Below are 71,754 nucleotides of genomic sequence, written 5' to 3' on the forward strand. Positions count from 1 at the left end.
ATTGCTTGAATGACTGGGATGGATCTTTTAGATTCCACCACTGGACAAATTATGAACGTGGATGTTTCAACAACTGAAAACTGACTGCCGTTTTTTAATTAATACTAGAGCTGGGGTTTTGTGATGGATTTGTTTGATGCAAGCTGTTTCCATTTTCTCTCCACATTTTGCCAGGCATTCCCAATTAAAAGTGCACTAAAGTGAGAAAAAAATGGACAGCTTAAGAACACACGCATTAATGTCAGCCAACAGACCCTTCTTTTTTCCCTGCCTGCCAAAATACAAAAGGGCACTTCTTTTTCTTCCTGGGTTAACTGAAGTTTAAAGAGACTTCAACTGTGTATGTTCAAAAACATATGTCTTTTTAACGTTCTTCCTTAGTAATCATGCTGTTCACCTACTGGTGTATGTGTGAAGTGTCATCAAGTCACTTCCAATTTATGGTGAGCCTTTGAATTAATGTCTTTTGAAATATCCTATTGTTAAGAGCATTGCTCAGGGCTTGCAAACTGAGGGCAGCTTGTTTTTCTGAGTCAACCCATCTCATCTTGGGTCTTCGTCTCCTCCAGCCTTCAATTTTTTGATGTGGGACACATCTTCTGGTGTGTCTCATCAAATGGAAATGTAGACAGACGTGATGTCCGTTGTCCTGCCCACAAAACGCACCAGAAGATGGAGGGCCCAGCCAGTGGCTCCACAGGCCCCTGGGGCCTAGGCAGCCACTGCCAACCTATGGGCTACTGTGCCCCCAAGGCTGCCCCACCCCTGAGCCCGAGTCAGCGGCTGCCCCGCCCCTGAGTCCGAGGCAGCAAATGCACCAGCCCTGGGGAACAAGGCAGCCTCTGGGTGGCCCACGGGGGCCACCCAGGTAGATCTATCGTTGGCAGGTAGATCTATCGTTCACAGTTGTATATTTAGTTGGGGTTCTTGAGGGGTTTGTTGGTTCAGTTCTGACTTTTTACCAACATCCTGAGATCATAATAAAGAGTTGATTGAACTCCCAGTGTGCTTACCTTCCTTCAAACCGATGGTTTTAACACTCCCCAGCCTGCTACGGAAGCATGCCAGGTGAGGTTAGGCTAGTTAGATTCTCTCATCCTAACCTAATTCACAGGGAGGATAATTACAGGAGAGGAGAACAACGTATGCAGTTTTGGGTCACCATTGAGGAGGAAACAAGAATATAAATAGCTAAATAAATAAAAAATGAGAGGCTAAAACTGAAACAGTAGCTTTACTAGGCCACCCTTTGAATTTGTGGCTGAGATGTACAGGGAGGATTCAGTTATTAAATCATGTGCTAAACAACTCCACCCCAGCTATCAAATATGTGGCTACATTTGCCCTGCATGATGTTACAATTCCTTACTTTGGGTGGGTCATTGCCACAATGTGAGGAATGATACCATCATGTGCTAGAATCCAGAGCTGAGGTACAGAGAAGCAATATTATTTATTTGTTTAACAGATTTATATCCTGCCTTTTCATTTCAAACAGACATTAGAGGTAGCCTACAAATTCTAGAAACATACAACAAGTCAGCAGGGGAGGAATCTGGAGCTTGCTATTTCATCTTTGGTTTTAGTTGGGGATGTTTGAACTATTATTGTTAAAGCCTTGGTCCATGGGAAAAAGCAAGATATAAATGTTTTAATTAACAAATAAACAAGCTAAAAATCAATAGAACACCAACAAAAGCTAGAGAGCAGCATCTAGGCAGGTAGCTGTGTTGGTCTGAAGTAGCAGGATAAATTTGGAGTCCAGTGGCACCTTTAAGAAGAACAGCATTTTATTCACAGTATGAGCTATTGTGTCTTTCTTGGAAAGCAGCAGTTCAACACAATCACAAAGCTGGACTCTAGTGAATTACACAATTGCAACTATCAGTTCTGTTGCATTTCTCATCTCTGCTGGTTCAGCTTTTTTTGTTTTTGTTTTGCTAAAGGTGACATCATTTATAATCTGCCTTTTCCACTAGGACTCGAAAACGGATTTCATAATCTAAGTCAATTAAGTCCTCAGGATCTTACATCCAATCAACAGTGTAATACAAATAGGACTGCAGCAATCAACAACTAAATAAGCAGGAACAAACTGAAACTTTGCAAACTGAACCCATTAAGTCATTATTTTAGTGTCATGTTCTGTTTTCTCATGCTATTTTTCTGTTAAAAGAAAGCATTTCCCACGATATTTTTGCTTCAGTTGCATATAATATGTAAATTCCTAAAGAAATGTATTGAGAACACCAGCAAGAAATAAACAAAACAAAACAAAATAAAAGACAGAACCAAAGAAAGGCTCACAGGAACTGCAAAGGAACTGGCCAAGCCCCCCACTTGTCCTTCCAGTATCACTGGAATTCAGAAAGTCTTCTTCTGAACATGGAGGTTCCATGTAGTTATTGTGGTATGAGAGACCTGATGATGGAAAGTGCCATTAAGTCCCAGCAGGCTTATGGCGACCCTGTAGATTTTTCAAGGCCAAAGATGTTCTGCCTTTGAATTGTGACCCTGAGCTTCCTTTGTGGTCTCCTGTCTCTGTTTAGCTTCTGAGATATGGTGAGATGAGACTAGCCTGGGTCAGGGCAGAGACCTCTCCTCCCTTAATTTGTCTAATCCTCTTTTAAAGCCAGCTAAACTAATGAACACCACTGCTCACTCCACCAGCGAATGCTTCGAGTTAATCACTTTTTGGAGAATTACTTCTTTTTGTCTGTCCCAAATCGAAGACTCATTAACTTCTTGGAGCACCTGCACCTTCTAGTATTTCGGAAATAGGAGGAAAAATTATCTCTGTCACCCCCACAAATAAACCAGCGTCTCACAAACTGAAAAGCCCCAAATTCCAACTAGGACTGCCGCTTAAATAGTGGGATCTACTCTGTACGGGACGTAATGTCACACTATGTGCCGTTGCTATATATTTGGAGCAGGGCTTGGGCATTCCTTCACAACAGGCAATCTGTGCCATTCAGCTGCCGAGGGAGTGGGGGAGAAGCCCGCCATCCCCCATTAATTTGTTTAAAGTACCTGCTTCATTGGCAGAGGTTGGGTCCACACATCTCTTAACATGCTGCATGTAAGGGGCGGAACCCCCATTCATATTAACCAAACTGACGCCTTACTGAATTTTCCTGAAGCATCCATTTGTAGAACATAATTTCAGAAGGGAAAATCTCAGAGGAGAACATTTTAAGGATTGCAGTTTTAATGATGGTAAGGGGGTGGGGGAGATGCCTAATAGCTAGCATGGTCCATTGAAAGCAATGGCTTGATTGAAACAGATTCAAGGGGTGTTCTTTTCTTGAGGGGGGGGGAGATCTGTTGTTTGTTTAAGGAATTGCGTCGCTGCCTTTTGAAATCTCGCCTCCACTTTGCCCAGTTGTTTGTCTCTCCCTCCGCAGTGACACATGGCAGACACGCTGGCAGCCAGGGCTTAATTCATTGATCTTTCTAGGGCTCTGAGATTCTTTAGCCGGCCAAGATGGGAAAAGCCCCTTCCTTCCATTCATTGAATTTTTTATAAAAAAAACCCTTTGCCTCCAGAAGGGGGTATGCGTGATTATGTTGTGTGTGTGGTTAAAGAGAGGGTTCCCTATTTGGCCATCCCCTTTGCTGGGTGACTGCAGCCCCCTTTGCTTTCCTTACATGGGCTGTGGGGGGCCCGAGTGCTTTCGCCGGCTGACTTTTGCCTTCCCTTACTCCATTAATGGCCTCACGGCTCCTCAATGGCGTGAAGGCGACCAAATAAGGGCAAGGTGCCCGGCCTGTCCCGCAGGAGCCCCAGAGTGACACCGCCACTCAGGCCCGTATAAATGGGTGGCGCTCCCGCCGCGTCCGTACCCAGCTTGCTCGCCGGACCCCCGCGCAAGTAAGTGTCGAGCCGGTGAGTAGCGCAGCCGCCGACGGAGCTCGGGGAGATCTCGGGGGCCGCCAGCCGACAGCGCCTCCGCTTCGCCCCCGCCTGCCCGGCCGCTCCGTCCGGGGAAGCGTTTAATGAGTTCTAGTCCAATTAAAGGCAATGCGACGAGATCGGCTTATGGGAATAGCCCTTTCCCCAGTTGGATTCTGGATCCCATGCGGGGGGGGGGGGGGAGTGTTTGCCGGGGAAGGGGCGCCGGCGCGGCTGATTTCTCCGACGTGGTTCCCGTGGAAGGCGCGATAGGGGTGGTACGTCATTCATTCATTCATTCATTCATTCATTCATTCATTCATTCATTCATTCATTCATTCGCATTCCGTGCGTGAAGCAGGCTCGCGGCGCCTTCGCTAGGCAAAGCCGTCCAAAAGCAGACGTGGCAACCGGAGCGTGTTGCGTGTCTGCGCGGAAGGGCTCCGTCGCCCGAGTCTGGAAAAGCCGGCGTGCCCTCTGCCGCCCCCCGATGCAACGCCTTGTCAAGGCCGCCCGTCAAAAACTTTGCGGATAACTCTCGCAAAAGAAGGAACGGAGGGGGCGGTCGGGAGGGAATGCCGTCGACACGTCGCTTGCAACGGGTCTGGTGGCATTTGGGCCGGCTTAATACCAAACGAGGCTATGAAAAGAGACCTGCTTAAGCGACCTGTGGATCGCACGGCCTCCGGCAGAAGTCCTCAGGGGCAGGGCTGGATCCCGACCTTGAGCCGCAGGTGTGCGCGCGTGGGGGGGGGGGGGAGAGAGACGGGGGACGCACCCAGGACAGGAGGGGCTGTCGGACGAGCGGCGAAGCGGCGGCCAAGAGAGCGCGGGGCCCAGCGAGAAGGCCGCCTTTGGGGGAGATGGGGAGATGGGGGGGGGGGGGGGAGAAGAGGAAAGCTCGGTTTGAGCCCGGGAAAGCAGACCGAGGCGGCCTCGACGGCTGCTTCGCGCCCGTCCGCCCCCTCCCCTGAGCGTGGCGGGTCTTTGTGTCTTTCAGCTCCCTGCTTCCGTCCCAGGATGTGTGACGACGAGGAGACCACCGCCCTTGTGTGCGACAATGGCTCGGGCTTGGTCAAGGCGGGCTTCGCGGGAGACGATGCCCCCCGAGCCGTCTTCCCCTCCATCGTCGGCCGCCCCAGGCACCAGGTAAGCACGGGCCCCTCCCGCGCGCCCAGCCCCACTCCCCAGCAGCCGCACGCATGCCACGCCGCCCTTGTTCCACTTCCAAACCCCTTTCCAGCTCCGCTGTGCCCCCCCCCCCCCAGGCCACCATCCCCAGGGCTCACCTCCCCCCCCCCGCCCCCTCCAACCCAGCCTTCTGGTCTTCTTCAATCGGGACCTCGCCCACCTGTCCGAAAACTTTTCTTCTCTTCAGTCGAGGCTTCACACAAATCTCCACCGATTTGCATAGAAGGAAATCGACCCCCCCCCCTCACACACACACAGCCCTTGTCTCTGGGGGCTCCCCATTTTCACTTTTGTCACAAACGCCTAAAACCGTAGAGGTGCTAAGTGCATTCTCTTTCCAAGAAGGTTCCCCTTTTCCTACAAACAGCCTGCTGCTGCCAACCATCAATTGCAGGGTTGCAGAAGATGATGGGGTGCCCATTTCCCAAAAGGGCAAATAGTTCTGGGGGGATGTTTTGGGTCAGGAACAGGGCGGGGTGGACGTTTAAGCCCCCTCTCCTGCATGCAATGGTCCTGATCCGATTCAGGCCTGTATGAACCTGAAATGAAGTGTCCATCACACTACTAGTCTACATGTCTGCTGGGTGTAGTTCATGGTATGTGAAGCAGCCCTTACTCTCCTCACTGTCCAAAGTGATCATTTGGGATGCTTGTGCATTTAAGCTGTTCCTGGGTAGCCCTAACTGTCACATGCCTGAACGCCTCATTCAGATACCTTACTGATCTCATTTCCATTCCAGACACCTTCTAAGGCCTTCAGAACAATGTGCATCCCATTGGATGCCTGCCACAGCCCTGTGGCAGGCTTCCAATAAGGGACAATAAGGGACAGATTTCCACACAGCCACCCTGAAAGCTTTGGACTCTGACTCCATGATTCTACACCTCAATGAATATTCTCCCCCTTTCCTTAGACCTCCTAGCTTGTAGATCTTTTTCATTTCTTTCCTTTACAATAGTGTAAACATATATTGCTCTTTTTATCTTGTTTCTTTTGTTGATCCTTTCCTGCTCATCTTCTGTTGTTTTCTGCTGAAAAGCAGCTTCATAAGGCTCCTATGACTTTGAGCAACAGCCTTAGAACCATGATAGATCCATGGCCAATGTTGATTCAGTTCAAAGGAATAAACACAGATGTCCAGCCATGGAGTGATATTTCATGTACTGCTGGAAGCCCCTGGATACCCTGTAAAGTAGGTTATGAGGTTCCAGGATCCTCAGGAACAGTGTGGAACCATGAAACCTGGGTCTGCATTTGGATGGAGAAGATCAACAGAAATCTCCATATCTCTTGCATAACTGGAAAAGGGACTTGGTGCTCAAATTTTTGGCTGGCATGATTTTGGGAATGTCCCCTTTGATTATGCCGCTTCATTAGTTTGTGAATAACTATGACATTTTCAGAGCTGTACAGAGCAATTTACTACCATGGAGATAATAAGAACCAAAGGCATGACCCAATCTCTGAGTTCATGTTCCAATGATTTTGGTGCAGAAATTGGAGTGTGCCTGGCTTATTATATATTTGAAGAATGTTGTGGTTCTGCCCAGAATGTAGGAAAGGAATGCTCAAATTAAAAACAACAATCAACCTGAATACATGCCATCTTCCCCATTTAAATCAGTGAGGGTTAAGAAGTGGCTGGTTTATGCCCAAGTTTCTAAGAGTGCAGTTATACCCCTCGCAAACAGCTGTTGCAGCACTTGGAGCAGTAAGTGACTTCAGACTGGCCTGAATGCACTTAAATGATCAGGAATGGTATATAGACTCCCAACTGCACTAGTAGTGGGAACAGTCCGGAAAAGAAACAAACAGGATCCAGAAAGGCTTGCAGAGTGCGTCTCATTTTCCCCTCTGCCACTATGTCCTTTTTGCCTTTCCAGAAGCCCTGTTCTCACCTTTTGCTGCCTCCTTCTCCAATGTCCAAGCACCAGCCAACTGGTAGTTATCTACCACCTTTGTCTTCCTGCCCTTCAGTCTTTCATTTTCCCACATTACTTAGCAGACTCTTCCTGGGAAAGTCTGGCAGAGTTGGAGAGCGTTGGCTGCTGGGCCAGGCCCAGCTGTGTGGTAGATAACCCACAAGGACTTGTGAAGGGCAACTCTATTCCCCCGTGTCCTTTTCCTCACATATCCCATTTCCACTTTCTCTCCTGGAAGCCCCCATAGCCTCACTTTCCCCTGCTCTCCTTCCCACTTACTAATCAATCTACATTTGTTCTTCCCCCATCTTCAGCTGTAGTTATTATTTATTAAGTTGAGATCCTGCCTATCTCCCCAGTGTGGACCCAAAGAAGTTCCATTTTGTTTTTCACAACAACCCCATGAAGTACGTTGGGCTGAGATTATATGACTGACCCAGGATTCCATGGTGGAGTAGGAATTTGATCCGGGCTCTCCCACATCCTAGTCTGAAACTAACCACTGCACAAAACTGACTTTTGTGAGGTGGTTGCTATTGTACTGTAGCAAGCAGCCAGGCCTGGGCAAGTCATGCACGTTTCATGGTAGCAGTTCACGCTGTGGTTGCCTTCGTCTGCATTTTGCTGTCAGCAACCTAGGTTAGATGTCTGGCAGTATTGTTGTGGTTGCCTAACAATAGCCTATGAAGGCAACTGTTTCTTAAACCCGCAGATGCTCTTTCTATTATTTGGAGGGTTTTATCCCCTAGTTTTTAAAGATTTCAGATTTAGGTGCAAATCAGGGATATTTTCTTGGGTTTATAGGAAGATCTGTCTTGTCTGTTCATGATTCCAGTTCCTGAATTTAAGAATCCACAAACAGGGCTATGTTGAGAATTAGATTATTTACTGCTGGAGTGAACTTTTGCCGTTGGGTCTTAAATTCTTACAGTTTCCATTTGTTAAATAACCAGACCAAAAGAGACAGAAACACCTTCATGCAAAATGAGATGCTTTTGAAAACAGCATGCTACCAATGAACTTCAATTAGTCACTAAATACAGACTTTTCATGGTCAATCAGTTTTGGGGACAGAATTTTCTCTGCTTGTCTTATATCCAAGTCCATCATGCTGTCCATTGTACCACACTGTTATTTTATTTCTCTGTCTCTTCTGCCCTCTAGGGTGTTATGGTTGGTATGGGCCAGAAAGACTCCTATGTGGGTGATGAAGCTCAGAGCAAGAGAGGTATCCTGACTTTGAAATATCCCATTGAACATGGGATTATCACTAACTGGGATGATATGGAAAAAATCTGGCATCATACTTTCTATAATGAACTGCGTGTTGCCCCTGAAGAACACCCCACTCTGCTCACAGAGGCCCCTCTAAATCCCAAAGCGAACCGTGAAAAGATGACCCAAATTATGTTTGAAACTTTCAATGTGCCAGCCATGTATGTGGCCATCCAAGCTGTTCTGTCCCTCTACGCATCTGGGCGTACTACAGGTAATAAGGCAACTGGCTACTCTTCTTTACAATCTCTCTTGTTGAATTTCAGAATATATAACTTTCCTCCGTGTATACAAAACCACTCACTTGTGCTTTGATGTTAAATTTAAATCTTCAAAGTGTATGATTTATACCTGTGCTCATGCTCACAAATGAAGATTAGAATGAGGTGTTTCGTCCACCATTTTGAAAAAGTGGAAAAAATAAACAGGTTTGTCACGTTTTAAACAGCAAACTATCCACAGCTGCAAATGTCAACGTCCCAGCACAGTGTGCATGGAAGAATCATGCTGCTACCTAGGAATGGACCTTATGTTGTGGCAGCTGTAGATAAGTGGTTTATACACTGCCATTGTATCATATGCAAAACATCACATATGAATGTCTAAAAGATGTTAAGAGCCTGCTAATCTTCAGGACACCATTATGAATATGTTATAGGAGATTAAAGGACATTAAGGTGTAACTAATCTGTAGGAAGCAATCTCAAGGATGTACTGTGGTATAAAAATAGAGATATTAACAGTTAGAAGTGAAGACACTTGTTTCTAAATCTCTTAAGATTTTACTGTGAAAATTAGACTAATCAGTATGGCTATTAGAAAAGGAATATCATATGATTACATTGATTTATTCTTATATGTAGAGTAATATATATTAGGAACTCAGTGCATAGTGAAGATTGTGATGCATGAATCAAAGATGACATAAAATGTACTTATGAGGGGAGTTTAAGTTAAATTTAAGAAATCTTCACCTTGGTGATGGAGGTCAGTTATCAGAATGGAGGAGCTGAAGTGGATGTATTCCTCTCAGAATAATGGTGACTTATTCCTAACTAGAGTCTCAGTTGTGGAAGTACATTGTATTCTGTTGAACTGTTCTTTTATTAGACAACCAATTTTAATTGTTGTTGTTTCACAGGCATTGTCCTTGATTCTGGGGATGGTGTGACACACAATGTCCCCATCTATGAAGGTTATGCTCTGCCTCATGCCATCATGCGTCTGGATCTGGCGGGCAGAGATCTCACTGACTACCTCATGAAGATCCTGACTGAACGTGGCTATTCCTTTGTGACAACTGGTGAGTATGTTTCAGATTCACTCTGAAGCACGGTGGTCAATACGTCTGAACCTCTGCGATGCAGTCTAAAGGTGCCATTGGCAGACTAAAATAATGCACTGAACTAATGAACACTAAACACCTGTCTCACCTTACAAATTCAAAGGGTCTGTGGCTCAGTGGCAGAGGGTTGTTTTGTATGTAGAAAGTTCCAAGTTTAATTCCTGCCATTTGCAGGCAAAAGGTCATAGACCTCTTCCTAAGAGGCTGGTGAGCCACTGCAGATCAGAGTAGACAATACTGACCATGATAGACCAATGGTCTGACTCAGAATAAAGTAGCATCATGTCTTTTATCTCTGCCAGATTTATACTGGCCCTGTTTCTTCAGTCACTCTCCTCAGACCCTGAGAATGGTCTCTGGGAGTCCCTGCCCTATTCTTGGGCACCAAACAAGCCTTTTTAAGGGCATATTAAATGGTATTCATTCTTTAAAAGTGTTCTTACTGTTTTCCTTCATGGCCTCAGTCTCCTTTGTCATGCCGTGAGTTTCTGGGTTTATCTCTCCAGCTGAACGTGAAATTGTCCGTGATATTAAAGAGAAGTTGTGCTACGTTGCTCTGGATTTTGAGAATGAAATGGCTACTGCAGCTTCTTCTTCTTCTCTGGAAAAGAGCTATGAACTGCCTGATGGCCAGGTTATCACAATTGGGAATGAACGTTTTCGCTGCCCAGAAACCCTCTTCCAACCATCTTTCATTGGTAAGTGGTCCTGCACATGCTATACTCCCAAGATTAAATTTATTACCAAATACCTCAAAAAGTTTAGGAATATGGCCAAGCATCATTTCTACAGTGACTTTACATAGTTGCCAATGGCCTGGTAAGATCTAGAGATCTCCTGGAATGACAACAGATCTCCAGAGATCAGTTGCCTTGAGGAAAATGTCTTATTTGGAAGGTGGACTCTGGCTTTATACCATGCTAACCTCCTTCCATTCCCCAAACCTGTCCTCTCCAGGGCCCACTTCCACATCTCCAGGAGTATCCCAACTCAGAACCCACTCATGATTAGCATTTAGCAAATTAGGTGACCATTTAGTAAAGGGTTATAAGCTTTCAAGATGGAGAATGCCTTGTTCATATGTTTTAGATAGTGTATAGCACATTGTTGGCACTAAAGTGTGACATACATTTTTTAATTTGTTTAAGTTTCACATCGAGAAATGTAGCATGTGACATGAACTGCATGCCATCTACTGTAGAGTTCTCTTTTCTACACAGAAAGATCTCCTTGAGTTGATCCTGCATGAACTGAATTTGCTTTCTTCTGTAGGATGCATTTATATTTAGAAGAGTAACTTGGTCTGCCTTGATGGACATGTACCTCTGATGCTTAACAACTTTATCCTCTTGATCTGCCTTCTAGATTAAATTAGATTTTCCAGTTCTCCGAGGCTCCTCTCCATCAGCAGAATTATTAATTATATCATGGGTGCCATTTAGCCACAGAGATGAGGGGAAACATCTGCCTCATCTTTGTGTTTAATACCATGTGTGATTATTTATTTGGTCAAGTTCTTTGTTCTGTCTCCTAAGTGATTGTTCTCATAATGGTAGAATTGAAAGTCCTGCTTCTTTCATAAAGGCTCAGTGGAATTTTATTTACTATATCAGAAAAAGTTTGAGCTGCTTTATCAAAGGGACAAATTGTTGAGAAATCTACAAAATGGGCCTGTGCCCCAGTATACATGTAAAAGGTCTATATCTCCCTGCATTAAAAGGCAAGGTGTCATATTGTAAGGACTAAAACAAGAAAATAATCACCACTGTCACTCTTCAAATACCTTTTCTGGTTCACAATTTAACCTTGAATATATTTGGAGTGCAGGACTATTAAAATATCTTTTCCTCTGCAACTGAATCCAGAACGGTATCTTTGATTATATGGAATCCATTTCGCTATTAATAACAGGTTCCAACTAAAGGAATGGAAGATGCTTCTCAAGGATTAGGTTTTGCTTGTTTCTCATTATAGTTCTGATTGACCATTATCCCCACCCCAATTGCCGGTGTGGACATCCTATGTGTTAATTCAACCACATTTGTTAAGGCTCCTGTACTTGAGGTACACTTGAAGTTTGGAAGCGGAGAGGAAACATGAATGTTTACAATGCATGGGCTTTGCCTGAAAACAGCACCTTGTCTCTATTCCAGAGTTGATCTGAAGAGCCAAAAAGGCTTATGTAGGTTTGTATCTCCTAAAACCAGCTACTGACATGGCTGAGATAATAAACTTGTACTTCTGCTCTGCCAAATAAGTCTGATGGGCGCAGCAAGTGTTTATAGTATAAGCCCTCTGTGTTAAAGGCAGCTGTTCGTCAGCTGTTACCTTGTTAAAGATCAAGTTTCAGTCCTCTTAAAGAAGCCACCTGTCAACTAAGACACTGGAATGTAATCCTCCCAAATGCTTACTCCCGATGTATTTTCTCCTCATGTTTACAGCTAAGCCCCAGCTCATAACTTCATCATCTGTTGCCTTCATAAATGTGACCTCTGCATTTCTCTCCTTTCAAAGGCAATTGTTGACATTCTCCTCTAGGCCTTTAAGACCGCATGCAAGCTATCTTCTTGAAAGCTTGGCTTGCTTGGCTTGTAGCATGTTAAATCAAATTAGCTCTGTTCTTAGAGCTGTACTGTGCTGTCACATCAGTGTGTAAATTTATGTGCACATGTGTTGTGTATCCATCTGGTCAACACACTGTCAGAGGACTGGTTCACACAATGTGACCATTGTCCATGGATGCAGCTTCAACTTATTCTGTGAGAGGGCATGCACTGAAAAATGAACCAGTTGGTCAAGGGTAAAGTTGGTTGCAATTTCTGTGATCACAGTGGTTCTGTTTCCAAGGTCCCTTGATCTGGACAGGTTTTGCATAATCAGACCTACGTAGGCTTAAGGTATACATGAGCATAAATCTCTGTGTTACAACAGGGGGATCAGAGGATAAGGAAAAGGTATGAGCTGACATTCTGTCACATTTTCTGGTCATTGTGTTATCATACATGATGTCTATTTGTAATTTAGCCTGGCTGGATGCCTCAGCCAGAGGGGCCCCTCCAGGCCAAGGTAACTTAGTCATTTATGTACCTGGATTGTCAGCAGCCCCATAATTCTCCCCTGAGACATGGAGGGTGGCTGTTGGGGGATGGGGGTCAGGTTGTTATTATGTTTTATTGAGGGGGTTGAGTAGAATTTTTTATTTATTTATATTTATATACCACCCTCCCCAGAGGCATAGGGTGGTTAGGGTTTCAACTTTTAACCTTATATTTGTGGGGTTTTATGTAACCTGCCATGAGATAGCAGCGGGCAATAAATATAACAACAACAATATATTTGATGCCAAATTCTTCATGACAGAAAATGTGTCTTATGTTTGAATCTGTCTTTGTGTTCTTGTACTTAACAATGGTGGTTAATATGTTGACTTTTCTGCTCAATGATAATGTCTTTCAATTCTTGATCATTTTTCTTTTCTAGGAATGGAATCTGCTGGCATTCATGAAACAACCTATAACAGTATCATGAAATGTGACATTGACATCCGCAAAGATCTGTATGCCAACAATGTACTGTCAGGTGGTACTACCATGTACCCTGGGATTGCTGATCGTATGCAGAAAGAAATCACTGCTTTAGCTCCCAGCACCATGAAAATCAAGGTGAGAGGGCAGGTTTCCTGTCCCCAAATGGAAATTAGAGTTAGAGCAAAGTCACAGAATAATTTACTAAAACTCAAAAAATCTGTCACAAATGAGAAACCATTAATAAAAAATAGCATAATATAAGCAAAGTTACAAGTTGGTGTGGGTTTTCTGGGCTGAGTGGCCATGGTCTGGTAGTTTTAGTCCTTGATACTTCACCGGTAACTGTGGCTGACATTTTCAGAGGTAGGACATGGGAAGTCGAAGATCTCTCTGTGCCAAAGATTCTCATCTTGCAGTGTACTACCTCTGAACATGTCAGCCACAGTTACTGGTAAACTGGAAGGACTAAAACTACCAGACCATGGCCCTACAGCCTGGAAAACTCACAACAACTAGTTGACCATGACCATGGAAGCCTTTGACAATTCATTAAGCAAAGTTAGATTGATTAGAAAGGCCATGCTGGTGTAGCTTCATCTGAAAACTCTTATTATTTTTCCTCCCTTTAGATCATTGCCCCTCCTGAGCGGAAATATTCTGTCTGGATTGGTGGCTCCATCTTAGCATCTCTCTCAACTTTCCAGCAGATGTGGATCAGTAAACAGGAATATGATGAGGCTGGTCCATCAATTGTTCACCGCAAGTGCTTCTAAGCACCTTCCCTTTCCTTCACTTATTTCCCACTCAGGATGACAGCATTGTGCTTCTTGAAGTCTTTTTCAGCAATCCTTCCTGAACTTGGTTCGGTTATTGTACAGTTTGTTTACACACACCCGTGCAATTTATTTTGTGCTTCTTTGAATATTTATTGCTTTATAAATAAACCAGATCTGGGACTTGCAACTGAAAGATACTACTTAGCCTGATTTCTTTTATGTGGGAAGATGTGATGTTCTAAAATCCTGTTAGGACTTAGTCTTGGCGGCTGACAGTGTTAAAGACATCATTGTCCTCGGAGTGATCTGTTTTCAGGGAACAAAGGGCTCAGCACTATATGAGTAATTTATCCCATCTCTGTATTTTTTGTTATTCTTTTGAAATTTAAACTGAGGGACTTATTGGATGATGGTATTTGAAAAGCAGTAGCCTGGGGTAGGTAAAATATATAGGACACGAATGACAATCAATTTGGCATCAAAATCACTACATTTTTAAAATGTTGCGGAGCTAAGCATTATCTAAGCAGTGAAGGCTTAAGCCTTGCTTAGCAAACCCAATTCCGTTAGATTAATATGATGAGAAAGTTCTTTACAACAAATTAGGTTGATTTCTTAATCCTTGGAGCACCCATCAATTATTTTCTTAGGGCAAGAGAGAGTAAAGGAAAACATTAATCTGTTCTGACAGCTCATCCACCCTACCTTCTCAAGCCTATCTCATACCCTGAAAGAAAGAAATGGGAAGCTTTGATGTACAGATGCAAAATGTCTGAAGTGAAAATAATTTACAATGGAATCTATAGTTTAACTGCTGCTTTTACAGCCCAATTAAAATCTTTGGCTGATAATATCAGGCAACAGAAATCTAGTATGCTGATTACACTAAAAACAAAAACAGCAATAGTGGGGTGGTGAACCGTCTACTCTGCAGGTTACACTGACATCCAGTGGGATCCCCCACTGGGGGATGAAATGTGTGGCTGAATAACCCACTAGCAGGGTGTCATACAATCATCCTAACGCTGAGCTGGATAAATATGTTGCATACAATTTCCATTTCCTTAAGGAATAACGCAGTATTCCTTGGGTCCTACTGTAAATAGTTTAAGTGTGGAGGCCAAATGTACATTCCTCAACGTTCAGTGGTTCTGGGAAGCCAAGAGAATACAGAAGAGTTGCACCAATCAGAGAGAAGAAAATAGGCAAAAAACCTAGCGAAGCAGATGAAGGAGGATATTTTATTGTATAAATGAGATGTTGACAACACTACACATTTTGCACACAGCTTCAACAGAGGAATCTGCAATACATAATTTCCAATAATAATAATAATAATATTTAATTGCCAAATACAAAATGTATTAAAAATCAAGAGTAGAGTTGAATAAAGGTTCAAAAGTAACCACTTCAAAATAGCAACTATTTCAAATGGTACGGCTTATTTCATTCTTAGGATTGTATAGAAGAGGAAAAAGAAAAATTCTCTGAAGGGAGGAGAGGTAAGATATTGTTGATCCCCCTAAGGAAGTTTGTGTGAAACACATAGGGAACTTTATACTTGTACAATAAATATCTGTTCTAGGTCTGACTGGTGCTCACCAGTATTTGGATCAGCTCATCCTCCAGTCTGATGCTGCATCTTTACTGCCGGAAACCCAATGTTACGTTACATAAATAAACCTGATGGTTATTTCCAACATGAAGCAACATAGACCGCACTGGCCTAAAAGGCACCTGATTTCAGAGGAATTGCTACACGTGTAGAAACTTTCTATTCATTTACTTCCTATGCCACTGATTGTAAGCCACTATAGAAGAAAAAGAAGGAAATTTCACCCCATTTTTCTCAGCCATGCTGGAGCCTCTGTGCTTTGTTTGGAAGGGTCCTCCAATCCTCAAAGAAGATTTGGGGGGCAAACAGCAGGCTGCAGGAAGAAGAGTAGTCTGGGATAAATCATTTCTGTCAACTCCTTCCACAATCTTTAGTTCATGGGAGATCCACAAAAAAAACATCATTTACATATAAATAAGGCCCATACTTATCCTGCCCAAATGTTTTGTCTTGGGTGCTGTAACTAATTGATTGATTCCCAGTCACTCTCAATGAAATTAAGCAGATTAAAATTCAAAGTAAGTCTAGCGGGGAAGATATTTTTGCCCGCAGAAGCATACAAAACAAATCTTAACTGGTGGCCGCAAGTCATAGCAAAGTCATTCCCCCATAATAAATGAAACAGGAATGATCCCAGGAGCTTGGAAGCATAGTCTAGGAGTGACAGTACTTGAGATAAGGGCAAAAATATCCCAGCTAATACCAGTCCCATCAGTTTCTTGGCTATTGGAGCACAATTATATGCAAATGCTCTTGGCTAAACTGAAGAACTGAGCAGAAAATAAAATATTTTGCAACTGAGCAAACAGGTTACTGAAAGGGTACTCTCACTAACAATGCTCCTCCTTGCATATTTTAATATTCCTTTAATAAGATTGTACTAGGCTTTTATGGGCCTGTTGGCTATGTTTGGCAGAAGTTCTAGGGCAAATGTGTAGTATACAATGCAGCGGATTATGATTTGTTATCATGCCTTCTAGTTCTTGAGCAAAGCTTTCCATGCTGATAGTGGGTTGATGGTGAGATAATGGAGTAAACTGTGTTACTTACAGAGTGTATCCTTTTTTCATGGGTTTACCACAGGTGAAGCAAGGGTTTCCTAACAGATTTTTCTATCATTAGGATAGTCCCTGATCTGTACAAGTAAACTCAATCCTGTCAAGTCTTGGTAGCTAAGCAGGGCTGACCCTGACTAGTATTTGGATGGCCTGTCAAAAGGCAGTTTCCTGGAGGCACCTTCTTTGGGGGTCTTTAACTCAGATCCCTAAAATTCAATGCTCACCAGACTGGAGCTAGAGGCCCTCTCTGAATTTGGTGTCTCTAACACACTGGGGAGGGATTGTTCTATTGGGTCACAAACCAGTTTGCCCAACTCCTAAAATGTTGTGATGGTTTGTGGTTTGCAATTGCCAAGTTTGTGCCCATTCCTAGTTGCTACTAAAGTAGTCTTCTCTCAGAAGGTAAAATATATTGACTTGTATTTAGGCAAGCTGACCTAACAGCTGTTCATGTCACAACTTTTTTTCTGGTACAGAATTGTTTGAAACTGGAATTGGTTATAAGTGTTATCTGACCGGACCTAGAAAGAGCTTTAAATTGAAGATCTGACCCAATTAAAATTGCTGCTGCTTGGGCATGAAGGACAAGACTATGACTCAGTGGCAGAGCATCTACTTGTCATGTAGAAGGTCTCTAATGTAATCTCCAGTATTTCTAGCTAAAAGAATAAAGTGGTAAATATTGTGAGATACTTCTGCCTGAACTCCTGGACAGACTGGAAAGCTGCCACCAGTCTCAGCAGATAGACTAATAGACTGATTCAGTACAAGTCACTTTCATGAGTTAATGAGGGGTTTGTAATCCACAGTGTAGCTAGATTTGCTACATGACACCATAAATGAAGAATATTTTGGATAGCATGGTAAAAATATGTGAGACCCTAGCTTTACTTAATGGATTTATTTTAAATTTAAGTTTTATTTTTACAATTAGAGCTATTCTGTACCTGTTAAAAAAGTGAAAACGCCATATTTTTGGTGTTTTGTACAATATTGTCAACATCCAGCATTACAGCAGCTAACTGGCAGCTACATCCATTTTAAAGCACTTGCAGGGGAATTGCATAAACTGGATTCCCCCTGCCATGCAGTGCACGAAGGATGAGAGCAGCCAGCAAGCCACTAGCAAAAGACACATGTGTTACCAAAGTAGCAAGATCTCCAGCTCCAGTGCCTGCCCTTGAGCCCGCCTCCCTCTCCTTTCATCCAGAAAGGGGCTTTCTATTTTAAAAAAAACTGCCTGGAGCAACAAATAGTCACACAATCACCCAAGCAGAGCACAAAATAAATTTTCCACACCAGTTTACCCATAAAGCATGCCTCTTCCCAATAAAAAAAAATTGCCAAACATTTTTTTTAAAGCTTCAAGGCTTTAAAAGGGCTTGCAGTAAAAGGAGCCCGATGCTTCTATAAACCGATGCATATGTGTTTAAACACATAAGTCTCATTTTTTAAAAAAAGTCTCATTAAAAAAATTAGCTGGCATTGCGGTCCCTTTAAGAGAGGGAGAAAGGTGATTGGCTGCCTGTTTTGATTGATAAGTGGAAGAGAGGTGTATAGCACATTCCCCTCTTCTGCCATTTCAAGCAGGTGTGTGGAGTGGCAAGACGTGCAAGATGGCAGCAGAGGAGCCAGCAGGTGAGGAATTCCCGGAGGCACGTTTTTTTTTTTTTTTTAGCATTATGCCATTGCGCTGGCATAAAGCTAGGTTTTTTTTACTGTGTGGAATGGCCCTTAGAATTTTTAACACATTCTCTGTTGCAGGGATCCCCAGCCTTGTTGACCCTGGGGCACTTTTGGAATATTAAGAATATTGAGGGGTGACCACCACAAAATGGCTGCCATGGAGTCTGGGATCAATCACAAAATATTGGGAGGTTCACCCAACCAACATTCCTTCTACGATAGAGATTACTGTTTCTGAATAGATCCTCTGAATAGATCCTGCACTTTTCTGAAATACGTTGCTGGCTAAGCAGGCTAGGTAAACCTTTGACCCTTCCATATATGGGCTAGGAACAGAAGCACAAATATTTGCTTAACACAAGGTGATCATGCAGAGGGAGGGAAATTGCTAAACCAATCATAAGGCTGCTGTGGGAGCAAACCAATTAAGAAAAGCAAGTAGACATGGGAACTTGAGCATACTCAGTTTTTCAAGAACTGAATTTGAAGCTGTGCCACACACAAGAACCAATCAGAAGAGAACATGAGTATCTATTACCAAATAAAGAATAAGAAAATGTAACCCAAATATATGGAACTTGATCTGTTTGCTGTGCCAATATCTTGTGCTCCAAAATGCAGAAAAGGTACAGGGAAGTTAGGACTCCTGTGAATCTGATTATTTGCAAAAGATATTGGTGAGTGCAGTGAGACTCATTGGTCGATGCCATGGCATCCAAGGTTAGCACATTGGGGATCACTGCTGTGTAGTGTTATTTTGTTTAAAATACGTTTTGAAATGCCATCCTTGTATAGACAATGTTCCCACTTTGGGGTTGGAATTCAATGGATTCTGATCTGATTTTTCTTCAAGGTGTACACGTTATCATCGTTCATGATGTGCTATCCAGTCAAGGTATGTAAGTATAGACACTTACTGCTCTGTAGTAGTTTAGAGTGGTGGCTTCTAACCTGGTGAGCCAGCTTTGATTCCCCACTTCTCCACTTGGAGCCAGCTAGGTGACCTTGGGCTAGTCACAGTCCTATTAGAGCTCTTCTCACAGAACAGTAATATCAGGGCTTTCTCTGCCACACCTACCTCACAAAGTGTCCGTTGTGGGGAGAGGAAGGGAAGGCGATTATAAGCTGCTTTGGGACTCCTACTAGTAATGAAAAGTGGGGTATAAAAACCAACTCCCCTTCTTCTATATGGCTGTATGGAGAAATGGGAAAGTGTGTGTTTAGTCATAACAGCTGTGAAATTTTCTTGGCTGCTGGCAGGGTTGTCACTGGTTAGAAAACCCAACGTGACAGACATGATCAGGCTTTCTAAAGAAAGACAGCTACATTACCAGAGAAGTTGCCTTAAGATTTCTCTTGTGCTTACCTCTCCCCTAGCAATGGGCAGAATCCCAAGGGCTGTGATTAACCTGACATGCATTGAGCAACGTAGCTGGAGAGAGGCTGAAGCGGAATAAGAATAAATATTTCATGCCGGATACATCAGAGAAATGTCCTATCACCTCCAAAATCCTACTGCTACCTTTCCTAGTCAGTTTTGAGGTGGTAGAACCTGGTTGCTTTTCTAGCATTCTGCTAAATGGAGAACTTTAGGCTTTAGCAATTAGGGGACAGCACGTAAACCATGATGTTCGTCATATAAATTGCACTTTCCTTGTTCAGTCTTTGACTGTTACTACACGGGAGGTTCCACACCGTGCCGCTGCTTGGTTTCTGGCTCGGGGCATGTCTTCCTGCTCCTGCACAAGAAAGCATTTGGCCTGCTGCACCCAGTCTGCCCCAGATTCATGCCCCTGCGTGAGGCAGTCAGGCCGGTGAGGTTCTGCCATGCTGCAGGGCAGTGTGGGCTATGTATTTTTATTTTTAAAATCGTGTGCTGTGTCACAATGCAGTACCATGTTCCTTAAATAAAAAGTAAAGCCCCAGGTGGTTCTGCCACACTGTGCAGCATGATGGAAATGCCCTGGGAATTTCTTTTTATTTTTAGGAACTAGGGGCAAAGCCTGTTGTCTCCAAGAATACAATGGGCGCTAGAGCTTGGCAGTGGGAAGAGGAAGGGGAAGAGTTGTCCAGTCTGTAAGAGCATGGGGTTGAATGTGTGTGTTGTGTGGGAGGTTGTGGTGGCCTGGTGGCAAATGAGGCCATGGGTGTGGAGATATGGGTGTCAAGAACCTGTGGTGTGGAATGTTCGTTGAGTGTGGGAGAGGACTGACCTTTGGGAATTGTGGCATAGTGGTTACAGATGAGCTTTCCAGAGCCATGTCCTCAGATATGTGAAGGGAAAATCAGACTGGAGACTCTTCTTAGGGGAAGATTACATGGCAACCAATTTCCCCCAGTTCTGCGTCATTTCCCTTCTTGTGTGAATTAGGCCACATTCAGCGAAATGCCCCTCTGCCCTAATACACATAGGGTAGTCACAGTACACAGGTGTCCACCCTGTTCCTTCTGTCTCCCATATTTTCACTGTTGGTAAAATGTTATGTGCCCACATGCTTCTTTCATGGTTGCTCCTTAGAAAAACGGATTTTTGTACCCTATTGCTTACTACCCAAAGGAGTCTCAAAGCGGTTTACAAACACCTTTTCCATTTGTCTCTCCACAATAGTCAACCGGTGAGGTATGTAGGGTTGTGAGAGATCTGAGAGAACTGGGAATGGGCCGCAGTGACCCAGCAGGCCTCAGGTGTCTCAAAGCATTTTCCAATCGTCTTCCCCTTCTCTCCCCATAGCAGACTCCCCATGAGGGAGGTGGGGTAGCGAGCCTCACAGGGAAGCTGGCAACCCTAAGAGAAAGACTCCCTGTGCACAGCAGTCTTGACCTTAGTAAGGTTTTTAACACTGTTTTTTTATTTGCCAGGCCAAGGTTATTTGCCAGTTACTATTTAAGTTACGATGTGTCTCCAGACATTTACTTGTTCTCTATTTAGTTTCAGGCTGTAAACATTTATTTAGATCTTCCTGCACTTTCCAGACTCACAGGACTGATGCTGGTCTGCCTGTCTGCGCCCCAGAATACAAACAGTTGCTGGTAAGGGCTGGCCATAACCCATAGGCCAGGAGGGACACTCCTGCACCACTCCCTACCAACTGCAGGCAAAAATGGCTCATTTGAATGCTGGACTCTGAGGCATTGTACGATTTTGAAGTCCCACCTCCAAACCTCCAGGAATATTTCCAACCTACAGGTGTGGCCTGGAGAGCTCCTGGAATTACAGCTCACCTGCAGAGTATAAAGATCAGCTCCCCAGGCAGAAAGGGCTACTTTGGACAGGGTTGTGGTAGAGAAGAAACATTTAAGGCTTCCCACACAGGTTGTTGTTGAATTGAAAGACTTGAGGCCTACTGCACAGGGTTGTTGTGCAGATGAAACAGGAGACAAAAGAACCAGCTTCCTCTGCAGAATAAACTGTGCAGTGGCCTCAAATCTGCAGAGAGTTGCAAAGAAGAAAGACACATGGCTTGGCTGTGTCTAACCTCCGGGCAGAGCAGTTTTTTAAGTGAGAAGGGGCTTTTCTGTTGCCTCCCTGTCAGGCAACTGTTTGGCAGAAGGAGAAAGTCCCCCCCCCCTCAAAAGGAAGGCCCTCAGGCTCCCCTGCGTTGCTCTTGGAAAGGCCTCCCTCCCCTCAGTCAGGGGCTGTCAGAGGCTCCTTCGCAGCAGGCCTGAAGGGGGGGAGGGGGAGCACTTTCCAGCCTCCTGCCAGCTCTGTCAGGGTTCTGAGGCAATTTGCAGTTGGACATGGCAGTCTGGAGAGCCTTGGGGCAGAAAGGGCTGGCACAGCCTGTACAAGCCTCTGTTCTCATCCCCCTTGGCAGCCCTACTGACCTCCTCTCCCTTTGGTGGTCAGGAGCAGACTGGCAGCCAGACTGGGCTGGGTGAATGGAATTTTGGTCTGTCCTGGTGAGGGGCCAATAGGAAGGCGCTTTGCGCGCCTCCCCATTGGCTGCTTGGCCCTGGATGGACACTCGGAGGGCCCAATCAGGAGCTGCTTCACGGCTCCTGATTGGGCCCTCTGAGTTTTTATCCTGGACAGGGCCTGCCCTAACTCCTCCCCAGGTGGCCTTACTCTTGTATTTAATAGGTAAAAGGTAAAGGTAAAGGTATCCCCTGTGCAAGCACCGAGTCATGTCTGACCCTTGGGGTGACACCCTCTAGCGTTTTCATGGCAGACTCAATACGGGGTGGTTTGCCAGTGCCTTCCCCAGTCATGACCGTTTACCCCCCAGCAAGCTGGGTACTCATTTTACCGACCTCGGAAGGATGGAAGGCTGAGTCAACCTTGAGCCGGCTGCTGGGATTGAACTCCCAGCCTTATGGGCAAAGCTTTCAGACGGCTGCCTTACCACTCTGCGCCACAAGAGGCTCTTTATTTAATAGGACCCTGTCCTATTTAATGATGTGGTACTGGAGGTGGGGCTGCCTGGTGCGGCATCTCCTAGGCTCTCCGGGCCTTTTCGGAGAGATGAGGGGGGGACTGAGTTCCCCCCGCCCCTCAAAAAGCCCTCACCAGCCTAGGAGACACCATGGCTGGCCTTTTCAACTTTTTCTCCTCTCTCTCTCTCTCTCTCTCTCTCTCTCTGTCTTTCTTTGTCTTTCTATCTTTCTAACCCTCTCTCACCCTTTCCTTATCTCTTTCTATCACTCTTTTTCTTTTTTTCTCTCTATCTTTCTGTCTTTTTCTTAATCACTCTCTTTCTTTCTTATTTTCCCCCTTCGCCCCATGCTAGCACCTCTTGTATCAGCTATAACGGGCTTTGATTCTAGTATTTAAATAAAATCTATTCAGCTTTCTTCAAAAGTGGTCATGATCAGTTCTTTAGGGAACCCGAAGGATCTTCCTAAATTCCCATTATTACACTGTAAAGGCTGGTAACTAGCTGGTAATCGCGTACATTTCTAGAATGATTTTTCAAATCACTTGGAGCACTGGATAGGATCCTAAATTCTGCCAGTAGGATAAAAACCACTAAATGGAACTTCTCTGCCTCCTTGCTAGTGCAGCACACTGAGTCTCCTGAAATTCTGCTTCTGGGTTTCAAAGTACTGGACCACAGTGTGAGGAAAGAATTGTTGCAAATCTTCCACCAATGGAAGTGCTGTTCTGCCATCCATAACTGCTGTTATGCTACCTAGTTCCAACAAGTTGTTTGCATCCTCTGGAGAAGCAGGTTATTGCCATTGAAGCTATGCAGCTTCTGTTGCCTGCATTGATACTTGAGGTATTTGGGAGTAGCTTAGGCAGAAGAACAGCACATAAACCACTTGGACTTTAACAGCAACCACAAGGCTTAGACAGATGTGATGCCAGAAAGTACCTGAATGCAACTCACAGCTGTTCCCCCACTAAACAATTAGGTGTGGGGGGGGCTGTTTAGGACAATGACAAAAGGGGAGGGAGTTCACTTGTACAAACAGGTGTCCATATTATCAGTAGCAGTGGGTGGTAGGAAGCAAAGCAGAAGTGACTTGTGAATCTACTTTCAGAGCCTGCAGTGTAACACCAACGTGAGTTCCTACTTTGCAAACTGCACAGGGTACAAAAACAGAAGAAATTAATGTTGCTGGGATTCTGTTTCCCCATACGCATGTCAGAGACAGTGCTGCCTAACTAGATTCTGATCCCTGAATCGAGAGCAATCTGGAGTCCTAAATTACATGATTTATGGCTCTGAAATCAATGTCTAACGAGATGTGGCTCTCAAAAGTGATTTGTGCACGCTTTCATTTCTATACATAGCATCAGAATAGCACTGAGAGTCAAATGAATTGTTATGCAAAGGATACTTGCTTAAGCCTCCTCTGATTCTGTTGCTTCCTTTCCATATGTGAAAAAGAAAAACAGGGGAAGAGTAGAGGGCTTAGTCATGTCAGACCAACCTTATCTCTTTTTTCGAGAAAGTGACTACCTTGCTGGATCAGGGGAATGCCGTGGACATAGTTTATCTGGATTTCAGTAAAGCTTTTGATAAGATTCCACATGACATTCTTGTTCACAAGTTGGTAAAATGCGGTATGGATCCTAATTCTGTCAGGTGGATCAATAACTGGTTGACAAATCATACTCAAAGGGTACTTGTTAATGGTTCAGCATCTTCTTGGAAAAGAGTGACAAGTGGAGTACACCAAGGATCTGTCCTGGGGCCTGTGTTGTTTAATATATTTATAAATTATTTGGATGAGGGATTAGAGGGGATACTTATTAAATTTGCAGATGATACTAAACTGGGAGGGGTAGCAAACACAACTGAAGACAGCAACAGAATACAGAATGATCTTGATAGGCTTAAGAAGTGGGCTAAACTGAATAAAATGAAGTTCAATAGGGACAAATGTAAAGTTCTGCATTTAGGTAGGAAAAACCAAATACACCAATATAAGATGGGGGAGACTTGACTTGGCAGTAGCATGTGCGAAAAGGATGTAGGAGTCTTAGTAGACCATACATTGAACATGAGTCAGCAGTGTGACTACGTGGCTAAAAAGGCAAATGGGATCAAACGGAGTATCATGGGCGGTCTAGATCATGGGCGGTGATGGTACTGCTTTACTCTGCTCTGGTTCAGTCTCACTTGGAATACTGTGTTCAGTTTGGGGCACCCCAGTTGAAGAGGGATGTAGACAAACGTGTCCAGAGGAGGGCAACAAAGATGTTGAGGGGTTTGGAGACCAAGACATATGAAGAGAAGTTGGGGGAGCTTGGTCTGTTTAGCTTAGAGAGGAGACAATTGAGAGGGGATCTGATAACCATCTTCAAGTATTTAAAAGGGTGCCATATGGAGGATGGAGCAGAATTGTTCTCTCTTGCCCCAGAAGGACGGACCAGAATGAATGGGATTAAATTAATTCTATGATTCTATGATTCTATAATTCTATTCCCAGTCCCCCACCTTTCCCAGCTTGGTATAGTGCTTAAGTGTGGCAGCCTCTAATCTGGAGAACCACGTTTGATTCACTGCTCCTCCACATGCAGCTCATTATGTGACTTTGGGCTAGTCACAGTCCTGTTAGAGCTGTTTTCATTGAGCAGTTCTCTCAGAGCTCTCTCAGCCTTACCTTCATCACAGGCTGTCTGTTGTGGGGAGAAGAAGGGAAGGTGATTGTAAGCTGCTTTGAGACTCCTTCGGATAGTAAGACACGGGGTACAAAGCCCAGTTCTTCTTCTTTCCCAAGAACCACTCTTCTGATTAACTTCATACACCAGTATGTTGGAAGGTTCAGTCATGAATTTCACCAGATGTCATTCCAGCTCTGAAGAGTGCTCAACAGTCCTGTAAATCAGTCTGTAAATTATTATCCCTATATGGAAGAGGTGGAAAAGGCTGAGGGATAGTGGATTTCCTTGCCTAGTAGTGACTTGATTGCTGAAGTGGAGAGGGCTCCAAGCCCTGGACTCCTTTGTCTGATCTGTGCATTTGACTAAAAGTATAAACTAGCAGATTTAAAGAATCTTCTCAGTTGTGTTACAACCTCATTCATTGAGAGCAATTGGACGGAGAAATGAATTCCTTTTCTTTCAATGCAAATGAAGTCTTGACTTCTGTTTGGTCTACCAATACCTTAGAGGAAATAGGGAGCTATTTTCAAAGTTGGTTTCTGTATATAGGCATGATATGAAATGACGGGGAAACATACCCTGGAGGTTCCCTACTTTGTCAAAATGCATCCTATGTGGTTGTTCCACTGGGCTTGTCCGGGTAGCAAAGCAAGACAAAGAAAACAAACTCTTAACTTTAAGAACAAAAGACTTTTTCTTTGACATTTAGTACTTAAACATATACAAAGGAATTATAGTCCACATTCCAGGCTTTGCAGTGACATTCAATAATTGACTTTTATCACCTGCAATTGCTAAATTTACTAGAGTGTTTGCTTATTTAAGAATAGCAATTGGGGGTAATAGAAATGACACTTAACAGATAATTGGTTTGTTGCCAAAACTTGTCAGGATAGTAGTGGTGCTTTCTTTATCATTCATGTAGATCCAGATGTATGTCATGTGCATGCCAGATGCCCCCAACCATATCCAGTGATCTGTGCTATTAAAGGAAAGTAGCACTGAACATTCATTTTGTGACAGTGTAGGAATAGTTACTATGCAGATACTTAAAATGTGCACATTGCAGGCATCAGTATTCATGGCTGTCTATCCAGCAAGGGGATAAACTCTGCAAACAAATACTGCTGGGCCGATGCAGCTCTATCAGAGACTACAGTTCTGTGTATGCTTCCTTTTGAATGTCCTGTTGAACACACTGACACACTTGCTATGGAAGGGCACAATTTCGTAATGATGACCATTACCAAGGGATTTGAATCCACAAGTACCAAGTAGTACAGTGAAGCAACAAATTTATTGTATGAATGTGCAAATTGTGTTTCAGTCAAAAAACACCATAGGAAAAATGGACACAAGACTGGCTGGGGATGCCCTTTTTAGGGTTCTGTAAAATTGGATCCATTTCTTAAGTTCACTTTAAATTTGGGAGAGCCTTCATAGACAGGAAGGATTATGTTTCCTCAAAATTTAGTGTCACTTGACGAAACAATAACAGCTCCAGATACAGGGAAATAACGGGTGGACAATTTGATGTTAAAACAGATTATCTTTTCTTGATTCACCTCTCCGACACAATAACTATACTCCTTACATTTAATGGAAACAATAATCATGCCCTACTTGTCACTCCAATATGGGATTCAAATTTCTTTTTTAAAGTGCAAGTCCTTAATTCTGCTTTTCTTAACTTGGTTTGAGCACACCGAGGTATTCCCTTATCTTGTTTGCCTCAGACTTCTCTGAAAACATCTGTTTTTACTTACACTGTTTCTTCTTCAAGCTTTCTGGGTGCTTTTAGTTCTTTCTCTTAACTAACACAGAATAACAAAGGTTAAAAGTGTTAGAATACACAATGGGTGCTTCGGTGACCGAAGTGGCCGTTCGCTCCCAATGCAGCCAGTGCCGTGCCGGGGGGTGGGGGGAGGGGAGGCGCGGTGCTGGCTGCATTGGGAGCGAACGGCTGCTTCAGGTGCCGAAGCACCCAACCCAGTGTGCATGATTCGAAAGCATATGTTCAGCATCCAACAGGGGCCATTGGAAGAGGTGTATATTTAGCATAGATAGATTAGGAATTTCCTAATATTTTTCAAATTGTCTCCTCCCGTGTTTTGATTGTCTCAAGTGGGGATTCCCTGCCCCTTTGAGCACACTTCCTCCCAGCTTGCCTCCAAAAAGTTCTAGTCATAATTCATTTACGGTCCTTCTCTGTTTGTATGTTTATCTATTTCGTTTATACCCGGCCTTTCTCCCCCAGTGGAGACACAAAAGGGCTTGCAAAATCCTCCTTTCCTGTAGGATGTGCTTCAAGTATTTAAAAGGCTGCCATATAGAGGATGGAGCGGAGTTGTTCTCTCTTGTCCCGGAGGGACGGACCAGAACCAATGGGATTAAATTAATTCAAAAGAAATTCCATCCAAACATCCAGAAGAAGTTCCTGACAGAGCGGTTTCTCAGTGGAACAGGCTTCCTTGGGAGGTGGTGGGTTCTCCATCTTTGGAAATTTTTAAACAGAGGCTGGATAGCCATCTGACGGAGAGGCTGATTCTGTGAAGGTTTAAGGGGGTGGCAGGTTACAGTGGATAAGCGATAGGGATGTGAATGTCCTGCATAATGCAGGGGGTTGGACTAGATGACCCATGAAATCCCTTCCATGATTCTATGATTCTACCCATGATGATCCCAATACGACTGGATATATGCAATCATCATTTCATGTGAAGAGTGCATGGCTCTCTTTGGTAGGCACCATTTTGTGTGCATGCACTGAAACTATACACACATAGAAAATATGAACCTTGCCCTTTTCATACCAAAGGCAAGTGCTGGTATCCTGGCATATCAGGAGAATCTTAGGAGCAGCCATGTCGATTCATGTGTATTTTTACAGATTCATGTGTGTGGGTTAGACTGCGAGACTATGTTTGGCCCAGGGTGCCCCAGCAAGTTTCTATAGCAGAGTAGGGATTCAAACATGTGTCTTCTGAAGAGAGGTGCCTTCAGAAGGGTGCAAAACGTATACAAATTCATTATATAAAGCCTGGTCTTCCTTTAGTCAATTATTTCTTTTCTAATCTTCATCATATTTCTGGCCAACACTATCTGCCCATATTGTCTGTGAGAAACAGAAGAACACCCTGCAATGTTTCATGCTAGTAGACACTGAACCATCGTAGTTAGAAATTAGTAGGAAACTTGCTATGAAATCTCCCCAATGTATTCTACACCTTAAGTGTGATGCTGTGCAGTTACTCCAGTTTGAGCCCATTGAATGGAAGAACTTCTAACAAAGTAACTCTGCATAGAACGGCACCATAAGGAACAGCCATTCTGAGGTGACATCATCGCCCCTTGCATTAGTCGCAGTTAAATTCCTCTCCTTGCAGGTAGATAGCTGCTGCTTTCTTACAGAGAAATGGGAAAGAGCTCAAAGTCATGTTAAAATAGGATGTTTCTATACTCAAAGAATGGTATTCACCAGTCAACTAAAAATGAGGACACATTTGCATTGGAGATGTGTAAATAGATTCTGCCCCAGAGCAACCTGTATATGAGAGTACATGGGCCACACTGCTACAAAAGTATAACTTTCAGCTCTATGGCAACATGGTATAAAGTGCAGCCTGCCTAAAAGGAAAACACATCAAAGATGCTGAAAAGATGCTGTACCATGCATCATTCCATTAAATTAGTGCTTTTATTACCAAACTTGTCTTGTTCTTTATCTTTAAATAGGAATTCTCCCTTTAACTTTATTATTCCATTCTCACAAGTGTTGCAGTCAGAATTATAATCAAGAACAAATAATTTTCTGTGGCCACTGACAAGAGCAAAGGTTCCAGCACCAGTTTGCCCCAGTCCGAATAGAAGGGCATAAATGTTGAGATGAAAAAAAATTATTGCATATGCCATGCTGCATGACACATTGCACACTCCCAGAATTGTACGGTCGTACTGCTGCACATCTAGTTGTGGCTTGCCAAATAGAGCTGCTCTTGGGACAAGCTCAGCTGGCCATAGACACATGCCCAGTTAGTCAATTCAGATTATATTACAGTAATATACTCTGTGCAAGCCAGTCTTTGATGGCTGTTCAGGTGTTCAACTCATTCCAAAGATGGTAGCAAGCCTTGGGTTTGCCACAGTGACCCTGCTGCTGTTTTGCTGCTGCACTGGTTCCCTGTTTCTAGGCTCAATTCAAATTGCTCTTTGTGATCATTAAATTCCTAACTGGCGAGGATAAACCCAGGTAAGGCCAATCTCATCAGATCTCAGAAACTAAGCAGGGTCGTTATTGGTTAGTATTTGGATGGGAGGCCTTCAAGGAAAATGGGGGTCATGATGCAGAGGCAGGCAATGGCAAATCATCTCTGAACATCTCTTGCCTGGTTACTAGACAATCCCATAATTGTAGAATCTCCTGGTGACACCACACATGCACACACACACGCACACACACACAATACAATACATAAATAAATATCTGCCCCTGAAGCTTCCTTATACCCTTTTTCATTGGGCCTTCCAGAAATAAGTGAAATATGTTTTATTCCAGAAACTCTTTGCTGGCTTTATCCCTTGACCTTGTGGTTTTAGATACGATCTGTAGGCCTTTAAAAACAGATCATGTAGATGTCCAAATGGAATAAATGAATTTTATTGAACACTGTTATGACAATTTTAAGTTAAGCAGTGGCTGGACAGATACTTATCATGGATGCATAACTATCTGTTCCGTATAATATATTTCTGGTAAGAGTTTGGAGGAGGAGCATGTCTCATGGCTTAAGTGTCACTCGGCGCTTAACACCCACTCAGGGCAGCTGTCTCACCCCTGAGTGTCTCCTCCTCCAATTGGCTTGCCTGTCTGTCTAGCAGCCAACCAATTGCCTTTTGCCCTCCATCCCTGACCATCCCTTCCACCCTTCACTTCCCTCCGAGACTCGGAGGCTGCAGATCCCTGCTGTGTCAGAGCTGCCCCTGCCAGTGAGTTCCGTACAGCCTGCAGCCTTTCCAGGTCCTGGGGGGAGGGAGAGGCCATCCACAGAGTTCTTCTACCCCCCCCCCCCAATCTAGTGCCTGGTGTATTCCTGAATGCAATGTGCTTGGCCCCTAATGATAAATAAAATGATTTGGGGGGGGGGGGGAATCAAGGACAAAATGTCCTAAAAACACCTTGAATAAAATTTCTGTGTATATTAATAAAGTAAACTATAATAGGATGAGGAGAAATGTAGAGATGTGATTTCTGATCATCATACAGAAGTGGAAAGAGTTAACATTAACATAGATCATATTCTAGCTGGAAACCTTCTATATGACCCCCTCCCATGCCAATGAGAGATAGATGGCATTATGGGCATTTTTAATATTTCAGTGGTTAATATTTAAATGGAGTATCAATGTTCAAAAGATATGTTCAAGATATATTATATCTTGTATTTATATCTATATCTATCTATATCTATCTATATCTATCTATCTATCTATACATATACATATACACATACACATACACATACACATATATAATAGATAAATAAATTCAGTAATTAAAATATAGTGTTTTCTTTCCCAATCCACTGTGTTCTTATATATTAAATAACCTGGATGATAAAAAGAAGGTTCTGCATAGGAACCATTTCAGAATATAGATTGCTTATAAATATTTCTCATCTTTGTATAATGTTCTTCAGCTATATTAAATATTTTTAAAGAATGTGTGAAATGTATTTCAGGGGTGGGGAGGATCACATATACCTCTAGCACATCAACAGTTCAGGGACTTCCTCTCAGTTATAGGGCTGAGGGTACCAATTATTTGCTAAATAACAAGCCGTTAGTAAAATAATCCTTGATGGTTGACAGAACCGTGTGTATAAGGCTTAATCCAAGCTACGGCTTGTGCTCTTTTGATTATTATCTGCCAAGCAGTCTTTATTTCATTTTTGTACATACGGATGCTTTTAGACATTGCATAGATTTCATTCATCCCTTACCACACACAAATCTTCCACATTTGAATTGCAGAATTCCATCCCCTGGGGGCTTTTGAGCAACAAACAGATTTTAAAATAAAAAACACTGAATTGCATCCGGAGCTTTTGTTTTTCACCCTAGTTCACAACAGTAGTTTACTTTCAAGTCAATCACAGTGCAGCTGTGGTAATTTCAGCTGATTGCTTCAGTACTGCTTCACAAGGTCTGCTGTAATGTAATGTGAATTCTCTTCTGAGACTGTTGATAACATAGAGGGAGGTAGGGCAGAGGGCACCAGGAATACCCGAGACATATGGTCGTGTAACAGTCAAACCAAAGGAAAGCAGCGCTGCCTTAAATCAACATATTGAGGCCAAAATGGCCTGAAGCCTGTATGAGACTCAGCATGTGAATGAAGACAAAAGAAGACAAGGCATTGCATCGGGTCCAAAGAGAGGTTTTGTGTGAACGAATTAATACTGAAATTACGTACCATTGCCGTTTCCCTGCAGAATACTGGAGGCCCGTCGTGGAGGCATAACTCAAATCTGATTGTCAGGCAGTTTCAGGGATTGGAAATTGCAAAGCAGGGGGATGGTGATACGTTTGCATATGTACACTTCATCAAATGGAATAGTTCCTCTATAAAGGGTTACAGAACACAGGAAATGTAATAGTCAAGCCTAGGGCCAAGATTCAAACCCACAATTACATTTTTTTGTTTTGTTTTATAAAAGCACTTTTGAAAAATATTTGAAAATTGAAGAACTGGGTAAGAATCATAAAATATCACTGGTGCTGTTAGCTAATTAGTTACGTATCTCAGAATTGCCTTGGATGCCCTAGGCTAGCCTAAACTTGGTGGATCCTGGAAACTGGCAGTATTTGGGCAGTATTTGGATGGGAGAACAGCAAGGAAGTCCAGGGTCACAACACAGACATCCATTCCTCACACATTGGATAATGCAGTTTCAATGTGCTTTTACAGCTGGATTTTCTGGTGCGAAACAAGAAAATCTACTTCTACAGTTCATTGAAAATGCATTATCCAATGTGTGCAGAATGTGCAAGAGGCAATAGCAAACCACCTCTCAATTTCCCTTGCTTTGAAAATCCTATGGGGTTGCCTTAAATCTTCTGCAATTTGATAGCAGTCTATGTCCCCCCAGCTCAGAATGGTCAGCAAATGTCTTTCAGTAAGTGTTGTAATTGTTGGGAAACAGTTTCTCTCTGACCTTGAAGAAGATCTACCTAGTACAGCCTTTCTCAACTTTTTTCCTGTTGAGAAACCTCTGAAACATCCTTCAGGTTTTTAGAAACCCTAGAAGAGGTTCAATTGTGCAGAATATGGTTAGGAGGCATAGCTGTGTTCATGCCCACCTGGGGCCCATCCCCTTCCACCCTCCCCAGGCCCATCTTTGGCTATTGGGGGGGGGGGGTTGACATGAATTTTCCTTTCAACCCAACTCAGTGAGGTAGACTAAGAGAAAGGGTATAGATAATCTAAGGTAACTTAGTGAACTTCATGACATACCGTAAGTACCCCAGATCACCTATGAGATGATTGAAGGTGAAATACAATTTCCATCTCTTGCAATTGATTTGGAAAACTTTGAAAACTTCTTGCAAAGTCTTAAGGCTAACTCAAATGCTGGGAGATCCATGACTGGAAATTAGCAGTGTCATTTTTAAAAATGTCTAATAACTCCTGTGTAAGCCTCTGATTTATATCACATCCATGGTGTGGGAGAAAAAGGGGGCTTATCCTGTCCATCCTATATGAAGTTGCTACTGGAAACTGATACAAAAACCCAGCCACACATGTTATCAGCCCTGGAAAGGAAAAATAAAAGGAAAAGTGCCTCTCCCCACCTCCTTTTCATAACTAAGGATCAAATGTTTTTGATTAGCAAAAGAATACAGGCATGGAAGAGTTCAATCTCTTCTCTGTCTTTGACATTGCCCTCATTTGCATTGCACTGGGCCATGCATGGTAGCCATTTGTTTTTGGAGAAGTATTTATTTTGCCTTCTAGTTGTTCACTGCTTCTCTGTATGTATTCTCCTGGTGAACACAGTGATTCGTTGATAGAACTGCCACTATCTAGAGAAGTAACTAAATATAAAACCAGTGGATTGCTCCAAGTTGGTCCAATGTCCTCTGCTTGGGAGTCTGTGTCCCTTTTCTTCCTGACAAAGGAAGTGAGTGACCTCGTCATTTCTGCAAAGTACACACAACTGACAAAGGAGTATGGCTGCTGACCACAAACTTCCCTTGCTAGATTATATTTCAAGATTTACCGAGAGGATAACATTTACCTGTAACCAACCAGCAAGCTGATGAAAACGTTCTCTGCAAAAAGGTACAAACCAGCTAATTATGTTGCTAGGATTATGTTGATTTCACATATAGCACTTGTGGGGGAGTGTGGAGAGCTTAAAGGTGGGATGCAGAGACATCTGAGCAGGGGCACCAGAGGTTTCAGATGGGGTGATGTTCCTCCTTCTCCCTGAAGTGAAATTTGACATGCTGCCGGAACAGACATCCAGGTGTCAAGTATGGAATACTAGATGTCACATCCTGGATATTTATGTCATCTTACTGCCCTGGAAGAATGGCGTTTTTGGTGTAGTGGTTAGGAGTGCGGACTTGTAATCTGGCATGCCAGGTTCGATTCTGCGCTCCCCCACATGCAACCAGCTGGGTGACCTTGGGCTCGCCACGGCACTGATAAAACTGTTCTGACCGGGCAGTGATATCAGTGCTCTCTCAGCCTCACCCACCCCACAGGGTGTCTGTTGTGGGGGGAGGAATGGGAAGGCGACTGTAAGCCGCTTTGAGCCTCCTTCGGGTAGGGAAAAGCGGCATATAAGAACCAACTCTTCTTCTTCTTCTTCTTCTAAGGTTGATATTCTGGTTTCATAACATATAGACAGAACAGCTATGATTCCCCAGCATCTGTTCTGGTCAATTTGAACTGATTTAATAAAAGATCAGGTCTCTTTACTCAGAAGGATTGAACTAGGAGCACATGCATGCCATCCTGAGGAGCTCTCTCACATGGATTTCTGCTATGTTGGCTCAGGAGGCCAACACTGCAAAACTAATATAAACACCACTATGAAGAATCACATGTACTGGAACTGCTGATCCTTGCCCTTCTTTGAATCGCTTTTCAGGGTGTGCACTCCAGAATTCTTGAGACCAAAATGCCTAATTTTGCTTGTCCAAAATGCTTGCCTAAATCCAAGACTCTTAACCCCACCCCCCAAAATCAGTGTGCTTTTTCTTGTTCATTACCAACATCAGGTGTCTGATTTTTCTTTGATTCTCTGATTTCTGCCCAGGCAGTGGCCTGGGCCAGGTGGCTCCCCTCCAGTGTAAGTCAGGCACAGGGCCTGGCAGATCTTTAAGTCTGGCTGGCTCCTTCTCCCTCCCTCCCTCCCTCCTTTGTGGAAGCAGGGCCCTTTTTCCCACCGCAAGTGGGATGCAAGGCCACTTCTTGTTCAAGACCCCATAGAACAGGACCCCTTGGTCCAATTCACTTGAAGTGAAGGAGTCTATAGGGGACAGGCAGCACCAGCTCCTCACCTGTTTTGGTGTCATCGGAATGAAAACAACTACTCCCTACTTCCCTCACACAGCAGAGCTGTGATTTTGGCCATCTCTTTCTCCCTTCCCTCTTTTGGGAGAGCAAAGCCATTTTTTCCCTCCCTAAGTAGGGTCATTGTCAATAGTCTGTAGAACTGGGCTCCTTTTGGATTTGGAGGCTGCATTTAAAGTCATAGAATCATAGAATCATAGAGGTGGAAGGGGCCATACAGGCCATCTAGTCCAACCCCCTGCTTAACGCAGGATCAGCCCAAAGCATCCTAAAGCATCCAATAAAAGTGTGTATCCAACCTTTGCTTGAAGACTGCCAGTGAGGGGGAGCTCACCACCTCCTTAAGCAGCCTATTCCACTGCTGAACGTAGCCTTCGTCATTAACTGTTATTGATCATCCATAGACTTGGTGAAGGCCATTTTAAAGCAATCCAAGCTAGCTGTTATAACTACATCTCAGTGCATTGCATTAGTTCATGCATTATATAAAAATGCAATTCATTTTGTATCTTTTGACTCTATTGCTCATCATCTTCCTTGGGTGCCTGCACATTAAGTTAGGGAGAGGACAAACAAGTTCTGTTGCTCCCTGGGAAACATAATTTGATGTATCTGCAAACTTCCAGTGAATTGCTTTATTGATTTGGAATGTGTATGTGGGTTTCATGCACACACACACATGCACACATACATATATACAATAACTGTTCTACCCCATTGACTTCCATATTTTGAGAGATGTTTTCTTTTATTAACACAAGTAACAATAATAATGTTAACATTTGCAATGAGACAGATTAGCTCCATTTTCTGAGACTGTGTAGTTTACAAACAGTGGGAGGAATTGCTTCTATTTTTAGGCAGCAAAAGCAAGTTTGACTTTATTTGCAGGTTTTGATATGATTGGCATCATTTCTGCATATATTTATTGATCGGTACATTGAGAGATGCTAGGAGTGTTTCATATTCATATTTCTGAAACATTTTTCACTGGGTCCATAAAAGGAAGACTGATTCGTTTTCTTGGCTGGCTGCATGCAACTTCTCAAGTAGGTTTCTAGCAGAAACACAATGACACATTTGCATTCTGATTGCTATGAATATTCACTTAAAAGCTACTATTTCAAGGAGCATTTCTGCTAGAATTGGCTGGGAGCATGAAGTAAAATAAAAGATGGCATGTAAATTCATGGAGCTCTTTTCCTCTCCCTGCATTTTTATAGCACCCAATTTCTTCCTCTGCAAAATTATACTTGGCCATTGATGGTAGGCATATAAATTTAAATTTAATCTCAGAAACAGAAAGAATTGTTTTCCTTACCTATGAGGTACTCAGTTATAGAATCCTTGCACAAGAGTAACTGCTATCAGAAACTTAACATCTCCAATAGAACTACCTGCAGGTTTTCCTCGGAAGTGATCTCATCATGCTCACATCACTGGTGGATTTTTAAATCCTCCCCCCGCTGCCACTTGGAGTGGTAGTAGGCAATGAGAATTTGGCAAGGGGGATCCCTACCAAGAATGTGTATTTGGCAACCCTAACTGAGCTCCAGACTACAGAATTCAGTTCCCCTGGAGAAAATTGCACCTTTGGAGTGTAGACTGTATCACATCCCCACCGAGCTTCCTCTACTTCTCAAACTCTGCCTTCTCCTAACATCAGCCCCTGAACCTCTTGAGGGTGGTATATAAATGTAAAATACATACATACATGCATACATACATGAATACAAACAGAAGGGCAATCCCCTTTCCCAATTACTAGTCTTCTCCTTTTATCCCAAGACCAGCCAGTAAAACCCTTACCAGTCTACTCTTTTACGAATGCTATTTTTTCCGTTTATGTTAAACACAAAACTTTCAGATGTTTCAGATGATTCAGATGATTGTTGTTACAGACCTTTCTTTTTAGTCTGCAAAACCTTCTCCAAGGCATGTAAAGCTGTTTGCAAGACCGTATATCTAGCTAGCAGTTGTTGCAAAGGGGAAGGCAGTTGAGAGCTTGTAAAAGTGGTCTGTTTTGAGCTCTCTGCTCAGGTTTTGCAAAGCTCAATAGGGACAAGAGTGGAATTTGCTGCTGCAGAAAATGGAAGATCAAGAACACTTTGCGCTGGGATGCTGGGATGCAAAAGATACTTCTTATTAGAACAGGTGGGTCACAGTAGATCTTCCAATGCTTTTTTGAATTAAAAAAATGTATCATCTGATGCAATCATTTCATCAATACACATGCTGGAACCAAATGAAAATGCAGCAGGGCAGATGGTTCTGAGATCTTAGTTGGGTGCTTTCTGTTCAGAAGCTAATTAGGTGTGGTGGATTAAACCAAGCACTGTCTGCCAGCCTTGGAGCATTAGTCTTTGAGAGAAAGTTGTGCTTTTTCATAAAAAGCAATCTCAAAAACAGTTTACTTCTTGCACAGAGAAATGCCCTTGCCAAGTGCAATTAAACAGCATAAGGTGTTACAGGAGTATCCTTGGAAAGGTGTTTCCCCCCTCTGTGCATACCAGTAAATACTTGTAAACAAAGGCTTCTGGATATAAAGTGAAATGAAGCTTTTTGGGTCTGCTGGAAGTTGGGGACAAATAAATAAAACTGAGAAATTATTAGGACATTTTCACGCATCTTGGAGAGTGAAACAGAACTCTTGTACATGTTGGATGGCACAGATGGAGCCAGTTTTCTTTCGGATGTGCTCCGGGAAAGCTGATTGGCTGCCTTTTATTTGGTCAACCTCACTAGTAACATGAATAAACCAATCTTCAATAGGCATGGAAGGAACCTATCTGGCTGGCCACATCTGCCATTTTTTGGGAAACAAAGTGGCAACTGCTCTCATGATTTTGAGATCCTCTCTTCTGAAGTCCTATGGACTGAAAAGTGTATGAGAACCAGTGTGGTGTAATGACCTCTAAATTTCGAGAATTTTGATTCCCCACTCCTCCACATTCAGCTGGGTAACCCTGGGCTAGTCACCATTCTCTTAGAGCTGTTTTCACAGAGCAGTTCTGTTAGAGCTCTCTAAGCCACACCTACCTCACTGGGTGTCTGTTGTGGAGAGAGGAAAGGAAGGCAATTGTAAGCCGCTTTGAAACTGGTATTAAAAACAGCTCGTCTTCTATGACAGAGGCCAACAGAGAAAAAAGACAAAGTTTGGGAAGACCAGCTGAGCTAGCCAATTAAAAACTCCTGAGACTCCCATTTCTGACGGTGCTGTGCAAAGCTACAGTGAAGCAGCTTGGTGTTACTCTCTCAAATGCCTGGCCTGAACCTCAGGGCACCTTAGTCATTGTTCTGGTGTCCCAGCTTAGCCACATCACTTGTATTCCAAGGAGGCATATAGTGAATTTAGGAGTGTGGGAAGCATCTACATGGGAGTGGTTTGGGAAATACATTCATTCTGCCTCGAGTTTTCTCCTTGTAGCAACACCATTGATGGGAGGGAGGGGTTCATCCTTAGCTGGGGCTGTCTGGCTGCTCTTTGGCCCCAGTTGCCCCCCCAGAGTAGCCTAAAATGAGCAGGATCTCTGAGGCAGGCTGGCCAATAATTCCTTAGAGGCAGATTAACCTCTCTTTGGCAGCTAGGCTATAAATAAAGAAATATCACTCTCCGACCCTGACTCAGTCATCTTTGCAAAATATCAACCCAGACCATATGTAGAACACAGAATCTCTTTCGCTCGGGTGTCGACAGGAGAATGTGGTCAGAAGGGAAATGCGTATCTACATGAAGGCATGTCCTTGCCCTTGAAGAAAGGGCCAGGCTTTTGGGTGGCGGGGGAAGTAAAATTCGTAAAATGTTTCAATGGGAAGCTTTGACCCTGCGAACAATATTGCTGCCTTATTAAGAAGCAGCAGCTTGTTGTAAGCTGGAGAAGATCAAGCTAACCTTAATCCTGGAGGATTGTGAACAAAATATAGGCTGGTTGACTACCCCAAAAGTGCTACATTCAGCAAAGCACACATTTCTGGACGGCTCAGCAGGTCAAAGAGCTTCAGTTTCTTAGGCTGTTAAATCCTTATAGATCCTTCACTTTCCTACATTACTTACACCTTTGCTCAGATGCTGCTTTTAACCTTGCTGGCTTGCAAAGCCCAGCAGCCTGTCTCTGTTTCACAGTGGATTTCAGAGGCAGTCCAATCTAGGCAAATTCCTGGGAAAGGGAGGCTGAGGATTCACGAGCAAGGCTGCAAACACAAAGCAGTGAAGACTGTCTTCCTACTGCAGTATCTGTGCCAACCCACAACAGGGCTGAATTCACCTACTGGGTGTACTTTACGTGAACAGTTGGCCTGTGAGCAGATGAGGTGCCATGGTTTTGTTGCACGTATGAAGTGACTGATGAGATTACCAAACAACCCCCCTGGGTGCGCACAGCAAGAAAAACTCCCCAGGGATGTGAGGAGAGCAAGAGGAGGGCATCCCTGGGGAGCAGACAGAATCCTCCAGCTGTCTTGGGAAGTCTTTTTTTGGTTCCACAGGAGGGAGGAAAACACACGTTTCACAAGCGTGGCTGAAGAGTCCCACGTCTGTCCCATATCTGCCGCATCTCTGATGGAAGCATGGAACAAAAGATGGGAAAGGATTCTTTATTTATCAAATGGCCGATGGAGAATAGCCAGGAGATCTGAGGATTGTCTGGCAGCCAGGCAAGGGACCTTCAGAGGCAGCTTGCCATTTTCCTCCCTCTGTGTCACGGTCCTTAGTATTCCTTGGATGAACTACCACCCAAGTCCTTGGAGATCTCCCACCAAATACAAGCCAGGGTCAGCCCTGCTTAGCTTTTCAGAGCTGATGATAATAATAATTATTGGATTTATTACCCATCGATCCCAGCAAGCTGGCTTGCAGTGGGTTACAACATTAAAAACCCCACAATACAATACAACCATCCCCAACTAAAACCGTTCTGAGTTTGATCACCAATTACCCCTCTCCCCACCCCTCTGTTTGACAGTACCCACGTTCGTAGCCTCAAAGGAAAAGATGCAATGGGAGGAGAGCCTGATGTCCTGGCTGAACTGGGGAGGGGCCCTCAGTCTTAGAAGAAGAAGAGTTGGTTCCTATATGATGCTTTTCTCTACCCGAAGGAGTCTCAAAGCTGCTTACAGTCGCCTTCCCTTTCCTCTCCCCACAACAGACACGCTGTGGGGTGGGTGAGGCTGAGAGAGCCCTGATGTTACTGCTCAGTCAGAACAGCTTTATCAGTGCTGTGGTGAGCCCAGGGTCTCCCAGCTGGCTGCATGTGGGGGAATGCAGAATTGAACCTGACTCGCCAGATTAGAAGTCTACATTCCTAACCACTACATCAAACTGGCTCTCTTATTGCCACCTGGCCTCAGTCAAATGCCTGGTGGAAGAGCTCCATTTTGCAGGCCCTGCAGAACTGCAGAAACTCTGTCAAAATCCTCAGTTCTTCCAGGAACTCAGTCCACTAGGACAGGGCCAGGACCAAAAAGACCCTGACCCTGGTTGAGGCCAGGTGTACTTCTCATGGGCTGGGAACCACTAGCAGATTCATACCCACTGAGTGCAAGGCTTTATGTGGGGCATAAGGTGATAGGAGGTCCCTCAGATATGTGGGGCCCAGACTGCAGATGGCCTTGAAGGTTAACACCAAAACCTTGAAGCTGATCTGGAACATATTTGTGAGCATGTGCAGCTGCCCTAGCACTGGCTGGATATGGGCCCTCCATGGTTTTCCAGTGGGGACCCTAGCAGCTGTATTCTGCACCAGCTGTAATGGGATTGGGATTGTTTTGTGCTATCCAGGGCCCATTCTGCACACAATAGATAGTGCACTTTCAATGCACTTTAAAAGTAGATTTTGCTGTTCTGCACAGGAAAATCCAGCTGCCAAAGCACATTGAAAGTGCATTATCTATTGTGTGTGGAATGGGCCCAGGTCAGGACCAATGGGAAAGAAAATAAGGACTTAATTGATGGATGTGCAGCTACAGGAACATGCCTGGGATAAATAGGATCAAGAGCTGATCTTGTTAGCAGTGATGAGCTCTGTGTTTAATGGAAAGGGTAGACAATTTATGCAAGAGGGTCTCCCTGAAAACATATTGTAAATCAGTAAACAAATCATATGTCTCAATGCATGATTATTTCATGTTTGGGCAATTAGATCTCCAGTCCAGTAGCATCTTAAGAGCCCAACAAGATTGTTGAGATACAAAGTTTGAAGAGTCAAAGATCTTGGAGGTCTCTAAGATGTTACCAGACTCGAACCTAGCTGCTCTGCTGTAGATCAACACAGCTACCCTCTGGAACTGGATGTTTTGGAAATTCCATACTTCCACTGGGGGACACTGAGGAGAGGCTCTCACTGTTCTGACCTCTAAGCAGAACTGAAAGGTGACTAACAACTGGACTTGGGGCCCAAAGGACTTGTGGGTGTCTGCCATTGGAGTGCAACACCATTCTGATCGTTCTTCCATTCTTCAACTGCCCAGAGAACATTTCTTTTATTTAAAAATTCATTTAAATTTGCTTCATTTGTAGAGGATTCATTTGCAGTAAAAGTGAGATAACTATCTATCTGTCTGTCTGTCTGTCTGTCCGTCCGTCCTACTATTTGATCTATCCATCTATCCATCACCACCACCACCACCACCATCATCCATCTAGAGGAGTAACAAGATAATGCATACAATAAGCAGTGAAATTGATTCCAACACTTCTCCCTTTAAAAAAGTGCTCTCCATTCCTTTGTACCACAGTGTTATTTCCTTAATAAAAATACCAGCCAGAACAATTCTGCTTTACACCATTTAAAGAATGACAGAAGTGTTTTTAATTGTATTTATTTAAAACTCTAGCAGAACAGCCAATTGTATTCATGAATACAACAGGCACTAGGTTCCCCCCCCTGCCCTGGGCAGGCCAGCTAAGGCTTGGAGAGGCCTAGGTGGGACTTTTTGGAGTGGGGGGGGAGTAGCATGGGGGGTAGTATTTGCTCCCTCTGCCACCCATTTTTGGGATGGGGGAAGGCACTGGTGGGCAGTCCACTCGTCTTCCCAGCACCATGGCAGCCCTATCAAGGCCTGGCAAGGCCGTGGCTGGAGCTGCTTGGGGTGACGGGAGCACTGGTGAGGGCTCCCCCCTCCCCCCTTCCCCAACCCCACAGTCCCAGGCCCTCCATCCTCCCTCCCAGCTCCTGCTTCCAGGGCTGGAGCTTCTTCCAAATGGAATAAGATGGAGGGGGTGTGACCAGGGGTGTGACATCCTTCCTGACAGGCTGTTCATTGGATGGACGGCCTATCAAGAATGGGATAGCTGGGACAGCCAACCTGTTTGGTTGTTAGTTGGTGAGTCCCAGCTCCTCCCAGCACCCTCTTACCATTTTATTTAGAGGTACCAATGTTTCCACCTAGGTGGTGAATGTCAAGGCATCATGGCACTGCAAATGGCTGCAGCTGCTGCTTAGCAGGTCAATTCTCCACCCCTCTTCTTTTAAAGGGTTGTAGCTGTTCACTCAGTCTAGATCAGGGGTGGCGAAACTGTGGCTCTCCAGATGTCCATGAGCCTCTCATAGTAATTGTAGTACATGGACATCTAGAGAGCCACATCTAGAGAACCTGGTCTAGATGCTACTCCAGAAAGGTGGGAGATGAATGGATGACTGTAGGAACAAGCTGACTGATGCTGAGTGTAAAGGTGGATAAAACACAAAGGTCACAGCTAGTATGGTGTACTGGCTAAGAATATCAGAGTCAAACTAGTATCTGGAAGACCCAGGTTCAAATCCCCACTCATGGTATGGAAGCGCCCTAAGTGACCTTGGGCCTGCCACATTTCCTCAACCTGGGTTACCTCGCAGGGTTGTTATGAGGATAAAATGGAGGAGAGAAGAATGATATAAGCTGCTTTGGATCCCCATTGGAGAGAAAAGTGGGACATAAATGAATTAAATAAATAAGCCCAGCACAGTTTAGACAACACACTACAGGCAGCACATAGAAAATAATAGCAAACTTACAAGAAAGAGCCCCTTTACTAGTTACATTACTTCCACCACTGAATTAAAATCTTTTTTTTTTTTTGCATTTTTATACCTGGATACCATGAGCACTGACCCATTTCAAATAGCTATGACTTTTGTGTCAGATAAACAGCTATGCCTCATAAAGAGGTGCCACTGCAATTCCATTACACAGAGCAAATCTCTATTAAATCACATCAGCCCGAAACATTCCATACTGATCTATTTTAATATGCTTAAAAGACACTCCAATCAGTGAAAGAGGAAGGGATTTCAAAGAAGTTGTTTGCACCTTGAAAATCTGCAGATTTGGTGAACGGGTTGGCATGCTGTTGTGGGTGACCAATCCCTGTTCCAACCCATCGTTATTTTGATTTCCCTCTGCTAATTAATATTTGCTCAGTAGCATAGCAGTAGCCCATTAAAGGAGCATCCACTTGGGTACCATTTAGTTTAGTTTCCTAAATGTGCCACTTACATCTTCTCTTTTTCAAGTGGAGATCAGGAAGTTCTCGTTCCCATTCTGCACAGTACAAGGGATGCCACCAAAACCAACCCCTGACAGGTTGCCATCCAAAGTCCAGGCAACAGCTCACCCTCCCAGACCTTTCCATCAGCCATATCAGTGATGGAGGCCTTTCCAAGGCTCTTGGCTTGCCTCCATGGCCTGGATTCCTCTATCCTCACACCTGGGCCTGCAGGATCAATGATATTGCACAAAGGATTTGGCTACTATTTGATGTGAAGAAATAGCACCAGGTGCCACACCTCCCCCCTCCCCCGCAGACCGGCTCTGGCTGCTGTTATGGCAAAGAAGGCCACTCTCTGAGCTGTTCCTCCTGGTAGATTTTGGAAGGGTGAGAGGACTCACTTGGCTTGGGTGAAGCATCTCTCCCATCTGCATAAGGATGGGCGATTTGCTGACCGCTTAGGGCTTCTGCAATGGGTCACAACCTCTGAACCCAATGCAGTGCCCAAGGAGCAATCTGGAATTTGAGGGTTAGGGCGCACCGCAAAACACGGGAGGCACGCCCTCCGAAACAGGAAGCTGCGACAGGAGCCCGTGGCCACCTCGCTAACTTCCCGCAAACTGCCCTGGCCCTGCGGAACAGCATCCTTTGGGTCGCACTGCTTGCAACGGCACTTAATTCCCGCTCGACCTCTTTTAGGGTCACCGACTCAGCGGCGGCAGCAGCGATGGGCGGGCAGAGAAGCGGCAGCTGGGCCGGTGCGAGGAGGCATTTCCCGGGTGCCCGAGATGGGGAGCCTCCGCGCTATTGGCCAGAGCCGGGTCCCCCCCCCCCCCACACACGCGCGGCAGCCCCCTGCAGCTGGGCCCATGGCTCACGACCTGGAGGCGGCGGCGGCGGGGGGCTACGATCGGGGGGGGGGGCTGGCAAACCAATGGCCGCGTGTCTGCGACGCCCCCTCCTCGTATTGGGGCAGGCCCCCGAGCGGGTCCCAGCCTCTGGAGCAAGGGGGCGGGGGCAGCCCGGGCTGGGCGAGGGGTCGCTGCCGTGACCGAGCCTCCCTCCCCGGCCAGACCTCCCGCGATCCTCCTTTACCTGCGAGCTCGGGCGACGACGAGGCGCATGGCGGCCGCCCCTCCCGCTCCCTCCTCCTCTTCCCGGCCGGGGAGGGTGTGGGGGGCGTGCTTGGGAGGGAGGGAGGGAGGGAGGGGGGGCTGGCGGCCTTTCCCGCGCTGGGGAAGGGGGGGGGGGCGCGGGGCGCTGCTGGGTCGGCGGGGGAGGCGATCCCTGGGCGTCCGTGGCGCTGCCGCCGCTCGGCTGCTCCCCTCCGAGCCGGCCGTGACGCAAGCAGAGCCTACTTAAAGGCGGCCGGGCGGCGGGCGGCGAGACACTGGAGGCGACCTCCGCCTGGGCTGCGCAGCGCCAGGCGATCGCCGCCCAGGCTGGCTCCCGGGAGCCGCCCTGCCTGCCAGGCCGCCGGGCCAGCCGAGTGGGGGCCTCCCTCCGCGGGGCGGGCGGCCCGGGCCGGGATCGCGCGCCTCCTCCTCCTCCGCCGCCGCCGCCGAGGGAGCGCCGCCGCCCGAGCCTTCGCCTCCCGATGAACCGCGATGGGGGAATGGACCATCCTAGAGAGACTCCTCGAAGCCGCCGTCCAGCAGCACTCCACTATGATAGGGAGGTAAGCCCGCCCGCCGGCATCCCGCGCTGCTTTTCGGCACCGCTGCGGCGGAGACCAGGCTCCAAGGCTCTGGCCGGCCCCTCCGCCAGGTTTCCGGGGAAGTCAGTCTCGCTCGTGTCAGCGGCCCTGGCCCCCCAGGAAGTGTCCTGGAGGAGGAGCGCCGTCGGAATTCTCTTTCCCGGAGCGCCCCCCCCTCCGCCCCCCTCCCGGGCAGGTCCCCCGGCGGGCGCCATCGATCCGAAAGTTGTTCCCGCGCGGACGGCTCTTCCGCGGCTGGTCCCGGAGTTCACTGCTGGTGCACCAGACTCCTTGAACCTCGACTCCAATCCCCGCTCACCCCCCCCCCCCCCCCGCCGGCTTGCTCGTTGACAAACAAAAGGCAAAGCCGCTGAACTGAACGCGAGCGGAAGATCTATCGAGAGGCTGGTCTTAGCGAAAAAAGAAAAGGAAAAAGAGTTATGTCTTTTTAAAAATGCCCGTATTTAATATATCTGGCTGCAGCCCACCCAAAGAAAGACAAAGGTAAAGTAAGGATAAACTAGCTCCCTCGGTTGGATGTCTTGCTTCCTCCCTGTGATTATTTACGATGGCGGATCGATATGCTGCCTGCGGTAGGAAAACGGCCCTGTCCTTTATCTGAGCTACTTCTCTTCTTGTCCTGAAGCGGAGGTTGAGACGGGAGACCCTCCACCCTGCCCCCCCCCCCCGTGCTGCTTCAAAGTGTGGCTGGGGTTGCCCTGGATAAGTCGAACTAAGACTTGTGCTCCCATAAACCAAGCAAGCCTTCCTGCCTATCTGCTGTTAGCATCTATCTGTGGAGAGGTAAGGATTCTGGTCAGGGCTCCCCAGGAAGTGTAGGACACGCCGTGAAACTGAATCAGCACTGGACAGCTCCCTTTAGCTCCATCGGAAACAGCCAGCCAGCCAGCCTTGTTTCCAAACTGAAGGAATTCAACGAATTGGCCATGCTAGATTAACCTGACCAAACTCGGTATCTATTCCAGACCTTCATGGATTAAAAACCAGCTCAAAAAGCATAGAGATCATGACCGTAAAAACGGTAGATAGAAAAAGAGCAGCAATGGGCTGGCCAGTGTTAAAATTGAACTATCTTTGCAAATAACAATGTCCTCACTTTTTTGGTGGGGCAGATATCAAGAGGTAAATGGCTTTTGGGAGGATATTTTCTGCAGCATCTCAGACAGGTAAAATGTGGAAGTTCACAAGTTGAGCGAGATTGAAGCATACACAGATTGCACGCAGAATTCTACTGATGCTGTACACAAAAGGTGGGTGGGTAGCACAGGCAGTATCAAACACCTGGCCAAATATTTGGGTAATGCTGTGAAATGGGATTTATAGTAGTGGCCAGTGCCGCCGGGCTCTCCTACCCTATGGCAATGAATTCTTTATGGTTCTCAGTGTTCTGCTCTGTCTTGTAGGATTCTGCTGACCGTGGTGGTGATCTTCAGGATCCTCATTGTGGCCATTGTAGGAGAAACTGTTTACGACGATGAACAGACTATGTTTGTATGCAACACTTTGCAGCCAGGCTGCAACCAGGCATGTTACGATCAAGCCTTTCCTATTTCTCACATTAGGTACTGGGTGTTTCAGATCATCATGGTGTGCACTCCAAGTCTCTGTTTCATAACATACTCTGTTCATCAATCGGCCAAGCAGAGGGAAAGGAGGTTTTCCACGGTCTTCCTCACTCTGGACAGAGACCAGGACTCCATGAAACGGGAAGACAGTAAGAAGATCAAGAACACCATTGTCAACGGGGTGCTGCAGAACACTGAGAACTCCACCAAGGAAGCTGAGCCCGACTGCCTGGAAGTGAAGGAAATCCCCAACCCGGCTATCCGAACCACCAAGTCCAAGATGAGGCGGCAAGAAGGCATCTCTCGGTTTTATATCATCCAAGTTGTCTTCAGGAATGCCCTGGAGATTGGGTTCTTGGTGGGCCAATATTTCCTGTATGGATTCAATGTCCCATCTATGTATGAGTGTGACCGGTACCCTTGCATTAAAGAAGTGGAATGCTATGTCTCCAGGCCCACGGAAAAAACAGTCTTCTTGGTCTTCATGTTTGCCGTTAGTGGCATTTGTGTGGTGCTCAACTTGGCTGAACTGAACCACTTGGGGTGGAGGAAAATCAAAATGGCTGTCAGGGGAGTCCAAGCAAAAAGGAAATCCATCTATGAAATCAGGAACAAGGACCTTCCACGAATGAGTGTGCCTAACTTTGGCAGGACTCAGTCGAGTGACTCAGCTTATGTGTGAGAGTGTGACATGGAAGCAGAATACTTGGCCAAGCACAACTGACCGTGCAGATGTTTAGTATTGGGGAAAGGACACTGCTGAAGTGATCATTTCCTCAGACCACCAAGAAAGCCATTAAGGTATGGATCTGCCCTTTCTGAATCAGACACAAAACAGAGTGCTAAAGAAGAGACTGATGAAGATGCAGTTATATTACACGCTCTGTCTGGCCTTACAGCACAGTTACTTCAATTTCTCCTAATGATCCAATACTGTCTTTTGACTTGGACAACTTTTTTGGGGGGGGGGCTGTCATTAGGATAAGTCTGTCTGCCCCACTGAGGGGAAGGTGCGCAGAATGCTATATTTACAATTTTCCAAGGGGGGCATTTATTGAGGGAAGGGTTGGGGAAGGGTGTTTCAGTAGTATACAAATGCAAGCATGTTTCTGAAAACAGGAGAGGGTTCAGCTGTCCAAGAATATGACCGCAAAGTCAGCCAGTAACATCCATGAGCTTTGGCTGATGGGTGCCTGACGTAATGCTGTCCGTCTGCATCACACAGTTGGTTACTGTGTAGGATGAGTTCTTTTCTATCATTGTTTTGTACAAAAACTACACAAAATTAGTGATGCTGAATATCATTTTGCCATTTTTTTTTGTGTTTGGCTGCCTGCTTACACCAGAGACCTTAATCATTATAATGCTAGTTCAGACTTACCAAATTAATAAATAACTTCCTAAAGAAATCACAACAGTTCCCTGCTACATGCATAAATGAGATGGAATGATCTGAAGTTCAGCCAAGTTACAGACTTTGAGGGTTTTAAAAATACATATACCAAAGGAGCAGAATTTATTGCTGTTAACTGTGAATATATGTCACCGCGTCTTTGCTCTTATATAAATAAGTGCCATACTTGAAGATAAAGCGTCTAACTTTGTATTTATTCAATGACTTGGCCAGGAATTCCACCCTGAAGCCACAGGGTTTGGTGTTTTCCTTTTGTTTTATTTATGGTTCCCCACCCCAGTTATTGAAGTGGTTTAAAAAGCATCAGAAAATTATATTGATAAATAAATGAATTGCCTTTTTGTAAAATAGAAAGTTAGCTTTCTTTTATAATAGACATATTATTAGCATTGGATTGTTATATGAAAAAGACATTTTATGGGTATCTGTCTAGAACATAGGAATTATTAATATTACAGCCTCTTTTATATATATTACCTGGATAACATCCAACACATTTGGATGTTCCAACAGTTATAAGGTTGTTTTGTTTTTTTACAATTACATGGTGCTATAGTATGGCAATGACTTTGGATAAGTCAGGGATGCAGCATGGTTCATAAAATGCAGGTTCTACTGTTTATCTCTGTGTGTGTGTTTGTGTGTGTGTGTGTGTATGTCAACACACACATTTTCTTTTGCTTCACCTTATTAATTTTTTCATCACAATGTGTGTCCTTCAGGGACAGACAAGTATGTTAAATGATTGGTCTTTCCAATAAGGTGATCTATAAATCTGTTTTGTCTGTGTGTGTTTCAAACATACTCTTTGTGATAATAGGAATGTATATACTGACATGAATGCCTGACTTTTAGAAACTGCAAACATAACTTGCTAATTGTAACTAGCTCGGTAAAATGTAGATCATAGATCCATAGTTCCTATTTAAATTAGGTATTTGTTCCAAAGTCCACTTAAATAAATGGTATTTGCCCACCACTAATATCACTATGACAAACTATCCTATAAATCATCGATTTAGAGGACACATTCAATTCAGTTGAATCCATCTCATCTTAGTAGGCTGCACAATCCAGCTTCTGCAGGAACTCAATAGGTATTCATGTCTGTACTTTGAGAGTCATGTTATTTTATTATATTTTTATTATATTATTTTATTTTATATTATTATTATCTGCTGCAAAGGCCATCAAAGTGGCTACATGTTTATCCATTATATGTCTTGCCTGCCCTTCCCTGAAGGCTCATTTAAAATGTACAACATAAAATGACATTATAAAACTATCAAAACCAGCCCCCTCCAAAATGTATTTCATTAAAACAATGTTCAGATTTTTTAAAAGTTAAAATATACACAAAACCTAAAACAAAACAATTGAAGATCACTGAGGGAATGCCAAATGAAGCAGAACAGTCTTCACCTAGTGAAGGAAGACAGCAACAGAAGGGGCAGATGAATCTCCCTGGGGAGAAAACTCCAGGGCTTTGGTGCCAGAAGGCCCTCTCATAAGTTGCCATCCACCTGACCTCAGGAGGTGGAGACACCCAAAGCCGTGACTCCAAAAATGACTGTAATGGTTGGGTAGATTCATAAGGGATTAGGCCGTTCTTCAGATATGTTGGTTCCAAACCATATAGGGCTTTGATAGTAAAGATTAACACCTTGAATTGTGTGTGAAAATGAACTGGAATCCCGTGCAGATAGGCCATGACTGGTGTGACGCAGTCCCTATGACTCCCTTGAGTCAATAGCTTGGCTGCAGTGTATTGTAACAGATGAAGTTTCCAAACACTTTTCTAGGGCAGCCCCATACAGAGCATACTGCAGTAATCTAATCTAGATGTAACCAGGGCATATACCACAGTGGCCAGATCTTTTCTGCAAGGGAGCTGAACAGCAGTTCCCATTTTGAAATGGAGAAAGGAAAATGAATGAGCGTCTCACTTTTTTTTCTGTTCTTGTTTCTGCTATCATATGCGTAGGGAATATGTGAATCTTGGTCACTGTCCCCAAGACATCAGGCTGTTCACAACATTAATATATTTTTGCATTGTTGGTCTTCTTGCAGTATACAGTGAAAACTGGTCTTCACTTTCCTTTACGTTTTGTTAATATCTACAAGGACACCCTTTCCCTGATTCAGAGAAGGATATAACCCTGGTTCAGGTTCATTGGATGTGCATCCAGATGTACGGTCTGAGTGTCATCCATCTGTACTGTATTGCTTTTAATGGGATGTGCATTTGCACGTACAATGGGATGTACATCTGTACTCACATTCTGGCACAATGTGTAACTTCACATAAGTAGAGGAATCTGATCACATAGACGGAGGAACCTGAGAATGGATTAAGCATGATTTAAAAGTTCAGAAGAATCCATCTCTAAAATATGGGAAGAAGTCTGAAATAAAAATGTTTAATTGTGATCTATGGAAATAAGGTTGTCCATCAGAATGTCCTGCTGTCATTGGTTACACATAAACGTGGCTTGCCTGTTTAAACAGACACGCTTCTATAATAAGTTTGCATTTATTTTGATGTATACACTCTGTTAATTTCCGAAATGGTAACTCATCAACTACTGTATTGTGCTTTACCCCTGTGTAATTCTTTTAGGAATATGATTTCAATTAGTGAAATATTTGTGAAATTCAGGGCATGCCTCTTATACCACTCTTGTTTACTGAGACAGCTACTTATATCAAAGAAAAACTATTAATGGTGTAGGAAGATTCAGTCCATGCCACAATGCAATAACTTTTACATCAGTGGGGTTTGTGCAGAAGTAGCACTTGCTGGATGAAATCAGGTCTAGCGCCCTGGACAGACTTGTCTGGCTGTAACATAAATTCCATTGAAACCAATGGATTCCAAAAGGTACAGCGCAGTTTAGGATTGTACATCCAAGCTATCATGATGCATGTTTGAATTCGCTGCTCCATTCAAATAATGACATATGTTTAGAATTGGGATCCCAGCCTACTGCTTCTGTTGTTCATCTCTTATATGTACTAGATAAAAGTGAGATGGACCAACACATTGCACAGTAAATTATTTGGGCTGCTTTGGAAACACGCCTTTATAAAAAAACAAATGGTTCAAAACTGGTTATTTACTCCTTACTCAGTTTAAAAAACAATGGTACTAACTTCCTCCATAAATATCAGGTAATAAATAACCATGGAACACGAATGTCACTTACAGAAGGCAAACATGGCAGCTACAGATCTCCACCTGCAATATAACAGGCTCCTAAAAATAACTAGGAAAAAGCACTTGTGGACAATCTGATTCTCATTTTATTCACCATTGGACTAACCTTGAACCCTTAGATGCAAATTAAATTATTATTAGTAATAGAAATAGTAATGGCAGCAGCAGTAGTGATAGTAGTCGAGGTAGTAATAACAGTAGTTAAAATAATAAATAAATGCACAATAAAACAATACGCTGCTTAAATTCACTGAGGTCAATTGAAAAGTACTTGTGGAATTCATTAATTCTGGATCATGCTCGAGATAAGTTTTTATGTACATATTCCATAGCGTTAGGTCTCTATCATAGGCTCCTGTTAGTATATGTAAAAATAATAATAATGGTGCAATGGCATGCCTTGAAACCTGTCCAATGATCTCTTTCAATGCTTTTAGTGAAAAGCACAACAAAAAGGTATATCCTATAAAAATGTCAGTGACTTTTTTCACTACTAAAGCTTTTATATATGAAACGCACTTCTTGTTTACTTGATTGGAAACATGCAAATGAATGGGAATAAAATGGAATATTGACACGAGCAATAGTGTTTGCCTGCATGGAATCTATGGTCTTGATCTTCATGGGAACATTTCTTTTTCATGTTAATTGTTTCACGGAAAAGACAAAAGCAAGCAACAAAAGAAAATCAATAACAGAAACGACGGCAAGCTGCAGTGTGGTTGGGAGGATGTCTGCAGGCTGTGGTTTGGACAGACAGGGGTAGTCAAACTGTGGCCCTCCAGATGTCCATGGACTACAATTCCCAGGAGCCCCTGCCAGCGAATGCTGGAGGGCCGCAGTTTGACTACCCCTGGACTATGCTTAATATCAAGTTTGAGAAGAAGAGCTGGTTTTTTAAACCCTACTTTTTACTCCCAGAAGTAAAAAGTCCCAAAACAGCTTACAAACACCTTTACCTTCCTGTGCCTACAACAGACACTCTGTGAGGTGTATGAGAACTGCTCTGCAAGAACAGCTCTAAGAGAACTGTGACTGGTGCAAGGTCAGCCAGCTGACTGCAGGTGGAGGAGTAGGGAATCAAGGCTGGTTCTCCAGATTAGAGTCTGCTGTTATTTAATCATTACACCATGCTGGTGCATGCATGCCTAGTAAGATCCGATCATGGTCAGATCCAAACCTGAATGTGGGGGGTAGGGATGGGTAGAGAATAAATGCCTGGGGGCAGGAAGAAGACAAACTCATGAAGCTGCCCTATGCTAAGTCAGACCAATGGTCTAGTAAGGTCAGTACTGTCTATCCTGAATGGTAGCAGCTCCCCAAACTCTCAAAGGTTTTTCACATCACCTGTTATCTAAAGTCTAAACCTTTTTTTTTTTTTAAAAAAGGAAATGCCCAGGATGCCACTTCACTTCTATGTGAAGCGGGGGATCTACTACAGAGCACAGCACCTCTAGGGAAGACAAAAGAGCACTTTTGCCTAGAGGTCTAAATAATCTGAGAGAATTGCTCCTGCAAATGGTTAAAGTCTTGGAGGTGAAAGTTCCATTAAACTCCATAGGATTGGCTTCTAAATAATATTTATTTATGACACCTCCTTTTCTTCTCAAAGAGATCCAAATAGTTTAATACTGCCATGCCAAGCTAAAAGTTCTCCATATCTGAATTTACCATGTTTTTAATCCAATCATGTATTTTAGCATTATATTTTATTTGTTCACCTACATCTGAGAGGCAAAACTTACAATAAATGATGAAAATCCTTATTTTTTTTTAAAAAAAGAATCAGTTTTGTAATTCATGAAAATTTGTAAAAGAAACAAAAACACTTCTTATTGAAGTGCTTTTAATATCTGACACAAATGTCTGTTGGCTATTAAAACACTAAGAGTTGTTTGTTTGAAAGCTAACTTTATTTGGCAGCCCATCAGTGTTGATGCTCATTTTGCCTTTAACTACAATTAAATGACAATGGTCAGAGTAGCCCTCTACCGCCTGATGACATTCTTTATGCCCAATATAATATGCTTTGAGCTTGAGAGCTGGCCAGAATTTCATTAAAATCTCTTGGGATGAAAAGTTATGATGAGGAAAAAAGGATTATGGAACATCGCAAGCAGTAAAGAGAGAAGATTCGGGCAGGGGGGGCGGAAGACAACGTTAACCTATTTGGTTTTCTGATCTTTCTGCACTTGCAACCTCCATCCCATAAGCACTGTTAGAAATTCCATCAGCAGGAATTGTTCAAGGATTCTTGTCTGAACTTTTATGTAAGGAAAATGCTTTTGACTGCTATTTGCCTAAAGTTACTCATAAGCATCACAAAGATCCCTGCATGTTACACTGCAGTCCAAACATTTTCCTACAGCCACCAGCAATATTCATATCATACCTGCAAAAGCCTTTTTAGAACTTACGATCAAATCCTGCGTGATGTCACCACATCCTACAACTCAGTTGACCGGGAACCCAATCAGATAGGATGCTAGCAGATCCATTAGCTCCTCCCAGCATTACTATATGACCAGATGCAGCCGTGTGGGTGGCTGACCGAGGCTGTGGTATGTGGTTAGGAAGAAGCCATCTAAGGTAGATTAGCAAATCAAAACTGACCTCCATGGGCTGATGTTAACCTTAGAGAGGGAAAAACATAGACTTTCATTTTAGCATTACAGAGCTAATAGCAGTAAGGAGGGAAGCTGATTTTGACTAGCAAAACTTGTGTGTGCAGGGAAGGGTTGAATTCTTTGCCCTCCATCATGTGGCACCACTGCAGACTGGGGGGCCCTGTGAAATGGTCTGGGCTTGAAAACTGCTGAGATGTCATCTCCTAGCATCTTGCCCAGCTACAATTGGAATTACTTAAGTATGCAGTTTTATTACATTTCTCCTACATCAGCTAGCGACATGTCCATCATTATGATGGATGATCTATCTAAAGAGGGGAGTCGGGCTGAATATTAGAGGGATTCTGATAGAGGTGCAGCACATCTCTGAACATTGTTCAGTCCCACAGTGACTCAATCCCATAATTGCTTCAGTTTCTGGATGGTCAGCACTTCAGTTTTCTCTGCCAGCATTCATTTATAGAGGAGTAGTAAAAGAGAATGCTCAAGGGCTTAGTACACATCACTTAGATGAGTTGTGATTTAACTTGCAAGTGATCTTAGCCATTAGAAATGAATCTGGATCCAGTTACTTGGTCACTCTGCAGTGTGAGACAATATTGAGAGAACAGGATGGAATGTGGGGAACTCGTTTTCAGGTGTGTAGGTTAACTTAACTTAAATCTTCATGTTACAGTGACTCATTGATCAAATGTTACTGTGTCAGGAGCTCCAAGGAATGGTGGTATGCTGGATCCACATGCGATTTGATTCACACTAAAATGCACGTGCTGGAGATATTTGCAACTTTCTGGACTCCAAAAATATAGTACTTCTCTACAGAAATAGCAGTTGTGCCTGGTATGGTTTCAAGTAAATACAAGAAACACTAGAGGGGTCATTCATTGTGTTTTATTGAAATCAGCAGGATGCCTGGCTATTCTAATTGTTCATTAGCTTAGCAATGATCTTGAGTAGCATTAATGACTTTTCAGGGGCATATTTTCAGGGGAGTGTCTAATGAGTCCCTGAAGAAGTCATATCTAATGGTTTGCTGAAGAAATCAAAGTTCCCACCTCACAGATACATAAAGCTAGTCAGCACCCCTAAAAATCAACATAAGACAGTTCTACAATAGATACAGACAGGGCTGTAAAAGTTACCACCCTCATGGCAAAGCCAATTGTCGTAGCAATTCTTCTTCTCTCAGGTCTCAATGAAGCACTAATAAGGCTTCTGTGTAGGAACGGTATCCTCACCAGAGGAGGGGGTGGAATGCTCTGAGCTCTGGAGTTATTGTATATTTTCATTTACCCAGACAGGGAGAAAAAAGTTTTCTGCTGAATCTGCCTGAATTTCTCTAACCAAGTAGATCGATTGGAACTCTGCAGTGTTATGCCTTCAAAGGGTTGCATCTCATTTTCTTCTACTAGAAATTCTGCTTCTGAAGGGAGACGATCCCTCAGCCAATGCTAAATGAAATGAACAGCAAATGGTTAGCATTTAAACGTGTTTAAATCGATTTCGGCGCCATCTCGTACATTTCCCACAGAGCGTAAACATTTTATAGAAACTATTTAATCAATCTGTGCTTGTGTAGGAAAGTCTTTGGCCATCAGACAAGAGTCTTGATGGTTTCTCTGCTATTAGTCAGATTCAAGAAAATATATATGAATCCTGTTGGGATGAACTAGGAAGCACGGTGGTATGCCTTTAATTCATTTGTCACTTCATTAGCTGACCGAGGACTATTTACTGTACTGTACTGATACAACATTGCACAGATCTTCCTTCCCTGCTCACAATACATGGTGCACTAGACTGTGTGGGATGATTTATGGTAGCTTTGTGATAGCTCATCACGACTTGTTCAAACCAGGTGCCCTTTTGTCCTTTTCATCTGTCTGGTTCTATGAAGCTGTGACTATTTGAAGCCCATTAACAATTGCCCTGAATTATTGGGAGTTTTGGAGTATTTTTCAGAGCTTCTGCCCAGACAGGTATCCCCCTTCCGCCATTAAGGAGAGCTCCTACAAGGGATCAATGAACATCTCCATTCCGCATTTGGGAAGAAGATAAAAGGTACTTGGTCGAAATTCCTGTAGTGTGTTTGCAAGGATTTGTTCGTGAACGTGTAAGGAGTGATTCCTTTATAATCTTGTTAAGTTCTTCCCCCCCTCCCTTTTTTTTTTGTATCCTGCATGGGATCTGAGGACAATTGTTTGTAAAAAGCAGTGTTTGAGCATTGTTTTTGAGCCTCCTGGATGTGGTCTCATCTATCCATGATGACAATCTGTTTTCAGATTTCACACAGTAATACAAAAAAGAACTAAACAAGATTATAAAAGATTATTACACCTATAAATTAAGGAACAAATCCTTTCATGATCTCAACCAGGTGCTTTTTCTCTTCTAACCATAACACACAAACCTGGCAACCGGTATGCCCCACTGTCTCAGGCACAGGAACGATCACCATGGGGGTATCTGGATATATTCTATGACCCTATGCAGCCAATGTTCCTGGTTATGTGAGCAACACAACAGGTTTTCTTAGGAAAATACAAATTTTGAAAAGCCTTCCAGAGACTGCTATTTTAGCCAATATGGGTGTGGAATCTCTCTGTACCAACATCTCTCACAAAGATAGGTTGCAAGCCATAGGGAACATGGTATTTGACAATACTACAGTTGACTTTGCCACCAACTCTGCTATTTTGTTCTTACCCATAATCACTTCAGATTTGGTGATAACTTTTTCTTTCAGATCCATGGGACAGCCATGGCCACCCGCATGATCCCACAGTATGCTAACATCTTCATAGGCACTCTGGGGCAATGCTTCCTAAATTCTTACCCATTCACACCTGTCTTATATCTGCAATACATTGATTACATCTTTGTTGTCTAGACACAGGGCAAAGAAGCCCTGGGCTAATTTCACCAATCATTCAGTGACTTTTATGCTACAATCAACTAGCTATTGAACCAGTCTATGCAAGAAATACAATTTTTGTACACTACTGTACAAATATACAATGGACACATAGACACTACCTTATACCACAAACTGACTGACAAATATATCTACAAGCTTCCAACTACCATCCTAAACATAACAATCAATCCATTGTATACAGTCAGACTCTATGCTACAGCAGAGGAAAAATGGATACAAATCTGACATCAAGAATAAAAAAAAACTGAGAAACCTGTAGGAGAATATTTCAACCTTCCAGGACATTCAATGGGTGACCTCAAAGTAGCTGTTTTCTTGCAAAGGAACTTTAGAAACAAACTAAAATGGAAGATTACTGAATTACAAGTTATTACAACATTCAGGACAATGGAGCTTCCAGGGCTTAATAGAGACATTTATTTCTTCTCACTCTACATGGTAACATCATTCAGTTCTCACATCTGCTTGTAAATTCCTTTATTATGCTATAAGCTGATTTGCCACTATACACAAGTCTTACCAATCACTTTCATCTAGTCTTAGCTATATTTACTGCTCAGTTACTTATGCATCTAAATAGCCCTCCCTTGCAAGCCAGGTAACAACAATACAATCAGTCCATCAATCAATACATCATAAAACTAAATACATCATAAGACTAAAATAGAAGTAACCCATTTAAATGGACACCCAGAGGAGGGAACATAGAATCCTAGTATTGTGTCAGTGTAATTGATTACTAATTTGTTTCCTGGCTTAATTTAGAATCTGCGTGATGGCTTTTAAAGCCCTAAATAGCCTAGGACCACAGTACCTGAAGGACTGCCTCATATGTATCTACCAGTGACATGAAGTTTTCTGTTGGGTTCTATGCTGTATGCCCTAGGTAATAGAAACAAAAAGACTGGGTATATGGGAAGGGTTTTTTCAGTGGTTTACCCACAGAATGCCCTTCCTGAGGGCATTTGATCTACTTCAAACATCCAAGTTAAGTTGTTTCTATTGCATTTTGTTGAACTGGAATTTGCTTTGAATTGGCCATTTGATTGTTTTAACACTGCTGGTTTCAGTTGATAGTTCATGCTGCTGCTTTTGTCCCTTTGATGGTTGATACTTTGCTAAGCCCTCTTGGGAACTATTTGCTTAGTGGAAAGGCACTCCTGCACTTGCTTCTTTGGACTTCGAAGTCAATATATGTAGTACCTTTTTAAAATGCAGATAGGATTTGAAAATTGTTAATATAAAACATGAAAAGTGCTTTCTTGAATAATGATGCCTAAACACCCCTTGACAGGATCTTGGCTTGCGTTTAAATTTTAAACTCATTTCCTGAAGCCCATGAGAAAGTGGTTTGATTTTTCAGAAATTTTGATTAAAAATGGGGATATATCTGTTTATACTACAATGCGTGGATTTGCCAGTACTGTCTAAAGGCAGTTGTGGAATTAAAATTTCAGTGTAGTAACCTAAATATATTTGTTTAGCCAACAACATGACCTTTCCACTGCAGTGCAGTGTTTCAAAATCAGTTAAAACTGATTCAGTGCAGAGAGTTGCCTGCCCCCCTTCTCTCTTTGTGTCCCTTATGATAAAAATAAATACCACTGAGCAGCCAGCTCATCAGAATGACCACACCAGCATCTAAATATAGCTGACTTTACTGAAATATGTCCTTTTGGACACATTAAAACTTTCACACCAGCATACCACGTTTCATGGCGTATACAATATATTATTTGTTATAATATACAGTTTGCTTTTTCCTCCAAAGGTAGCCTGAACTGCAATCAAAATACAGGGCACAAACAAACAAAATAAACTCCTATATCTTGGGCTAATCCTGAGTTAACTGGGTTACCTTGTCCAAAGCTGCAAACACCTAGTCTATGAAGCAAGGGCTAAGAGCTCTTCAATTTGTGTTCAAGGGCTTCATGACCCTGGCCCTGCTCAATAATTGTACCTGCAGGCAGGAAACAGAAAGGACAAGGAAATGTGCCACTCAGTGCAGCTGGAAGTAGTATTATGCCTAACTTGCCTTCTCTGCTCCCAGTTATCACTATTACCCCTAGCATTCATTCATTCATTCATTCATTCATTCATTCATTCATTCATTCATTCATTCATTCATTCATTCATTCATTCATCCATTGTTGCATTTCTAGCCTGTCACTCTCTGGAGACTTGTGGCTGGTCATCACAGTATATAAAACCCCATAGAAGCCCAATAACCATCAGACCCCCTAACCCCCTCCTCCAGTAAAACTAGATTGGTGGCACAAATCCCCCAACCTCACAGCAGTCTACCCCAGGGTGGGGTGCACAAGATGTTAGTGCATAGCCTGAGGAGGGGGCTTGTTGTAATTAACAATGGTCTCAACTGAAAACCTGGCAGAAGAGCTCTGTCTTACAGGCCCTGTGGAACTGTGATAGCTCCATAAGGGCTCTCAGCTCTCCCGGGAGCTCATTCCACTAGGTCAGGGCCAGGAGCAAAAAAACCCTGGCCTGGTTCAGCCATGCTTCCTGAGGGCCAGGGACCTCCAGCAGATTAGTGCCTACAGAGCAAAGGGGGGGCATAAGGAGATAAGCAGTCCTTCAGATAGGTAGGGTCTAGCCCGCAGATGACCTTAAAGGTGGGAACCAGAACCCTGAAATTGATCTGGGCCACAACTGGCAACCAATGCAGCTGCCTCAGTACAGGCTGGATATGGGCCCCATAATATGTCTCTAAAAGGACCTTGGCAGCCACATTCTGACCAGCTGGAGTTTCCCGGTCAAGGACAAGGGTAGGCCAGTGTAGACCTAGTTACAGAAATCCAGTATAGAAGTGACCATTGCATGGGTCACTGTGATCAGACAGTCCAGGGGCAAACCTAAGTATGTTTCCTATAAATAAGTTTTCTGTAAATACAAACATCAGTAAGTTTCCTATGTAAGTTAAATACATATATTTAGACACTTCCCCTCTTAAGAAATGACACTACTCTTTAGTCTAATGAACTGGGTGGAGCTATGAAGATTTTGTTGTTATGTGCGAAGTCGTGTCCGACCCATCGCGACCCCATGGACAATGATCCTCCAGGCCTTCCTGTCCTCTGCCATTCCCTGGAGTCCTTTTAAGTTTGCACCTACTGCTTCAGTGACTCCATCCATCCACCTCATTCTCTGTCGTCCCCTTCTTCTTTTGCCCTCGATCACTCCCAGCATTAGGCTCTTCTCCAGGGAGTCCTTCCTTCTCATGAGGTGGCCAAAGTATTTGAGTTTCATCTTCAGGATCTGGCCTTCTAAAGAGCAGTCAGGGCTGATCTCCTCTAGGACTGACCGGTTTGTTCGCCTTGCAGTCCAAGGGACTCGCAAGAGTCTTCTCCAGCACCAGAGTTCAAAAGCCTCAATTCTTTGACGCTCGGCCTTCCTTATGGTCCAACTTTCGCAGCCATACATTGCAACTGGGAATACCATAGCCTTGACTAAATGCACTTTTGTTGGTAGGGTGATGTCTCTGCTTTTTAGGATGCTGTCTAGATTTGCCATAGCTTTCCTCCCTAGGAGCAAGCGTCTTTTAATTTCTTTGCTGCAGTCCCCATCTGCAGTGATCTTGGAGCCGAGGAAAATAAAATCTGTCACTATCTCCATTTCTTCCCCATCTATTTGCCAGGAATTGAGAGGGCCGGCTGCCATGATCTTTGTTTTCTTGATGTTGAGTTTCAAGCCAACTTTTGCACTCTCCTCCTTCACCCGCATCAACAGGCTCTTTAGTTCCTCTTCACTTTCTGCCATTAGAGTGGTATCATCTGCATATCTGAGGTTGTTGATATTTCTCCCTGCAATCTTAATCCCAATTTGTGACTCCTCTAATCCCGCCTTTCTCATGATGTGCTCCGCATACAAGTTAAATAGGCAAGGCGACAGTATACAGCCTTGCCGAACTCCTTTCTCAATTTTGAACCAATCCGTGATTCCATGTTCAGTTCTCACTGTTGCTTCTTGACCTGCATATAAATTTCTCAAGAGACAAATAAGATGCTCTGGTATTCCCATCTCTTTAAGAACTTGCCACAATTTGTTGTGCTCCACACAATCAAAGGCTTTAGCATAGTCAATGAAGCAGAAGTAGATGTTCTTCTGGAACTCCCTAGCTTTTTCCATGATCCAGCGTATGTTGGCAATTTGATCTCTAGTTCCTCTACCTCTTCGAAATCCTGCCTGTACTTCTGGAAGTTCTCGGTCCACATATTGCTGGAGCCTAGCTTGTAGGATTTTGAGCATAAATTTGCTAGCATGAGAAATGAGTGCAATGGTGCGGTAGTTTGAACATTCTTTGGCATTGCCCTTCTTTGGGATTGGAATGTAAACTGACCTTTTCCAATCCTGTGGCCATTGCTGAGTTTTCCAAATTTGCTGGCATATTGAGTGTAGCACTTTTACTGCATCGTCCTTTAAGATTTTGAATAGTTCAACTGGAATGCTGTCACCACCACTAGCTTTATTGTTGCTCAGACTTCCTAAGGCCCATTTGACTTCACATTCCAGGATGTCTGGCTCCAGGTCAGTAACTACCCCACTGTGGTCATCAGGGATGTTAAGCTCGCTCTTGTATAGTTCTTCTGTATAATTTTGCCACCTTTGCTTAATCTCTTCTGCTTCTGTGAGGTCCCTACCATTTTGGTCCCTTATCATACCCATCTTTGCATGAAACGTTCTCTTCATATCTCCAATTTTCTTGAAAAGATCTCTGGTCCTCCCCATTCTATTGTTTTCTTCTATTTGTTTGCACTGTTCATTTAAGAAGGCATTCTTATCTCTTCTAGCTTTTCTCTGGAATTCTGCATTCAATTGGGTGTATCTTTCTCTTTCTCCCTTGCCTTTCACTTCCCTTCTCTCCTTAGCTATTTGTAAAGCTTCCTCAGACAGCCATTTTGATTTCTTGCATTTCTTTTTCTTTGGGATGGTTTTAGTTGCTACCTCTTGTACAATGTCGCGAACCTCCGTCCATAGTTCTTCAGGCACTCTGTCTATCAGATCTAATTCCTTAAATCTATTTGTCACCTCTACTGTATATTCGTCGGGGATATGATTTAGTTCGTACCTGAGTGGCCTAGTGCTTTTCCCTACTTTCTTCAATTTAAGCCTAAATTTTGCAACAAGAAGCTCATGATCTGAACCACAATCAGCTCCTGGTCTTGTTTTTATTGCCTGTATAGAACTTTTCCATCTTTGGCTGCAGAGTACATAGTCAATCTGATTTCTGTGTTGACCGTCTGGTGATGTCCATGTGTAGAGTCGTCTCTTGGGTTGTTGGAAAAGAGTGTTTGCTATGACCATTGTATTCTCTTGACAAAATTCTACCACCCTGTGCCCTGCTTCATTTTGTACTCCAAGGCCAAACTTGCCTGTTATCCCAGTTATCTTTTGGCTTCCTACTTTAGCATTCCAATCCCCCATGATGATAAGCACATCATTTTTTGGCGTTGCTTCTATAAGGTGTTGTAGGGCTTCATAGAACTGATCAACTTCATCCTCTTCAGCAGCAGTGGTTGGGGCATAGACCTGGATCACTGTGATGTTGAATGGTTTGCCTTGGATTCGAACTGAGATCATTCTGTCATTTTGGGGATTGTATCCCAAGACTGCTTTTCCTACTCTCTTATTGATTATGAAGGCTACTCCATTTCTTCTGCGAGATTCTTGTCCACAGTAGTATACCTGATGGTCATCTGAATTAAATTCACCCATTCCTGTCCATTTTAGTTCACTGATTCCTAAAATGTCGATGTTCAGTCTTCTCATTTCTTGTTTAACCACATCCAGCTTGCCTTGATTCATGGATCTGACGTTCCAGGTTCCTATGGAATAAAAATCTTTACAGCATCGGACTGTCTTTTCGCCACCAGTTACTTCCACAACTGAGCGTCCTTTCGGCTTTGGCCCAGCCGCTTCATTCATTCTGGCGCTACTCGTACTAGCCGTCTGCTCATCCCCAGTAGCATATTGGACACCTTCCGACCTGAGGGGCTCATCTTCCGGCGTCATATCGTTATGCCTATTGGAACTGTCCATAGAGTTTTCATGGCAAAGATACTGGAATGGTTTGCCATTGCCTTCTCCAGTGGATCACCTTTTGTCAGAGCTCTCAGCTATGACCTGTCCGTCTTGGGTGGCCCTGCACGGCATAGCTCATAGCTTCACTGAGCTACGCAAGCCCCCTTGCCACAACAAGGCAGCGATCCTTGAAGGGGGAGATTTACGTAACTCCAACTAAGAATTGTAATGAGTACATTTTACACAACATGGAGATCAATGAGCAGTAAGTCATTGACATGTCACTGAAGATCCATTGAGACAAAGGCTGAAATCTCAAGAACACTGTCTTGGCAGCAAGCAACATGGACTAAAATAGAACTTGTACATTCTTAAACAGTCTTGAACCATGAGGAAAGGTGGGATATAGTTGTTTTTCTCAATGAAAATAAATAGACTTACGTCTGAATAGACCTGCTTAGGATTAGAAGAAGAAGAAGAAGAAGAAGAGTTGATTCTTATATGCCGCTTTTCCCTACCCGAAGGAGGCTCAAAGCGGCTTACAGTCGCCTTCCCATTCCGCTCCCCACAACAGACACCCTGTGGGGTGGGTGAGGCTGAGAGAGCCCTGATATCACTGCTCGGTCAGAACAGTTTTATCAATGCCGTGGTGAGCCCAAGGTCACCCAGCTGGTTGCATGTGGAGGAGCGCAGAATCGAACCTGGCATGCCAGATTAGAAGTCCGCACTCCTAACTACTACACCAAACTGGCTCTCTTAAGTGAGGTGCAAATTTTTTGGTGAATGAATAATCAGTTTGGTTTATACTGTGTGTGTGCTGAACTAAGCACTTTTGGAGGAAGATATATTTTTGTTGGCCAGGCACTATTCGTACATTCTTGTCAAAACAGGCTTGCTGTCATGCAGTCACCAAAGTCTGGAGCAAAAGGATCCTTTTTGCAACAATTGTCTTTCCTGACTGCATGTAAGTCAAGGGAATGAATGGGATGCACTTACAAACAATTACCTTGAAAAGGGAGAAAGGAGAAGGTAGAGGAGGCTGCAGTGCAGAGCTCAAGCAATGGTATACCCAGCGTCTCCCAGTATTTTTTTCCTCTCTGGCTGAAAGGCCAGAGGTTTGTCTCTCTGCCCTCAGCTGTCTGCTGACATACAGACAGTCATGCAGGGTTGCAGCCAATGGGCTCTTCCATGGGTGGATGGGCTTAAGAGAATTCAGGCAGTTGTAGTGAGAAGGAAGAGGTTGGAAAGATCCATTCCATTAGTGGAGGTTTACTTGCATTCCTTTGTGCCCAACCCATTACCCACAATTCCTTGCCAGCATTGGCAACAACCTCATGATAATGGAATAATCTGGCCTATTAGCCAACTTTTCATTCATCTATGGGAAGAAAAAAATTAATACACATAGCACTGACATTTGCCCAGCCTCATCCCTTTGGTCTTGAAAGACAAAAACCCTCTTAGTGAAGAATATGAACAAAAATTATTCTTGTAAAAATGTTATATAGATTATTCATGGGTTCTCTTTATTATTCAAAGTGGATTTGATTTTTTTAAAATTAGCTTTTCTCACTTGGCGATGAAGTACCTTCCTTCTCATTAGCTTCAGCAGCATTCAGCGTCTGAACAAACTGAAGGCTGGATGAAGGTGCTATAAAAACTTAATGAAGGGAAGGAGGCTGCTGTGCTGTACTCATTAATGCAAAGGAACAAAGGAAGTGCTATCCGAACACAATTCATATATTAGTTAAGACTCCTGTAATGTTTCCAGTCCAGTTAGAAACAGACTAGCTAATTGAAAGCCATTGGCTTTACATAATGGGAATGTTCTACACAATGTGGAGGTCAATCAGCAGCAAGCCATTGACATGCCATTGAAGATCCATTGAGCCAAAAACACTTTCTAGAGAGTAAGCACCAATGACTAAAAGAGAATTCTTTAGTCCTGAACTGTCTTGAGCCATGAAGAAAGTTGGGAGTAGTAGAAGGAGAGTTAGTTTTCACCACTGAAGGAGTCTCAAAGTGGCTAACAATTGCCTTCCCTTCCTCTCCCCATAACAGACACCGTGTGAGGTAGGTGGAACTGAGAGAGCTTTGACTGGACTGCTTTGTGAGAACAGCTTTATCAGGACTGTGACTAGCCCAAGGTCACCCAGCTGGCTGCATGTAGATGAATGGGGCATCAAACCCAGCTCATCAGATTAGAAGCCGCTGCTCTTAAACACCACCCTAAGCTGGCATAGTGGCTCAAGTGGTGTCCTAGGCTTTGAGAAACCCAGGTTCTGCTCTCCACTCTGCCACAAAAGCTTCCAGGAGGCCCTGAGCTGGTCACACAGCGTAACCTATCTCACAGGGATGTTGTTCTGAAGGGCATTAGGTCTCCACGAAAAGAAAAGCATGGAATAAATATCTATGCATGAATTGGCCTGATATGATTTTCCTATGCTTGCAATCTAGCCTATTAATGTGTCTTCAAACATGCAGTTTAAAGTGATTCTTGCTTTCAATTATCTTTCAATATAAATGGTAATTAGCCAACACTGGCCAGAATGGCTGCCTCTGCTCTAAAGGATCAATAGGGACAGCACAGGAGCACACAAGTCATATATGATGGGAAAGAACCAATGATCCATGCATATGTACACTAAGGCATATGTAATCAAAGAAGTCCTGTTCATTTCCTGTTTAAATAAAACTTGATGTGCAATGAAATCCAAGCTTAGAGGATAGGGGCATTGTTGGCAGGAGTACCTCAATTTAGTTGCCTTAGTAAGAAATAATACAAATCCAGCCATTTGAGCTTGGTTCCATTTCAGAGCTGGAGATTCTTTGTATTGTCTTGAGACTTTGCTGTTGAAAAAACCTTTGGTGAAATGAGGGTATACCAGAAACGTGTCTAACACTTCTTGGTAGAAATAGTTTTCTCTGAATATTTTCATTGCACATCAGGATTTCTTTGATTATATATCCCTTAATTTATACATAGATAAAGGCCATGAGTGAATCTTTGGTTCTTTTCCCCTCTGAAGAAGCAATGATCCGACATGAGCTTAAATAACACCAAGAGAGTCTCAGAGTGCAAGTAACACCAAGAGAGTCTCAGAGTGCAAGTAAACTGTGCATGCAATGCTATCCTCAGTTTTGGAGTTGTTAACATTGTCTTGTCCCATGGCACACTCAGCCACTGTCTGTTGTGATAGATGGTGAAAGAAGAATGGCAGGGAACAGAGGGCATGCCTGCGTCATTCCGCACCCTGCTATCCGAAGCACTGGCCAGGGCAGGTTTTCTTGCAAATAGTGTAGAATCACCAGTCATCAGTCACTGGTACCATTTCCAAAAGCAAAACAAACGACCTTTGGGTTGTTCTCATAAGTCCCGGAGTCCAAAGTGTAAAAGACAAGATGAACACGGAGTGAGCACTTTGCTCCATAAAGGACCCAGGATCCAAGCATAAGTCTTCATTTCAACATGGTTTCGTCTGCTTTACTTGTTCTGTTTGCAGGAGTAAACTGTTTGGTATATAACTTCCCAGAGATGCAGAAGTCTCTAAATTTCAAATCTGTGAAAATGGTTTTACGGCTCATTTCTGGGTGACAGAGATAATTTCTCTTGCAGAAAATGGGTAGACTATCACATCATACTCCATTGAGGTCTCTCCTCATCTCAGATCCTCCCCACTCCTGGCTCCACTCCCAAAGTCTCCAGGTATTCCCCAACCCAGCGTTGGCAACCCTATCAGATGGAGGGAAACACCACCCTCCCCCCATTTTGCAGATCCAATGAAACAGATACACTAAATATTTCCTTATTAGATATAATTCTCAGGATATAATTCTTCTTGTATGACAACCCTCCTCTGATCTGTATAGCTTTAAGATAGTTAATCTGTGAGAACCTTGTCTATCTGAACTGGCTACATGTGTTCTATTACTATTAGGCAATCATATTTCTACAAGCCCCACCTCTTCCTGCACCCACACGGGGGAGCATTTGGCCCGGTGCTCATCATCTGCCCCAGATTTTTGCTCCTGCATGGGAGCTTGGGCAATGAAGTTCCCAGTGCATAAACGGTCTTAGTCTCACTCAGTTAAGACTATGCTCCAACTGGTGCAAAATGCGGCAGCTCCACTCTTATTGGGAGCTGCATGGAACACACATATACTCCTATTCTTCAGTCACTTCACTGTCTGTCCAGCCATTACTGGGTTCAATTTAAAGTCATGGCTATCACATGCAAAGCCCTTCATGGCCTTGGACCCCTATAGCTGTGAGACTGTCTCTACGCCTATCCTCTGTCACAAGAGATTTGCTTATCAGAACAAGGCCCTCTGCAGGTGCCAAGCTGCAAATGGGAAAAATCAACAATTGCCCATACACATGTCTGTTCCATTGTAGGCCCTCCCTTGTGGAATGGCTTGCCTGAGAAAGTCAGGAAGACTCCAACTTTCCTGCTCTTCCCTTGACTTCTTCTGACAGAAACCAAGGTTTGAGTGCTGTTAATACTGTGTGGTTGCCTAGCAATTGCTACTGTAGGCATTCATTTCTAAAAGCTACAGGTGTAGTGGGGGAGGATGTCTTTGATTTCAGATTTTTCTGCAAACTTGGGGTGTTTTTCAGGTCTGCCAAAAGATGCCTTGTTTGTTCATAGCCACAATCTCTGTATTTAAGTATCCTCATATCTGACCATGTTGAAAATTAGATATATTACTGTGTTAATGATAATTTCAATTATTAATTTAATCGTCAAGAGTTCTTAGTTGTTAGCCAGGATTACAAAAATTCTCCTGACTTTCTGCTCCAAATGTGTTGAATGTCATCTCATGTATAAATAAAGAATACTTCTGTACTGTTACTTGAGGGAGCTGTCATAAGAAAACCTTATTTTTCCAGTTATGTTGACATGTAAACAGCAAAATTCTGCTATTGCAAAGGTTTAAATCTCTTTTAAAATCTAAAATGTACCCAAAGGTCTTATTTACTTCAGTTGGTTTGCCTGAGGATTAAAAGCCCACTGAAGATTTGAAAAGATGCTGATCTAACTTTACTCCACTGGAAGGTCTTCAAATGTTTCAGTTCATACTAGAAGCGGATACTGAACTGTGGCTCAGAGAATGGCCTATGAATGACCTCGGTTGCTCCTGGTCCAGATTTCACCTCTATCAAACTTTTGATGTAGCCTTATGAAAGCTACTATCATAGTTCCCCATTAGCAGTATGGGGATACTAGTGTTGCTGGTCTACCTTACTAGGCTATTGTAGGGATTACTGTTGAAGTGCTATGCAAATACTGGGGGTTGTTTGATTAGAAATAGATTAACTTGAATATTTTTCAGTATTTACATTGACTGTCTTGCCTGATGCCAGGCAAAATGCTGTTTTTCACCCAAAGGCTAAATGGCTTGAGCCATTCATAACTCAGAAATCCCATTTTTTTCCTGATGCAAACCCTCAAATCTGCTAAAGTTGACTTCTTGTCTTTAAAGTCAAATCCAGACAACAGGTCTACAGAGTCAGATATTCTTGGAGATTGACCCAATATTGTGGTGCTACCTTCCTTTAGATCCTCTTGTGGCGCCGGGTGGTAAGGCAGCAGAAATGCTGTCTGAAGCTGTCTGTCCATGAGGTTGGGAGTTCAATCCCAGCAGCCGGCTCAAGGTTGACTCAGCCTTCCATCCTTCCGAGGTCGGTAAAATGAGTACCCAGCTTGCTGGGGGGTAAACGGTAATGACTGGGGAAGGCACTGGCAAACCACCCCATATTGAGTCTGCTATGAAAACGCTAGAGGGCGTCACCCCAAGGGTCAGACATGACCCAGTGCTTGCACAGGGGATACCTTTACCTTTACCTTACCTTCCTTTAAGATGATGGGGTGTGAAACAGGAACCTGAGTTTGAATGTAATAAAGGGGGCTAACTGGAATAACCTGTACTCAGACCTCACCACAGGTGCAGAAAAAATGAGCTTGTGCAACATCTGCTTGTGGGATGGCTGTCAGTATAAATCTTCTTGGTTGGACGAGGAAGTGAGCCTTCTGCACCTGCCTGGTCAACAGAGAAATGCATTGTGCTTACTGTGTTACAGGCTTAACTCAGATCATTGACCTCAGAGGCACTGAGCTGGAGAGCTGAGCCACAGTCTAGATGAGACCCAAATACCCCCTGCCCTGGGCATGTCCCATGGAAGATTTCTCTCATTAGCACAGCCATTAGGTGTTCAGGGTTGTTAATTCAGTTTGATCTGCTTGTACAAACTAGCACGAGGCAATTTTAATTTGATACACAGTGCAGCCTTAAGAACATTTTCCCAGGAGTAAGCTCCACTAAGCACACCCTAGTAACAATCTGAGTAGACCTGATTAGGATTGTGCTAGTGGCATTTTATATTTGGTGGGTGTTTTATTCCATTTTATTGTTACGTTTAATATATTGTTCATCCAAGAATAATTCTTCTGGATATGATATAGTATTTTCCTTACTATTTTTAGTATTTTTAGCCAACTTATCCATTTTAGAGCCTGACCAGAATAGTCTAGACTAGTGTGATATTTTCAGAAGTTGCAAACAAATCTGGGTCTGTACTGGCTAGTACATGGGTGGGAGACAATCAACCTGCGAAGTATATTTAAATAATGACACCCCACTTTTCTTCTTGGACTGAAGGTGGCTATCATGATTAAAGCACATACAAAACAATGTTAGAGAGCAACACACTTGGCAAACAGAGAAAATAAATAAAAAATCCAGGAAATAATAATAACAGCAACATAAAAGGGACAACCCAAACATTCCTCCTTGATCCTATCCAGGGATGGGTACAAACTACAGTTTTTGCAGTTCAGTTCATGATTTGTGGCTGAGGCACAAACTAAACCATGAACCAATATGTCAGTTTGTGAACTGAACCAGTTTGTATCCTTCCATGAGCCATTTCAATACCTAATTTCTGCTCCCTGCTGCTTTTTATGGGGAGCAGAAAGCAGGGGGTTAAATGGCTCTGAGCCATTTCAACCAGTTTTTTGTAAAGAGCAGAAAGCAGGAGAGCCAGTTTGGTGTAATGGTTAGGAGTGCGGACTTCTAATCTGGCATGCCAGGTTCGATTCTGCACTCCCCCACATGCAGCCAGCTGGGTGACCTTGGGCTTGCCACAACACTGATAAAACTGTTCTGACTGAGCAGTAATATCAGGGCTCTCTCAGCCTCACCCACCTCACAGGGTGTCTGTTGTGGGGAGACGAATGGGAAGGCGACTGTAAGCCGCTCTGAGCTTCCTTCGAGTAGGGAAAAGCGGCATATAAGAACCAACTCTTCTTCTTCTTCTTCTTCTTCTTCTTCTTCTTCTTCTTCTTCTTCTTCTTCTTCTTCTTCTTCTTCTTCTTCTTCTTCTTCTTCTTCTTCGTCTAAATGTCTATGAGCTATTTAGACCCCCTTTCTACTTTTCTACTGTTCATGAACTGCTGTGAACTACATCAAAATTTATGGAAGTTTGTGGCAGTTCTTCAGTTCACGAGCATCCCTTTGTGAACCACAAACTACCCCAAATTCATGATCAGATGGCAGTGTAGGCCAGGGGCTTTATTCAGCAGCTTTGGTGAGCCAGCCACAGCCCTTTCTGGGCAGAAAATATCTTACCAATATGGTGCATGTCCTGGTAACATCTAGATTAGATTACCGCAATGAGCACTACATGGGTTTGTCCTTGAACTGTCCATGAATCTGTCATTAGTACAGAATGCTACAGCCAGAATGCTGACTCAAGTGGGTCATAGGGACTCCATTTTTGTTCTACATATATTGGCTTTCAATTTGTTTCTGGACCCTATTCAAGGTTCAGAGTCCTGTACTGCACTTTAGAGTCCTGTACTGCCTGGATCCAGAATACCTTAAGGATGGGAGGAAACCTGAGAAGGTCTTCTCTGTTTTGGCACCAAAATTCTGGCACTCCTCCAGAGAGATTCATATGTCTCCCTTTATCATTACTTTTCACCAGCAGATTAAGACATTTTTATTTCATCTGCCAAAGCCTTAATAATGGTTATTGGCCCTCCTTTCCTATGTTGTTTGTTTACATTTTCTTAATTGAATTTTATAATTTTAACTGCTTTTAATTGTTAAATGTTTTAATGTTTCTGTGTTTGCTGCCCTGTGGAACCTGACTGGAAGGAAAGATGGTATAAAAATGGTATTAATTAATTAAATAAATATCTACTCAAGATTATAGGCACTTGGCTTCAGTGTACAAAATCTTCCCAGACTTCAGATCCATCTGGAGGATCACCCACTGCTTGTTCACTTGCAGCCTTACAAATTTGCCTCATAGTCTTGCAGTCAGAGGACAGCTGAGCTTTCAGCATCAATCTATTCAAAACTGCTGATACAATTTCAGTTTAATCCAATTTACTGTCACACTTAATTAGCCAAAATATTCACCTTAGGGGACAGTTTCCAGATAATGAATCTCTCTGAAGGTGAATCTTTTTATCTCCTCTTTCTCTTGAGTTTCCTGAAGGCTTGGCTATCATACTTGGGAAACAGGGCTGAAGATGGACTTTGGCTACTATTGCCCAGGTTTCTCAAGATGAAGTTTCCAGTTAGAACTCTATTAGGAACACGTTTTCAGGCCCAAAACTAGGCTGAAACGTGACTTTTTTTGCCGTCAAGTCACAGTTGATTTATGGCAACCTTATGAGATTTTCAAGGCAAAAGATGTTCAGAGGTGGTTTGCCATTGCCTTACTCAGTATTCTTACCATGGTATTCCTTGAGAGTTTTCCACTCAAGTACTGGCCAAGCCAACAATGCTTAACTTCCAAGATCTAATGAGGTCAGGATGTCTTAAATTCTACTCCCTT

At 43.6% G+C, this 71,754-nt stretch overlaps 2 protein-coding genes and 1 long non-coding RNA gene across 5 annotated transcripts; 2 read left to right on the plus strand and 1 right to left on the minus strand.

Annotated features, from left to right (window-relative positions):
• Window positions 1-3,696: 3,696 nt before the first annotated feature.
• Window positions 3,697-14,125, plus strand: ACTC1 (actin alpha cardiac muscle 1). 2 transcript variants are annotated; one of them, XM_077322989.1, is made up of 7 exons: window positions 3,697-3,874; window positions 4,896-5,044; window positions 8,174-8,498; window positions 9,426-9,587; window positions 10,136-10,327; window positions 13,110-13,291; window positions 13,786-14,125. In XM_077322989.1, exons 2-7 carry the CDS (start codon window positions 4,916-4,918, stop codon window positions 13,927-13,929), a joined length of 1,134 nt encoding a protein of 377 aa, XP_077179104.1. In that variant the 5' UTR covers window positions 3,697-3,874; window positions 4,896-4,915; the 3' UTR covers window positions 13,930-14,125. The 2 variants fall into 2 exon arrangements, with proteins under 2 accessions (XP_077179104.1, XP_077179103.1); XM_077322988.1 differs by having other exon boundaries at window positions 3,735-3,889.
• A 1,035-nt stretch (window positions 14,126-15,160) lies between these two features.
• LOC143830462 (uncharacterized) lies at window positions 15,161-44,650 on the minus strand. Its single transcript, XR_013228460.1, has 3 exons — window positions 44,488-44,650; window positions 31,818-31,966; window positions 15,161-15,860 (listed from the first exon to the last, which is right to left on the minus strand). It is a non-coding gene; the product is annotated as an uncharacterized LOC143830462 (long non-coding RNA).
• Window positions 44,651-44,935: 285 nt separating this feature from the next.
• Window positions 44,936-51,880, plus strand: GJD2 (gap junction protein delta 2). 2 transcript variants are annotated; one of them, XM_077322991.1, is made up of 2 exons: window positions 44,936-45,070; window positions 46,672-51,880. In XM_077322991.1, the coding sequence occupies exons 1-2, from the start codon at window positions 45,000-45,002 to the stop codon at window positions 47,354-47,356; spliced, it is 756 nt and encodes a 251-aa protein (XP_077179106.1). In that variant the 5' UTR covers window positions 44,936-44,999; the 3' UTR covers window positions 47,357-51,880. The 2 variants fall into 2 exon arrangements, with proteins under 2 accessions (XP_077179106.1, XP_077179105.1); XM_077322990.1 differs by having other exon boundaries at window positions 44,937-45,070; window positions 46,513-51,880.
• The last annotated feature ends 19,874 nt before the right edge of the window (window positions 51,881-71,754 follow it).

Source organism: Paroedura picta, chromosome 2 (genome assembly GCF_049243985.1).
Source record: "Paroedura picta isolate Pp20150507F chromosome 2, Ppicta_v3.0, whole genome shotgun sequence".
In the NCBI taxonomy this organism is placed as follows: domain Eukaryota; kingdom Metazoa; phylum Chordata; class Lepidosauria; order Squamata; family Gekkonidae; genus Paroedura; species Paroedura picta.

Excerpts from the sequence above, each read along its gene's own strand:
- GJD2 (XM_077322990.1), top strand. The coding sequence starts at position 45,000 with ATGGGGGAATGGACCATCCTAGAGAGACTCCTCGAAGCCGCCGTCCAG. Across the intron at positions 45,071-46,512 it reads CACTCCACTATGATAGGGAG|GATTCTGCTGACCGTGGTGG; the intron begins GTAAGCCCGCCC and ends TCTGTCTTGTAG.
- ACTC1 (XM_077322989.1), top strand. The coding sequence starts at position 4,916 with ATGTGTGACGACGAGGAGACCACCGCCCTTGTGTGCGACAATGGCTCG. Across the intron at positions 5,045-8,173 it reads TCGGCCGCCCCAGGCACCAG|GGTGTTATGGTTGGTATGGG; the intron begins GTAAGCACGGGC and ends TCTGCCCTCTAG. Across the intron at positions 8,499-9,425 it reads CGCATCTGGGCGTACTACAG|GCATTGTCCTTGATTCTGGG; the intron begins GTAATAAGGCAA and ends GTTGTTTCACAG.